At 42.2% G+C, this 51,505-nt stretch overlaps 2 protein-coding genes and 1 pseudogene across 3 annotated transcripts; all 3 read right to left on the reverse strand.

Moving 5' to 3' along the window:
• Window positions 1–1,448: 1,448 nt before the first annotated feature.
• Window positions 1,449–5,153, reverse strand: eef1a1a (eukaryotic translation elongation factor 1 alpha 1a). The gene is made up of 7 exons (XM_060926043.1): window positions 5,010–5,153; window positions 4,708–4,887; window positions 3,471–3,767; window positions 3,196–3,346; window positions 2,834–3,090; window positions 1,758–1,992; window positions 1,449–1,573 (listed from the first exon to the last, which is right to left on the reverse strand). Exons 1-7 carry the CDS (start codon window positions 5,151–5,153, stop codon window positions 1,449–1,451), a joined length of 1,389 nt encoding a protein of 462 aa, XP_060782026.1.
• A 2,334-nt stretch (window positions 5,154–7,487) lies between these two features.
• Window positions 7,488–10,884, reverse strand: LOC132888874 (cyclic GMP-AMP synthase-like; annotated as a pseudogene).
• A 13,009-nt stretch (window positions 10,885–23,893) lies between these two features.
• On the reverse strand, window positions 23,894–44,829 carry LOC132889489 (elongation factor 1-alpha 1). 2 transcript variants are annotated; one of them, XM_060926044.1, is made up of 8 exons: window positions 44,776–44,829; window positions 34,066–34,251; window positions 33,764–33,943; window positions 25,890–26,186; window positions 25,615–25,765; window positions 25,253–25,509; window positions 24,856–25,090; window positions 23,894–24,668 (listed from the first exon to the last, which is right to left on the reverse strand). In XM_060926044.1, the coding sequence occupies exons 2-8, from the start codon at window positions 34,207–34,209 to the stop codon at window positions 24,544–24,546; spliced, it is 1,389 nt and encodes a 462-aa protein (XP_060782027.1). In that variant the 5' UTR covers window positions 34,210–34,251; window positions 44,776–44,829; the 3' UTR covers window positions 23,894–24,543. The 2 variants fall into 2 exon arrangements, with proteins under 2 accessions (XP_060782027.1, XP_060782028.1); XM_060926045.1 differs by having other exon boundaries at window positions 34,066–34,247; window positions 44,776–44,818.
• Window positions 44,830–51,505: the final 6,676 nt, after the last annotated feature.

Raw genomic sequence — 51,505 nt, forward strand, 5'->3', positions numbered from 1 at the left:
ACATTTTTTTTCAGTTTTACTCAAATTAGGGTGGTGCAAAAATGAATACACCCCACAACAAAAACTACTACATCTAGTACTTTGTATGGCCTCCATGATTTTTAATGACAGCACCAAGTCTTCTAGGCATGGAATGAACAAGTTGGTGACATTTTGCAACATCAGTCTTTTTCCATTCTTCAACAATGACCTCTTTTAGTGATTGGATGCTGGATGGAGAGTGATGCTCAACTTGTCTCTTCAGAATTCCCCAAAGAAAATTTCTTTACACCCCAAAGGTGAAGGCTACAAGATGATCAGCAAAGCTTTACTTATCAGTCAGAATACTGTAGCAAAAGTGGTACAAAAATTTAAGAAAGGTGGAACTGCAACCATCTCACAGAGACATCCAGGTCATCCACAGAAGTTAACACCTCGACAGGAGCGTCTTCTGATGAGAAGGGTTGAAGAAAATCGGCATGCAAGTTCGCTGCAGTTATCTAAAGAAGTAGAAAGCCAAACTGGGGTGACTATTTCCCGTGACACAATATGGCGTACACTGTAGAGGAATGGCATGCATGGATGCCGTCCACGAAAGAAGCCTCTCCTAAAGCCCAGGCACAAAAAAGCCCGCCAAGAGTTTGCCAGGGCCCATGCTGACAAAGATGAAGACTATTGGGACTCTATACTCTGGAGTGATGAGACCAAGATAAATGTTTTGGGAACTGATGGCTTCAAAACTGTATGGCGTCACAAAGGTGAGGAATTCAAAGAAAAATGCATGGTGCCTACAGTGAAACATGGTGGTGGCAGTGTCCTTATGTGGGGCTGCATGAGTGCTGCTGGTGTCGGGGAGCTGCATTTCACTGATGGCATCATGAATTCACAGATGTATTGCTCTATACCGAAAGAGAAGATGCTACCATCACTCTGTGCCCTTAGTCGTCATGCACTTTTCCAACATGACTAAACACACGTCTAAGGCCACTGTTGGATTTCTGAAGAAGAACAGGGTGAAAGTGACAGGGTGATAGTGAAAGTACTAGATGTAGTAGTTTTTGTTGTGGGGTGTATTCATTTTTGCACCACCCTAATTTGAGTAAAACTGAAAAAATGTGTAATCTAAGTTATATTATTAACCTTACTTTCCTGTTATAAGTTAAACAGATGTTATATTAAACTTTGTCTTGTCAACATTTTGGAAATTGTTTGTGTTCATTGAGATATTGTTTAAAATGTTACTTTTCAAAGGGGGTGTACTCATTTACACTGAGCACTGTGTGTGTGTGTGTGTGTGTGTGTGTGTGTGTGTGTGTGTGTGTGTGTGTGTGTGTGTGTATTGTTTCTAATACTTTTACAAAGCATTGGAATGATTGATTAATCTATGACTATGAAGTTTCAGCAGCCAATCAGATATAGTTGGGTGACCTGTTGTATGCGACACTGGAGTTGGCAGTCAAAAACAAAATTCATTGGGCCTTCTGGGCCTTCTGAGCAGACTTGGTGACCTTTCCACCAGTTGGAGCCTTCTTCTCAACTCCCTTGATCACTCCAACTGCCACAGTCTGACGCATGTCACGTACAGCAAAGCGCCCTGTAAAAACACAACACAGTCTGAGAATTTTCTCTTATTAAACTGATCAGAATTCTTATGAGTTCATCAGCATCAAAACCCCACAACAAATCCCAATCTTGTGCACAAGATTTGAATGACAAGCTCCGGAAGTGTTTCAAACAGTATTATCTTGCCACAACAGTGCAAATGGCCAGGCACTAACCAAGAGGTGGATACTCGGAGAAGCTCTCCACACACATAGGTTTCCCAGGGATCATGTCCACAATGGCGGCATCCCCAGACTTGAGGTTCTTGGGATTGTCCTCGAGTTTCTTTCCAGAGCGGCGGTCAATCTTCTCCTTGAGCTCAGCAAACTTGCAGGCGATATGTGCAGTGTGGCAGTCCAGCACTGGAGCATAACCAGCACTGATTTGCCCTGGGTGGTTCAGGATGATCACCTGATGCAAAGAATTACATCAGTCATTGTGACCATCTGCAACTCAATAATGCTAAAAGCTGTAATGAACTCGATACGAGTTGTCAACAAATCTTATAACTTAGTGCATGAAACGCGCTTACAAAATATTTTCAATGTGAATATTTTATTGTGTGATGGTGCAGAGTGAAAGAGAGTGAGAGAATAGCCTTTAGGCAGAGTCTTTAGTCCAACCTTTGCGTAAGCAGCATAACAAAAACTGCGCACTGCCCGTACGCTTTCCAAAAACAAAACAATCCCGCCAGCAAAAATAGGGAAAAAAAAGGAGCGATCTCACCTCTTCAGATGTGGGTTTAAGTCCGACTGTACATTCCTCAAAAAGGGCGAAGAAAAACAAAGTAATCCATAAGCGTGTAGCAGTCAATTTTTTCCGGATCATTGAAGAATTCTGAAGGATGGCAGAATGTTTGCTTCCATCTACCCCCATTCATTCCTCTTTCCGCCTCCATTCAAAACCCGAGCACGTGATTTAAAGGGACTATAGCCATAGGACAGGGAGTGAGAAGGTGTGTGCGTGTGACAGAGAAGAACCCTATAGACTTCCTAGGCTCATGCTCGCCCTAAATTTCTCTTAAGTGAAGGCTTTCTATGTATTAATTTACATAGACATTTTAATACAAAATATAAATAAGTGTCTTAGACATAAATACTATTTTACGCTACTGATTAATAAAACTTTATGTGGCTGATGCTACAACGCTACACCATCCTCAGAAACTGCATTAAAACTGCAAATATGTTCACATTGTCATAACTTTCATACAGCGTCAAATGAGATTAACAGAAGCAGAAATTGAACATACTTGAGCAGTGAAGCCAGCTGCCTCCTGGGGTGGATCATTCTTGCTGTCCCCAGCGACATTCCCACGGCGGATATCCTTCACCGAGACATTTTTGACATTGAAGCCCACATTGTTCCCTGGCAGGGCCTCAGACAGAGCCTCATGGTGCATCTCCACAGACTTTACCTCAGTAGTAATATTAACAGGTGCAAAGGTTACCACCATCCCTGGTTTCAGAAAACCAGTCTCCACACGACCCACGGGTACAGTTCCGATGCCTAATGAAATTTTAAATATAGCTCCAGGATTGTTTTAACTGAAAGATGATATGTAGTAATTATAACTATATATATTTTTGCCTGGTGTCTTGCACAAAGCCTCACCTCCAATTTTGTAGACATCTTGCAGAGGCAGACGGAGTGGTTTATTGGTGGGACGAGTTGGGGGCTGGATGGCATCCAGAGCTTCTAGGAGAGTAGTTCCTGATGCATTGCCATCCTTACGGGTGATCTTCCAGCCCTTAAACCAAGTCATCTACAGAAATGACAGACAGACCAAGTAGTATTAGTCTCATAATTACCATAAATATCAATGCATAATCAGAGGAATTGTTAAAATAACAGGCCAATTTTCTTGTTAGCTATGATGTCACACATACATTGGGGCTGGCCTCCAACATGTTATCACCATTCCACCCAGAAATGGGGACAAATGCCACGGTTTCAGGGTTGTAGCCAATTTTCTTAATGTAAGTGCTGACTTCCTTTACAATTTCCTCATAGCGCTTCTGGCTATATTTGGGGTCAGTGGAGTCCATCTTATTGATACCCACAATGAGCTGTTTTACACCCAGCGTATAGGCCAGGAGCGCATGCTCTCTGGTTTGACCGTTCTTTGAGATACCAGCTTCAAACTCGCCAACGCCAGCTGCCACTATCAGGACAGCACAGTCTGCCTGGAAGACACAAACAGAAAACATATGAAGCACTCTACAAATCCAAGAACATATTTTTGAGTTGCATCTTTTAGTGTCACCCAAATTCACACTTTTTTTTTAAACCCAGAGCATTGAATGGATTCTCAAACCTGAACCTGTGTGTACATAAAAGTGTGTGCTTTCTGTTACAGCAGCTCTGGTGGTACTGCCAGGTGTAATTTAAAGGATAGGTTTCTGGTGTATTAAAACCTAGGTAAATCTAATAGGTTATTATTTATATAGTAATAACTATAGATTGATAGGGACTTGTACAGTGGATGCTCCAAATAATTTAAAGATAAGATAAATTGAGAATGTATTGCTATTTAACAAAGAAAAATGCATAATTGTTGATATGGTGTATAGCTTTCTGTAAGTACATGTTTAACAAGCATTAACATTTAACGCATGAGTCTCGGGTGTCAGTACTTTGTAATGGTCAGTAAGTTTAAATAACATGGGAGTCCTCAGACAGAGGAGTTTATGCTGTGTTTTCTGTTCCATTTTTATAAATTATGTAGTGGAAGTAGTTTTATTTACATAAGTTCAGGAAAGAGAAAAAAGAGAGAGCCTGTGAGGGAATGATATTTATGGCTACATTATAGTTTATACCACTATAGCGTAAGTGATAACAGAAACTAATTTGTCTTGCAGATATTCCATAATATTAAATATAACTATAAACAGGTGAAAAAGCATGAAATCTCATTCATTAATAAATAAATGATTGCAATCAGGTAAAAACCTTGTGGTATAAAAGGAATAAAACACTTGGGAAAATGCTATTATAGGAAAGTAATCTAAAGGCCATTCACTTTATGTTGAGCTACACCACCCTGTTATGAATTATGTTTGCTGTGGTACAAAGCAAGCAAACCAGAACCCAATAATTAATAATGTACTGCTCTGAAAGACTGACCTGGGAGGTGCCAGTAATCATGTTTTTGATGAAGTCTCTATGCCCAGGAGCATCGATGATTGTGACATAGTACTTGCTGGTCTCAAATTTCCACAGGGATATGTCAATGGTGATACCACGCTCCCGCTCCGCCTTCAGCTTATCCAACACCCAGGCATACTTAAAGGATCCCTTACCCATCTAAAACAGTTTACACCATAATGTAAGAACATGTCAGGGGAAATAGTGCCACCTCTGCATTTGAAATGGTTTTGTTTCAAGGTTCTTAAAGTCAAGGTCAAAGACTCCTGTAACAGCCCTACCTCGGCAGCTTCCTTCTCAAACTTCTCGATGGTTCTCTTGTCGATGCCACCACACTTGTAGATAAGGTGGCCAGTTGTAGTGGACTTGCCAGAGTCAACATGGCCAATGACCACAATGTTGATGTGGAGCTTCTCCTTTCCCATGGCTGATTATACTGAACGTGACAAGGGTGCTATGAGACCTTCCTCATAGAAACAAAAAGAATCAGAATCAAAGTCAGAACCAGAATCAAGTTAATTGCCAAGTGCATTCTCACATACAAGGAATTTGCTTTGGTGATTGAACAGTTAAGATAGAAGAACTAAAAGAGACAAAAGTAGTTATATAAATCAAATAAAAAAAATAAGAATCTAAAATATATAACTTTGAAAAGTGGACATATTTAAGGTGTATGTGCATGGGTTGTCTTGAAGTCGAAGCTGTACACTATCAGAATCATATTTACTGGCCAAATATGTTGACACACACAAGGAATTTGGTTCTGGCACTTGGTGTCTCTCTAACAATACAGGAGAGGGGGAGAAAAGTGTGACTATATGTATATGTAAGATATATGTAATATAAGAAAAATGTATGTATATGTACTGTACAATATGGACAATATAGACATTACACAATATAATAAATATGCAATCTACAATAAATAGTATAACTCTTATATACATAATATACAATACCTATATGATAGTGTCTAAAATATCTATTATACAATATCTATCTGTAATCTAAATATCTATAATGTATCTGTCTGTAAACACTATAATATCTCATCTCATCTCATTATCTCTAGCCGCTTTATCCTTCTACAGGGTCGCAGGCAAGCTGGAGCCTATCCCAGCTGACTACGGGCGAAAGGCGGGGTACACCCTGGACAAGTCGCCAGGTCATCACACTATAATATGCAGTATACATTATAAATATTATAAATACGTATGTAGGTCACAGACTGTGCAAAAATAGGTCACAGAATGTGCAAAAATAGGTCACAGGATGAAGATGAAGTCATGATATGAATGTGTGAGAAGAATCGAATATGTGCAGTAGGTTAAATAAAAAGCCAAGCTGTACAGTGTGTGCTAGAATGTGCAATAAAAGTTCACAGAATGAAGATGTATGACATGACCATGAAATGTGCAAAATCGCAGTTCAGAGACAAAGTGCATTAATGTCACAGATTGAAAGTGTGAGATTAGAGTTAGTGGGGGTTTCTGACCTTATTGATGAGGCCAGCTGCAATGGGGAAAAGCTGCCCTTTTGCTGTGAGGTTTTGGTTCTAATGGACCGCAAACTCCTACCAGAGAGGAGTGATTCAAAAAGTTTGTGTCTGGGGTGAGAGGGGTCAGCTGCAATCCTTTCTGCTCTCCACAGGGTCCTGGACTCGTACAGGTCCTGAAGAGATGGAAGGTTGCAGCTAATTGTTCTCTCAGCAGAGTGAATGATGCGCTAGTAGACTTTCAGCTTTAATTAAAGGGGTTTAACAAAAATATTGCATGAACTGTTTAGGAATTACAGGCAGTTTTTTTTACATAGTCCTGCCATTGTCACAGCTCAAAAGTAATCAGACAAACCAGCATAATTATAAGTATTATTTTTAATACTTGGCTGCAAATCCTTTTCAATGACCACCTGAAGTCTGAAACCCATTGAAATCACCAAATGCTTTGTTTCCTCCTTTGAGACGGCTTCATTTCAAATCATTTGTGGTGGTGTACAGAGGCAAAATTAGGAACATTTGTGTTACTGTTCAAATACTTATGAACCACACATAGAGAGAGAGAGAGAGAGAGAGAGAGAGAGACAATAGCAATCAAAAGTTTGGACAGCCCTACTCATTCATAGGGTTTTTCTGTATTTTGACCATTTTCTACACTGTAGAACAATACTGAAGACATCAGACTATGAAATAACATCTCATCTCATTCATTATCTCTAGCCGCTTTATCCTTCTACAGGGTCGCAGGCAAGCTGGAGCCTATCCCAGCTGACTACGGGCGAAAGGCGGGGTACACCCTGGACAAGTCGCCAGGTCATCACAGGGCTGACACATATGGAACATAAATGTAATTATGTGGTAAACAAAAAAAAAATGTTTCATATTTTAGATTCTTCAAAGCAGCCACAGTTTACTTTGATGGAAGCACGCTACTGGTATTATCTTAATGAGCTTCATGAGCTAGTCACCTGGAATGTTTTTCAATTAACAAGTGTGCCTTTTCAAAAGTTAATTAGTGGAATAAATCAGAAAAATAGAGTAAATAGCCCTATTCCACAACTGTAGTAATCCATATTATGTCAAGAACCACCCAACTATTTGATACATCCATTATTAAGTAAAGAGAAACAACATCCGTCATAACTTGACATGAAGTGTCTTTTAATTAATAAAAATGAAGAAAAAAATATTGAATCTAAGGTGTGTCCAAACATTTGACTGATGCTGTATGTGTATAATATATAATAAGAAAAATTATTGTGGCTCATTTACCTTTGGCCATAATTCTATCCTTCTCTGCGTTACCTCTTCCCTCATATTTAGGCCCCAGATAAAACGGTTTCTGTCTCTGGGCCATCTTCACTTTTCTGCTGAGCCAATGTTCTGTGCTGAAGCCATCGTTAGTGAAAACAGGCCAGCTTGAGTGGACTTCCAGAGCAAGAACAAAATCGATAGAAATGTGCCGGCCATTCTCCTGCACGAGCAGAGTTACAGCTGGAAAGCCGCCCTTCTTCCTCGCTAGTGTAACATTATGTACAACACACACACCTACCTTTAATATGCAGTAGTTTCATCACCACCAGCAGTTAGTCATTACAGGATACTTCTTACACTGTAGTGCTTCCACAGCGTCCTTTACTTTCTCTTGGAATTCTTTGAGCATTTCATTGGCCATGATGGTGTTATCTTCCTTGAGAAACTTGTCTAAAGGATGTCTTTGAGTGTGCCGTTTCATTTCCACACTATGGAAAGCACCGTTATCTGAAAAACGCTGGAGGGTCATCCTGTCCACATGAACAGTCAGCATGACCTCAAACTCATCAGGCTCGCAGATCTATTAAAAAAACCCTGTTACTCACAGTCAACATTCATGTTAAGGAACAAGACACAAAGATCTATCACTGTTCTTCAGATGTCTATGAGGTCACTTTTCATAGTAGCTTCCTGTCTTCAGAACGCTGATATCTTTGCACCAGTCCACGTGCTGTTTCAGATGCTCAGTGACTTATGACACCTCTTCAGGCTGCACCTCTCCCCTTCTTCCCTGCCCACTGTATAACTGCGAGTCGGTCTTGATCAACCCGGGCTGTGTATGGTCTAGCCTGGGGTGAGCTGTTTTGAGTTCTGTATTTAGTTATACTTTATATGGTTGATTTGTTTCCTTGGCTGCTTGAGTATTGGTATTTCAACAGCATATTACACCAAGTATTAAGGTTTTTTTTATTTGTCATTTCAACCATTTACAGTTGGTACAGTACACAGTTAAAATAAAACAATGTTTCTCCAGGACTATGGTGCTACATTAAACATCGCAGGGCTACAATCTACAATACAACATAAAGTGCAAGAGTGCAATAAGTGCAACACTGCAGACAATAGACAAACAAACGGATGATAAACGACACAAACAACAAAGTGTAGAGTTGAGTGTGCATATTGAGTATATGAAAAGGGAATAAATAAATGTAAACCTTGTTGTGTGAGAGACATTGTAAACATTGTAAAGCAATAGTGCATTATTGTCCACTGTGCAAAGACTGCAGTGTGAGTGGTGTGTTCAACAGTCCGTGAGAATCAGTCCAGTTCCTCAGACTTGAGGAGTCTTATAACACGTGGGAAGAAACTGTTAGAGTCTGGCTGTGAAGGCTCAAATGCTTTGGTATCTTTTTCCAGACAGCAGGAGGGTGAAGAGATTGTTTGAGGGGTGTGTGGGGTCAGCCACGATGCTGGTGGCTTTCCGGATGCAGTGTGTGGTGTAAATGTCTGTGATAGAGGGGAGAGAGACTCCAATGATCTTCTCAGCTGTCCTCACTATCCGCTGTAGGATCTTGCAATCAGAGACTGTGCAGTTCCCAAACCAGACCATGATGCAGCTGCTTAGAATGCTCTCAATAGTCCTTCTGTAGAATACTGTGAGGATGGGTGATGGGAGGTGGGTTTTCCTTAGCCTCCATAGGAAGTAGAGGTGCTGTTGGGCTTTCTTGACTATGGAGCTGGTGTTGAGGGACCAGGTGATGTTCTCTGCCAGATGAACACCAAGGAATTTGGTGCTCTTGACATTCTCCACGAGTGAGCCATTGATTTACAGTGAAGAGTGGTCAGTGTTCTTCTGAAGTCAACAACCATCTCCTCTGTTTTGTCCATATTCAGAACAGGTTGTTGACTCTGCACCAGTCTGATAGCTGTTGCACCTCCTCTCTGTATGCTGACTCGTCGTTCTTACTGATGAGACCCACCACAGTCATGTCATCAGCAAACTTGATGAAGTGATTCGAACTGTGAGTTGCTGCACAGTCGTGAATCAGCAGAGTGAACAGAAGTGGGCTGAGCACACAGCCCTGGGGGGCCCCAGTGCTCAGTATGGTGGTGCTGGAAGTTCTGCTCCCAGTCCAGACTAACTGAGATCTCTCAGTCAGGAAATCCAGGATCCAGTTGCAGAGGGAGAGTGTTCAGGCCCAACAGGCTCAGCTTTCCAATTGGTTGCTGAGGGATGATTGTGTTGAATGCTGAACTGAAGTCTATGTACTTTTACACAGGGTATACATACTTTTGTTTATTTAGATGGGATACATTTGTTGTATTTTTTTGTATTCCTTTTTCTTTTTCCTTTCTTCATAATGAAAATGTAGACTGTTTTTTTCCTTTCCTACATTATGCAATCTACCTCTAATAAAACATACTTGACAAAAAAAAGAAATGGCTCCTTCTGGCCAGGTTTTCACCTGCCTTAGAAGCAGTTTGGAGCATCTGATGAGTGGTCTGTATGTTTGTGGAAACAAGATCCAGCGTGTTCACCCATCTCGTTGCAAAGTCCACATGCTGATGAAATTTAGGGAGCACTGATCTGAGATTCGCATGGTTGAAATCTCTGGCGACAATAAATTGTTGTCACTTGTTCAGTTGGCATTAGAACTTTCTTGTCTAGAAGTTCAGCACTTCATGTACCTGACTTTTGCACTCATTGTACGTCGCTCTGGATAAGAGCATCTGCTAAATACAATATAATGTAATATTCTGGATGCCATTTATGCAGTTGGCCAATTCCAATCTCTGTCTTTTCTTTACCTTTAACTTTTCAAGAGCAATTTGAAGGACTTTATTCGGATTCTCCTCCATACTGCTGGCCTCTTCTTGCTGAGCAGATGGGGGATGTTTTCTTTTCATCACTTTTTGCTGTCTTGGTTGTTTGTGTCTCTTCCATAGATTGAACATCACTTGGAGATTTCCTCAGACAGACTTCTGGACTTTTCTGGAGCTTTGGAGGGCAGCTCACTTTGGGGTCTGTTGTTTTGGTTGACACCGATCTCTGGCTTTTGTTTACCTTTTCAGGAGCACTCTGAAGATTTTTGCTCAGATTCTCCTCAATATGTTTGTCTCTCTTTGCTGAGCAGCGGGACGCTACTTTCTTCTTGCCACTTTTGGTTGCTTTGGGCATTTGTTGCTCTTCGGTACAGTTCGCATCCTTTGACTGTCCCCTCGGATGGACTTCTGGACTTTCCTGGAGTTTTGAAGAGCAGCTCGCTTTGGCATCCGTGGATTTATTGTCTACCTTCTCCTCCTTTCTTGGAGCGTTCTTTTTTTCATGGAGCCAGTGGACTTTTAGCAAAAGATTTGCCTGGATTCTTGTCCTGGACATTGTATGGTCTTCCTCTGCTGCTCATCGCACTTCAGTGTCTGCGGCTGTGCGTAAAAGACCAGAGTAATGCAGAAATGGTGCTTATAAATCAACCTTGATGTGAGAGGAGGCTAAATATAGGCCTGTTTAGGTGAGTATCAGTGTGTCCTTGACCATATATCTTCCAATTATAACTGATTAAACATGGAGAGTATAAACAAAGTGTGTTTTTATAATCTTTTACCCCCTTAGAAGTGGAACCAGTAGAAACTTCTCCAGCCGCCGCCATGGACTATTAGCTGGGGTGCTGGGGGGGTGGTTATATTTCGCCCCTCCCCCTATTCATTACATGGTACAGTCTTGCGTAGGTAAAGCCAGAGCGTGACCCCACATTAGGTTTGCTTTTTTCCAATCCAGCACTAATGTCAACTGGGCATGGTAGAAGCAGAATTTATTGTGGACCATCAGTAGACTAACACTATAATGGAGAAGTTGGGTTACCAGAAATGTAAAGAGAGGCAGCAGAAAGCTGAGAGAGAGAGAGAAAGGGCTGACAGTCAGTCACCCAGTTTTTTCTGAAGAAAGGTAGCCTATACATTTATTCACTGACCTTCCTTTGGTAGCTATTAATCTAATGTGCTAACGTTAATGCTACAGAAGATTATTATTGTGGCTTAACCACTGCTTGGATGATCAAGCCAACAACTTAATTTACAATGCAGTGTTGTTTTACTTAAATATGTCATAAGTAGTCTTGATTGCCACTGAAAATGAAATGAGTAATGAATGTAATTTTTGGTCTGCAAAGAGCTCAGTGAATTTTTAGGTCCACTATACAGCTAGTGCACCAGCTAGGTTAAGATGCATGCTAATAACTAGCTTGTTCACTAATGAGGGCTGCCTTCAACATGCACAGATGCAGCCTCAGGATTAGGAAACCCTGCCTTAACCCCCCTCCCAGTTGAAACAAAAGGAGGTGAGCAGTATTTTGTTGATAATGTATTTACAGAGCAGTCTATGAATAAAGGGCTTCGGGGGTAAGGCTCATGCAGACCGATTTTTAGTACTTAGCCTGCATTAACTATGTGAGCAGCTAGCTATCAAGCAAGTACAATTTTCTCTGATAACATTCATAGACATTCCAGTAATGAAATGGACAAAAACTGGCTAAAAAGATAGTTAGATAGCTTGACTTAAGATGTAAAGGGGATAATGTCATTGCCACTTTTAAGGTAACCCATCTCATCTCATCTCATTATCTCTAGCCGCTTTATCCTGTTCTACAGGGTCGCAGGCAAGCTGGAGCCTATCCCAGCTGACTACGGGCGAAAGGCGGGGTACACCCTGGACAAGTCGCCAGGTCATCACAGGGCTGACACATAGACACAGACAACCATTCACACTCACATTCACACCTACGGTCAATTTAGAGTCACCAGTTAACCTAACCTGCATGTCTTTGGACTGTGGGGGAAACCGGAGCACCCGAAGGAAACCCACACAGACACGGGGAGAACATGCAAACTCCACACAGAAAGGCCCTCACCGGCCACGGGGCTCGAACCCGGACCTTCTTGCTGTGAGGCGACAGCACTAACCACTACACCACCATGCCGCCCCCATAAACGTAATCTCTGTCGATAAAATAGCACTCTGTTGAAATTAGAATAGCTTAACAGGAATGTGAAAGAAATACCCTTTTCTGTTTTTGATACATCCATTTGCAGGCAGCATGGTATGACTAATTTGTTGATGTAAAATTTATTAGTGTTCAAAAAAGGTTCCCCTCTGCTGCACAACAAAGCCCGTAAGTCATTCTGAAACTGTATGTAGAGTATGTACAGTGGTTATCTCGCTCATTTGGGGCTGTTGAACATTGAGACACTAGGTATTTGAGATTGAGGGATTTAGACTCTACCATTTGACCTCTTTGTATGTTTTGATCTTTTGCCATTGTTCTCATTTATATTTGTTGTTATTGTTAAAGTATTTATTTAATAAGTTGATGAATGTTGAGTTTTTCTCACTGGATTGCTGATTACTGTGTTTCCTGTTAAATTGGCACAGCCAAAAAAAAGAAAGAAAGAAAAAACCCTCAGTGGATTTCTTGCAGCGCACCATGTAATCTATCAGTTACATAGTTAATCATCAATCTAGAAATTTAACTGCATATAATGAGTCAGTACATGAAGGAGACATAAGGCTGAATTTGGAAGTCTGTTTGCGACAGCAAGGCCAGCTTACACTAAGTTTTATACTTATCTACTCATTTATCTCCAAGCTACAGCCTGGGTAGGTTTCTAACTAAATACTCACACCTAGTGGTTAAAAGTAATATCAGGGTATAAACAAGCCCTGTGTCCGAAATCACTCCCTACTCATGATATAGTGGACTATATAGTGAAGTCGCCAGTTTGTAGTGCTGTCTGAATGTACAGTGAGAATTATTACACCCTATATAGGGGACTCATAGTATCCCACAATACATCGTGAAAAGTAGTGTACAACCAATGGTCACTAACCAAGCAATATATTTCATCATGCATTATGGTTGCGCTGAAAGAAAAGCTGTAAAAGCGGTTTCATAAAGACCGTTAAGTATTTTAGATTGAGTACAGCAGTAGTTTGTTTTTCTTAATGACAATGGGCATGAGACAAATTTATAAGTTGTGGTGCGAAAGTGGCAATAATATTGTAGTGTGTTGATGGACGGAGGAAGAAACACATTGTAAATGGACATTCAAGTACAATTAAAAATAGTAAAAGAATAGAAAATAAGATAAAATAGACTAAGACAGATAAAATACAGGTGGCACGGTGGTGTAGTGGTTAGCGCTGTTGCCTCACAGCAAGAAGCTCCGGGTTCGAGCCCCGTGGCTGGCGAGGGCCTTTCTGTGTGGAGTTTGCATGTTGTCCGCGTGGGTTTCCTCCGGGTGCTCCGGTTTCCCCCAAAGACATGCAGGTTAGGTTAACTGGTGACTCTAAATTGACCGTAGGTGTGAATGTGAGTGTGAATGGTTGTCTGTGTCTATGTGTCAGCCCTGTGATGACCTGGCGACTTGTCCAGGGTGTACCCCGCCTTTCGCCTGTAGTCAGCTGGGATAGGCTCCAGCTTGCCTGCGACCCTGTAGAACAGGATAAAGCGGCTAGAGATAATGAGATGAGAGATGAGATGAGATAAAATACAAGAATAAAAGTTACAGTGCAGAGCGAGGAATTAATCAAAAGCCTCAAATTTGATTTAATAAAAGGCAGCGTCAAAGAAGAAAGTATTCAGCCTTGATTTAAAAGAACTGAAGGATGCAGCAGACACAAAGTACTTTGTATTTATTAATGTGGGAAATACGCTCAGTATAATATGCATTTATCACAAAATTATATGCATGTATTTAAAAACCCGCCAGATCTGGCACGTTTTAATTGTGCGACAGTAATGACGTAAATAACGGCGCGGTGGAGTAGTGTCCGAAAGCATTTTTTCATTTTACCATTGAGCTCACTATATAGTCCTCTATATAGTAATTCCCTAGATAGTGAGTAGGGAGTAGTGAATGAGTGAGTGATTTCGGACACAGCTAAGGTCTGTGACTTTTGTGATCAATTCAGTAGAGGTGTTCAGATCCAGTGGGTCATTACTGGTGTTTAACAAACTCAAGACCTTTGGATTCATGTGTGTTTTTTGTTAGAAAATTACACTAATAACACTAACTCTGGAGAAACGAAGGGTCATGGGTTTTTATGTGGGTGGCGACAATATTATATTCTTTCATAGGGCCCAAAATTTCTAGCAGTGCCCCCTGACTATTAGACCACATCAATGTCTTTTCATTCTCAGTGTAAAACACTGCTTAAGGCACTGAATGGGAATTTTGAATTGTTCCTGCATGACTCTGCTGGCTGTCTCACAAATGGTGGGTCTGTTTTTGTTTTCTCTTCATGGTTTTCTGTGCAGCTAAATGTTAGTTCATTCTCAGACTTTTGAATTCACGTGTGTTTTTTGTTAGAAACACACACACACACACACAGCTGCCGACCTTGTTCTAGAGATTTGTGCAGTCATTAGGGATGATATTGCATACTGTATTATGCTACACACTGACCACTGAGTTAAATTAGTCAGAATCAGGAAGACCAATCTTTAGAACTGCAATAAGAGATGATGCAAAGAACAGAAGTTCAAAACAAAAAGCAGAACTTCAACCAAAACTTTCTCTCCTCTCCATTCCACAGCAGGCCTCAGGGCAGCACGGTGGTGTAGTGATTAGCACAGTCGCCTCACAGCAAGAAGGTTCCGGGTTCAAACCCAGCGGCCGGCGAGGGCCTTTCTGTGTGGAGTTTGCATGTTCTCCCCGTGTCTGCGTGGGTTTCCTTCGGGTGCTCCGGTTTCCCCCACAGTCCAAAGACATGCAGTTAGGTTGACGTGGGGCAGCCTTGGGCTGAGGTGCCCTTGAGCAAGGTACCAAACCCCTGACTGCTCCCCGGGCGCTCTGGGCTGCCCAAGTCAAGTTTATTTGTATAGCACTTTTAACAATAAACATTGTCGCATAGCAGCTTTACAGAATTTGAATGACTTAAAACATGAGCTAATTTTATCCCTAATCTATCCCCAATGAGCAAGCCTGCGGTGACGGTGGCAAGGAAAAACTCCCTCAGATGACATGAGGAAGAAACCTCGAGAGGAACCAGACTCAAAAGGGAACCCATCCTCATTTGGGCAACAACAGACAGCATGACTATAACATTAACAGTTTTAACATGAAGACAGTTTCGTTGATGTTGTAACTCTTCATTGATGGAAACTTGAGTGCAAAACTGTTCATGACAACTGCAGTCCTAAAGTTAGCAAGTCAACTGTAGTCCTCAGCCATAAAAGCATTACTGTAAGAGTCCAGAGCATCCTCCAGGTGTAACTTTCAACTGTCCTCATGGGGCCGTCCTCCACAGGAGCGATGCAATAAGACTCCAATCAGACACAGGGCACCAGGATGGATCAAGCAGGTCCGAGGGGCAGAAGAGGTCAGCATCTCGATCCCAGGACCGACATGTAACTCAGAGGGACAGATTGGGGGGGAGAAAACACAGGTTGTTAGGTATGCCCTAAAAATGACACAAGTATTAAGTCTGTGTGGTAGGCTCGCAGAGACGAGAGTCTTGACATCATGCATAATACACAACAATGGGATGTTAATATGGTTAAAAAATATCATGACCTGCTCTGGCTGGATGCTTGATTGGGTGATGGGAGCACACTCCTCAGTAATGATGGGATGCAGATGGGACCCTTAGGGCTGGCCAAGACAATTCAGTTACATTTCACCGGGTCTGGGACATGCGACAGAATGTCTGACGGCCGATTCCCTGCAGGCTACGATAGCCAGTCGAGGTCTCCACCCTCTCCACCAAAAGATTTCCTGTTGACTCCATGTAACTCAGAGGGATAGATTTGGGGGGGGAGAGAGGGAAAGAAAACACAGGTTGTTAGGTATGCCCAATGTCACCTGAATAAGTAGGAACAGTATACATATTGCACTGAGTACAAGCAGGGACTCCGGCAACTAACTATGACAGCATAACTAAAAGGGGAGAGTCAGAAGGTAACACAGGCATGAGGGAGCCCCGGGACATAAAGCAACCAGCCACTACACCGTCAACAAACTCGAGTGAGCAAGTGAGTGGGGACTGACAGCATCCATACATCCCAGTTTATCAAAACACTCTATGTCTGAGGACCCTCCAGATCTACACCTTTACCTCATAAACACCATTAACAAAAGGCTTGACTAAACAGATATGTTTTCAGCCTAGACTTAAACGCTGAGACTGTGTCTGATTCCCGAACATTACTTGGAAGGCTGTTTCATAACTGTGGGGCTTTGTAAGAAAAGGCTCTGTCCCCTGATGTAGCCTTCACTATACAAGGTACCAGCAGATAGCCTGCATATTTTGATCTAAGTAGGCATGGCGGGTCATAGAGGAGCAGAAATTCACTCAGGTACTGTGGTGCGAGACCATTTAGTGCTTTAAAGGTCAATAGTAGTATTTTATAATTAATACAAAATTTGATTGGGAGCCAATGCAGTGTGGATAAGACAGGCGTGATGTGGTCATATTTTCTAGTTCTAGTAAGGACTCTTGCTGCTGCATTTTGAACTAACTGGAGCTTGTTTATGCACTTATTGGAACATCCAGACAGTAAGGCATTACAATAATCCAACCTGGAGGTAACGAAAGCATGAACTAGTTTTTCCGCGTCATGTAGTGACATTAAATTTCTTATCTTAGCAATATTTCTGAGATGAAAGAAAGCTATCCGGGTAATGTTATCAATGTGAGTTTCGAATGAAAGACTGGGGTCAATAATCACCCCAAGGCAGTGGCGGCTCCTGAATTTTTTTTCAGGGGGGGCAGTTTTCCCCCGTTATGTCTACACGGACCATAAATGTCCACAGGACTGAAGTAAATTGACCTAGGTAGCAAATCAATTGGCCGAACTTGTTTTTGCCTGGTAAATTCAGATATCAATATAGACAATATCTCTTCTCTCTACTAGGTGGCAACACTGAACAAGTTCCCATCTCATCTCATTATCTCTAGCCGCTTTATCCTGTTCTACAGGGTCGCAGGCAAGCTGGAGCCTATCCCAGCTGACTACGGGCGAAAGGCGGGGTACACCTTGGACAAGTCGCCAGGTCATCACAGGGCTGACACATAGACACAGACAACCATTCACACTCACATTCGCACCTACGCTCAATTTAGAGTCACCAGTTAACCTAACCTGCATGTCTTTGGACTGTGGGGGAAACCGGAGCACCCGGAGGAAACCCACGCGGACACGGGGAGAACATGCAAACTCCACACAGAAAGGCCCTCGCCGGCCCCGGGGCTCGAACCCAGGACCTTCTTGCTGTGAGGCGACAGCGCTAACCACTACACCACCGTGCCGCCCACTGAACAAGTTAAAGGTGGCAAACTAAGGTAGCCTAGTAAACTAGACCCACTCGCCTAGCGGCCAAAAATATTTTTGACTACGAGTGGAAATATTCACATTTAGTCTGGCTTGCCAGGCTAAAACTAAGGAAGATTCATTGTGAAGCCTTCAAAGCAAAACATTTGGCATCACAATCAATTAATATTACATTACTCATTTATTTTCTCATATTTTTCCAGTATTCTATAATAAGTAGACACAAATTCTTAATTATAAACATATTCTAATTTCTTCATTCTAAAGAATGCAATTAAAGTGGCAGGATATAAATCCAAAACAAGTGTTTATTTAAGTTTTGAAAAAGATGAAGAAAAGCATAACCATCAAACAAACATGTGCATCTTAATTATGTGTTTTTTTAATTTTGGAATTGCACCATTTTAACAACAAATAATAATTCTAAATAAATTCTGCAGTTTTTTTCCCCAAGAATTCCTCCAGAAAGCCATGCCTTAAAAGGAAATTTAAAGTATTACAAGCATGCCAATGAACACAAAAGGCTTTAGTTATTTAGCTATATACGCACAAGGTTACACAAGGTTTTGTAGTCAGTGCAACTTGGCTTAACAAGTTGGAAAAAAGGTAAGGTGCTGCTGGCTCCAATGAACACATACTGTACAATATATAAAAACTGAAAATATGCTTAATTTACACCAAGTCAGAGAGAACTTGAGGCTACTGAAATATTCCAAGCATGGCAATGTTAAACTGCCATTGGTAAAACAACTGCCATTGGTAACACACACACACACAAAACTTTTGCCTAGTAAATTCAGATATCACTGTACCGTCTGCTGTGCTACTTCCAGGGTGGAAGAGAACGCAAGGGTAGCAAAAACGAGCATTGACTACATCACAGCCAGCTAGCCAAGTTTTCTGGTGGTACCAGTTCTTGTTAAAACCTCTTGAGTAGGTCTTCCCCCCCTTCGTAGACACTTGCTTGATGTTTAAATTCGGTCTAGGAGGTCCTAGCTGTTTGATTGCCGTTTTCTCCTCATTGGCACGACGACTAAAGGGAACTGCTTTCAGAGACGCTATCGTATTGTTGCACTCAACACTCGCCATCTTCTTCATAGAATGTTCACACATTTCCCGCACAAGTTGCGTTTTCCAGCCCAAAATTATGTTCAAAACCCGCCAAAAAGCACTTAAAACCGTCCAATCTGGCAACACTTGCGCGGCGCAACAGGCGTATGACGTAAGCACGCTGCTTTTGCGAGCACATAAAACCTAATAGAAAATGCATTGGGAGCATGATTTTCAAAAAAAAACGTACGTACCATTAGTGTCAATGGGAGATTTTGGGGCAGATCTGAACCTGACAGAAATCGCCCCAAAAGGGCGTGGCTACACCAGGCGCGACCTTAGCCTGATTGGACAATGACATTACTGTTGCCGTGGTAGTAGGAGTAGATAAAAAAAAATCTCCATCCCTGTTTGGGAGTGCGTCGCCCAAATCGCCCCTATTAACGAGCCGCCAGTGCCCCAAGGTCTTTTACTGCTGCACGTGAAGAAACAGAAAGGCCATCCAGAGTCACTGTGTAATCAGGAAACTTACTTCTAGCTGTATGTGGTCCTAGTAGAAGTACTTCAGTCTTGTCAGAGTTAAGCAGAAGGAAGTTAATAAGCATCCAGTGTCTAATGTCCTTCACACATCCCTCAATTCTATTAAGCTGGTGTCTCCCATCAGGTTTTGCAGAAACATACAACTGTGTGTCATCAGCATAACAGTGGAAACTAATACAGTGTTTACGAATAATATCACCCAGAGGTAACATATATAGAGAAAAAAGCAGTGGACCTAAGACAGAACCTTGTGGAACACCAAACTTTACCTCAGTACGTCTAGAAATATCACCATTTATATCAACATACTGATAACGATCAGTTAAATAAGAGCTGAGCCAGGAGAGGGCCGTTCCCTTAACTCCCACAACATTTTCTAGTCTATCCAGAAGAATGGAATGATCAATGGTATCAAATGCTGCACTAAGGTCAAGCAACACAAGCAGCGAGACACAGCCCTGATCAGACACCAACAGTAGGTCGTTTACTACTTTAACCAAAGCTGTTTCTGTGCTATGATTAGGTCTGAATCCTGACTGATAGATTTCATGGATGTTATTCCTATGTAAATATGAGCATAACTGCTGTGCCACAGCTTTTTCAAGGATCTTGGAGATAAAGGGGAGGTTTGATATTGGCCTATAATTAGACAGCTGACAGGGATCAAGGTCAGGTTTTTTAATCAGGGGTTTGATAACTGCTAGTTTAAAGGATTTGGGTACATAGCCAATCGTGAGAGAAGAATTTATTATTTTTAGAAGCGGTTCAATTACTTCAGGTATTATCTGTTGATGATCTGATAGAGTTATATGGTTAACTACAAGGTCACTTTCATTGTCTGACCTTAAATTAGTAGTTTGAATTTTTTGTCGGATATTCTCAATTTTGTCATTAAAAAAAATTCATGAAATCGTTACTATTATATACTGCAGGTGCCCACTGCTCTGGGTGTGTGTGCGTGTGTTCACTGCTTCAGATGGGTTAAATGCAGAGGATGAATTTCACTGTGCTTGAAGTGTGCATGTGACGAATAAAGGTTTCTTCTTCTTCAATTGTAAAAATGTGAATGCTGTTGATAAGATGAATCTTTGGGGCTCACCTGTTTCTCTGTCTTTCATAACACAGGTAACTAGTACACAAACTTCTCACTCAGTGCGTTTACATGCACATAGAGAAAATCGAATTTCTGCCGTAGCTCGACTGAAATCGAACTTCTAAATGCCATGGAAACACCTTAGCTCGGCTGAAATCGAACCGAACTGGATTTCTCGTAATCGAGCTATGCGACCTAGATTATGCGATTGTAGCCGAGCTACTTACCGTAGTGCATGTAAACCCTATCGAGCTACGTAGTCGAGCTACTTACTTCAGCACTGCCCCTTCCGGAAGTGACGAGTGACAAGACCACAAGCGGGAAACACAACAGCCTCGGTCGGCATGACAACAGTAGTAGAAACGTGCACTTCTGGAGCAATGAGAAGATAGAGTTCATGCTCATTCAGCTTAAGGAGTTGAACATATATATATATATATATATATATATATATATATATATATATATATATGTGTTGCTGTCCTCGTCGTCGTTCTTCTTGTGAACACGGAACTGATAACTTTGTTTATACTCTTGAATAGCTCTTCTTCATGACGACAACCGGAAGTGCACCAACACGATGGGGCGTGTAGCGCCACCTGTGGCTCGGGTGCTCACACAATAGCTTGATTTCCTTGTGTGCATGTAGGATTGGATTTCTCTGGCACCCCTGCTGGGACCCTTAGCTCGATTACCGACAGCAGCTCGATTTGGATGTGCATGTAAACGCACTGACTGTGTCTTCTTCTACACCCAAGGTCAATTTCTAACTTGGCAGTGCTCTGAACTCCTGTCTCTGTTTCCATGCACGTCTTAATCAGTTGTAGAAGAATATATGCATTTTTTTGTTCGAATTGACCAGTTATGACACCCTTGTGTGAATATCTACTCATGTTTGATTTAGAATAAACTGAGAAATATCTCTGAACTTGGCTCTGTGTCAGTGACACACAGGGATTATTAATTCAGTCTTCTACTCTCAAAACTTGCATGCACAGAATTACAGAATCTAACAGCTGTTTTGTCAGATACAAAGCGTGTGGATGTGTATCTACTTGAATGTCTGAAGACTGTAATTTCTTCACCCACTTGACAGTCTATTTTGAAAGAAGTACACACAATAAGCACCAGTTTTAATTTGTGGTGAGAGGACATATGTCTTTATTCAGCTGGTAGAAAGCGTTCATCTTAACTCCTATTTTGTCAACTGATTTTTGGAGTGGGAGGTGCTCTGAAAGTTTGGCACAGTGGCTCTGTCTCTATGGCAGAATAAAATGGAGCTGAGTTCAGCAGGAAAGCTGTTTTGGAGTTGCATTTAAAAGCTGACAAAGATAATATGGGTATTGACTGAACTGTTTGTATATGCATTCGCACATATTTTTCTTACATGTTTCCCAACTGTCCAGTTAAGTAGTAGTTTAAAAAGATGACTATGTGATGAGCCTAAGGTTGGCTTCTCATTCACCAGCTTCTTATTCTGGTTTTGTTGTTTCCACTTTCTGCCAAATTCATGTACCATTATCTCATTATTAGGAAAATGTCTAAAAATTCTGACAATTTCACATGAAACTAAATGATACATACATTCCAGATACTCATCTCATCTCATCTCTCATCTCATTATCTCTAGCCGCTTTATCCTTCTACAGGGTCGCAGGCAAGCTGGAGCCTATCCCAGCTGACTACGGGCGAAAGGCGGGGTACACCCTGGACAAGTCGCCAGGTCATCACAGGGCTGACACATAGACACAGACAACCATTCACACTCACATTCACACCTACGCTCAATTTAGAGTCACCAGTTAACCTAACCTGCATGTCTTTGGACTGTGGGGGAAACCGGAGCACCCGGAGGAAACCCACGCGGACACGGGGAGAACATGCAAACTCCACACAGAAAGGCCCTCGCCGACCCCGGGGCTCGAACCCAGGACCTTCTTGCTGTGAGGCGACAGCGCTAACCACTACACCACCGTGCCGCCCAGATACTCATTATAAAACATTTTACTTCGCTTTTTAAAAATAATAACAATGGCCCTGTGAACTTGCCATTTGAAACCATTTCATATGAAAAGTGTAACGTCATTATAACAATGATATAATGATGTAGGAATTAGGCATTCCATTGCTTCAAATGCCATGTTTACAGGCCTATTATTTAAAAAGAAATCCTACAGTTAAATGTTCTTAGTGCTGAGTATTTCTACAATGCATTACGCTTATTTTCAAATGAAATTGCCACAGTTTTGGGACATTTTGAGTCAGAGGAGACAATGGTGTAGAAAATGGTATATGGTATTAGTGTGCTCCATGGCCACATCTGCAGGCCTGAGCTCGTAATAACACTTAGAGCTTTGAAGGTGGAACACAAAACCTGAATGCAATCAACTTCAGCCTCGCCGAGCTCACATTATCGGTTTAAAATGCGACTCGACAGGATGGAATAAAGACACTTGTATAATCAAGAAATATATGCAAATACAAACAGTTTAGTAGCTACTCATTTTTTTTTTAATGCAATGACAGTAGTTTTCCCTCCTGCTGAACATTCAGCTCATTCCGCCGTCAGAGGATGTGCCACTGTTATTAACACGATGGGCGTGGCTAACTGTCAGAGCCTCTCCCACTCCAAAATCGGTTGACCAACAAAGATTATGTGAACATAAAATGTAAAAATGTCAAAACTCAGAAGCAAAAGATTGCAGAAGCATAAAGAAACAAAAATATGCAAATCTGCAGAAAAAATTTAAAGGAAAATGAGAGTGTGAATAAGAAGTCGTCTTTTTGAAAAATGAATGCTGATCTGATTCTTGTTACTGGCATTTGCAGGTTTTTTTTTTTTTAACGTGTTAATTATTTTATTTGAAAACTTCTGGCACAAAATTAGGGGCGGCACGGTGGTGTAGTGGTTAGCGCTGTCGCCTCACAGCAAGAAGGTCCTGGGTTTGAGCCCCGGGGCCGGTGAGGGCCTTTCTGTGTGGAGTTTGCATGTTCTCCCCGTGTCCGCGTGGGTTTCCTCCGGGTGCTCTGGTTTCCCCCACAGTCCAAAGACATGCAGGTTAGGTTAACTGGCGACTCTAAATTGACCGTAGGTGTGAATGTGAATGGTTGTCTGTGTCTATGTGTCAGCCCTGTGATGACCTGGCGACTTGTCCAAGGTGTACCCCGCCTTTCGCCCGTAGTCAGCTGGGATAGGCTCCAGCTTGCCTGCAACCCTGTAGAAGGATAAAGTGGCTTGAGATAATGAGATGAGATGGCACAAAATTAATTCCATATCAGGGTCTATGGTCACCTTTCATATCTATATAATTATTACTGCTTATTTAAATGAAACAATTCAGAAATTAAAATTTCAAAGAAAAGAGACTCAAAAATATGTGATTGCAGAACCTTTAATATGGCCTTTTTGATCTGAATAGTCTGAACAGTAAGGTGCAGAAGCTAAAACCAATTACAGTTAATAATAAGTGACTGTGCAAAACCAAGTGCTTTAAGTGCCTGGAAAAGTGTGCACCATGGTCTGATTTGGAAAGGTTGATTATTTTCCCATTTCTTTAAAGCTTAAATAGTCAAAAAGACAAAGAAGTAATATAATCTAAGTTACTAAGAGCAGCAAACCCCCAAAACACACTAATCTGCAAACAAACACTAAAAGCAAGACAACAGTATAAGAACCAGATTAAAACTGCACTCCAGAGTAGGACAGGTATTGATAACATTTCCTCTCAAGAATAGTAATTTCGCATAATAGTGTGAACGGTCATAACCCAAATAAATAGATCACACTCCAAACAGTAATAAAACTAACATTACAAATAACTCTTGTGGTATAGATTTAAGTCAAACAACCAGTCTTGGGGTGTGTGTGTGTGTGTGTGTGTGTGTGTGTGTGTATATATATATATATATATATTTTTTTTCCTTCTGATACTTTTACGATGCATTGGAACGATTAACCAATCTATGACTATGGAGTTTAAGCAGCCAATCGAATATAGTTGGGTGACCTCTGTTCTGTTGTATGTGACACTGGAGTTGGCAGTTAAAAACAAAATTCATTTGGCTTTCTGGGCCTTCTGAGCAGACTTGGTGACCTTTCCACCAGTTGGAGCCTTCTTCTCAACTCCCTTGATCACTCCAACTGCCACAGTCTGACGCATGTCACGCACAGCAAAGCGCCCTGTAAAGTAAACACAACACAGTCTGAGAATTTTCTCTAATTAAACTGATCAGAATTCTTATGAGTTCACCAGCATCAAAACCCCACAACAAATCCCAATCTTGTACACAAGATTTGAATGACAAGCTCCAGAAGTGTTTCAAACACTATTATCTTGCCACAACAGTGCAAATGGCCAGGCACTAACCAAGAGGCGGATACTCCGAGAAGCTCTCCACACACATAGGTTTCCCAGGGATCATGTCCACAATGGCGGCATCCCCAGACTTGAGGTTCTTAGGATTATCCTCAAGTTTCTTTCCAGAGCGGCGGTCAATCTTCTCCTTGAGCTCAGCAAACTTGCAGGCGATATGTGCAGTGTGGCAGTCGAGCACTGGAGCATAACCAGCACTGATTTGCCCAGGGTGGTTCAGGATGATCACCTGATGCAAAGAATTACATCAGTTATTGTGACCATCTGCAACTCAATAATGCTAAACGCTACACCATCCTCAGAAACTGTATTAAAACTGCAAATATGTTCACATTGTTGTAACTTTTATACAGCTTCAAAGGAGATTAGCAGAAGCAGAAATTGAACGTACTTGAGCAGTGAAGCCAGCTGCCTCCTGGGGTGGATCATTCTTGCTGTCCCCAGCGACATTCCCACGGCGGATATCCTTCACCGAGACGTTTTTGACATTGAAGCCCACATTGTCCCCTGGCAGGGCCTCAGACAGAGCCTCATGGTGCATCTCCACAGACTTCACCTCAGTAGTAACATTAACAGGTGCAAAGGTTACCACCATCCCTGGCTTCAGAATACCAGTCTCCACACGACCCACGGGTACAGTTCCAATGCCTAATGAAATGTTAAATATAGCTCCAGGATTGTTTTAACTGAAAGATGATGTGTAGTAATTATAACTATACATATTTTTGCCTGGTGTCTTGCACAAAGCCTCACCTCCAATCTTGTAGACGTCCTGCAGAGGCAGACGGAGTGGTTTATCAGTGGGACGAGTTGGGGGCTGGATGGCATCCAGAGCCTCCAGAAGAGTAGTTCCTGATGCACTGCCATCCTTACGGGTGATCTTCCAGCCCTTAAACCAAGTCATCTACAGAAATGACAGACAGACCTAGTAATATTAGTCTCATAATTACCATAAATATCAATGCATAATCAGAGGAATTGTCAAAATAACAGGCCAATTTTCTTGTTAGCTATGATGTCACACATACATTGGGGCTGGCCTCCAACATGTTATCACCATTCCACCCAGAAATGGGGACAAATGCCACGGTTTCAGGGTTGTAGCCAATTTTCTTAATGTAAGTGCTGACTTCCTTTACAATTTCCTCATAGCGTTTCTGGCTGTAGTTGGGCTCAGTGGAGTCCATCTTATTAACACCCACGATGAGCTGTTTTACACCCAGCGTATACGCCAGGAGTGCATGCTCTCTGGTTTGACCGTTCTTTGAGATACCAGCTTCAAACTCGCCAACGCCAGCTGCCACTATCAGGACAGCACAGTCTGCCTGGAATACACAAACAGAAAACATGAAGCACTCTACAAATCCAGGAACATATTTTTGAGCTGCACCTTTTAAAGTCACCCAAATTCACACTAATGGTCTTTTTTTTTTTTAACCCAGAGCATTGGATGGATTCTCAAACCTGAACCCGTGTGTACATAAAACATTGTGTGCTTTCTATTACAGCAGCTTTGGTGGTAGTGCCAGGTGTAACTTAAAGGATAGGTTTCCAGTATATTAAAACCTAGGTAGTTCTAATAGGCTATTATTTCTATAGTAATAGCTATAGATTGATAGGGACTTGTACAGTGGATGCTCCAAATGATTTAAAAATAAGATAAATGAATTGAGAAAATGTATTGCTATTTAACAAAGAAAAATGCATAATTGTTGACATGGTGTAAGTTTCGGTCGCTGCTAAAACCTGTGACACAGCACGGGATGTGACATATTATCGCTCGGGCAGTGACCTCCCCGCAATATGGGATGGGATGGAACCGGGACATATGGGACGGGACGGGACGGGACGGGACACCTGCCTTATTTTGCACACCTACCTTTGCTCTCCCAAGTTGCCATTCAGGCCTAAAGGTACTTTTGTTATTCAATTATCTCTTTTATATTATTTCTTTTATATTATTTTAAGTTAAATTTAAGTTAATTTTTTTATTTGAGGTGGTGATGTATACCTGCTTAAGCCAGAGGGTCCCTTCAAAGATGACTGGCGTGCTGATAGCCACAGATGGGAGAATAATGGCACTTCAAAGTTGCCCAGGACTAAACCACATATATGCAAAGTGTATTTGTAATCCAAAGAGACACACGAGAGACACGAGCCAGAGAGACACACATGGGAGAGAGAGACACATACATGAGAGACACGAGAGAAAGACACAGGAGAGAGAGACACGAGCGAGACGAGAGAAAGACACAGGAGAGAAAACGCAATCTGGGATATGAAAATATTTTACCAAATCTGTGTTTACCTTGTATCCCAAAGGTAATAGAATTTTAATACATTATATATTGATGAAAATTTATCCCAACCATCAGCCCATGGAAATTCCACAAAACAATCCAGGCTGTATTTTCGTGCTAAGCCATCAGTTATAGCTGCCCTTGAAAAGAAAGTTGATGGATCTGAATTACCACATAAAATATACAAAGAAGAAGTTGCAAAATCAGTTGCAAGGCCACATGATGTGTTCAATGAGCGTCCAAGAAACATCAAGCAAGTGCAAAATGTTAAAGCAAAAGTGAATGAACAAAACGGACTGTCCAGAGACTCAATTTCAAATGTACATGAGCTTGCATACTCAAGTCCTGGACTTATTAGATACACTGCCACTTATCCAGAGTTATTTGTGGTTGTAGGTATACCTGAAATGACAAATGAGCTATCCTCTGTGCTTGCATTAAATTCAAAAGAGCAATTACTGAGTTATGATACAACCTTTTCCCTTGGGGCATTCTATGTCTCTCCAATGCTATTTCACCATATTGCTTTTGAGAACAACCCGGTTCAATTAGCCGGGGTTTTGATTCATGGGAGAAAATTCCGTGAACATCACAAAATATTCTTCAAAGCAATATTTTCAGGTGTAAAACATGATGGTATATCTACACCGATGAAGAAAACGCAATTAACAATGCCATTAACTCAGTAACAAAGTTTGTGTTTATTGGTTGTCATAGGCACCTCATGAATGATATAAAAAGGTGGGCAGACAAACATGGGGGAGCCAAGGATGACCGGACTGTATATTGGGCAGATGTTGAACTATTAGCAAGTGAATCTTTTGAAGTATTTAAAGCTATGCTGCAAGTTAAAAATGCAAAGTGGAGTATACCTTTTGTCGAGTATTTTAGAACAGGGTACCCCCAGGATTGTTAAACCAAAATTTAAGACTTTTTAAGACTTTTTTAATGCCATTTCAAGTGAAATTTAATACCTTTGTTGCACTCATTAGGGAAGAATAAATCATATTGAGCACCAGATTAAACCTCAAATAATTACTATTTACGAGTGTTTGAAATAACAAAATTACATTTATTAAAATAATCAATCAGAATTCATTCTACTCACACCCCCTGGACACCATGCAGAGGAGAGCACTCCCATGTAAGTCCAGACAATCACCCCTCATACACACACACACGCCAGAGAAGCATTCAAAAGACAAAAAGAAGATGGAAGGTAAGAGCATCAACCGAACATCTTTAACTTGCCCAAAGGTGACGAGAGTAAGCCAATCCTCTCAGAGAACAAACAGGGTGGGGAAACCATAGCCTACATAGACATCACAGTATGGCCTACATCCTAATCATTCAGAATTCATTCCACTCAAACACTATCTCTTTCTCTCTCTCTCACTCACCCAGCAACAAATGGAAGCATCCCCAATGCAGAAGTTGAGGTCTCATTTTCGGCTGTGCTGCTAACGTTACTGGGTGTTGTTGGCACACAGTACTGTGCTATAGACCCTTTTCAGTCACGTGACCTTCGTAAACGTGACCACCATTTTGGACATGTAGTGGACTTCGGCTCGAATTGGTTTGAATGCGAGGAAGGCGACAAACGGAGAACATACAAGAAAAAGGAGCGAGATGCAGAAAACACATTCGCTATCCAGCGACATAGGGCATTTACAGGGCGAGCAGAGGGAAAAATAACAGTAACGACACATTAGCAACGCCGTACAGAAATAACGGTTTATGGCACAGACCCTTTCGGTTCTCGCTCATCTAGCTGCTACAATGACTGCTTAGACTGCAACAATAATACCTAACACACATTTAAGTATCCGTCGTAAAGACGTGAAACTCGTCGAGTGACGAGTGTGTTCATTGATAAGCTAACACAATCTAAAAGTAGACATACCATCACACTGCCCTGGCGCTGTGTACAGTTTACCTTCTATGGTTTGTGCAGTCACTATTTGCCATTACTTTCTCCAACCGTTGTTACAGATTACAGGGAACGGCCTGGATTTAAGAGACAAATACATGCTCCTATTGTTTTGAACACTTATTTGTAGGCAGTGCTTAATTTGTAAAGTGGCAGGTCCCGGAGCGCAGAGGATGAGCGGCTCCGGTGCGGGGAAAAGCAGAGGGGGGGAGGGGCGCGGCGCTGCGCTTCTGGGCATGTTTTGTAATAACACTGCAAATTAAGTTCATCTGCAGATATTTTGTGGATGTCGTTTCGTGAGAGAAATCACCAACAAGACAGATATCAAAATCAGACATTAACACTAAATAAACTTGCATTTTTTAATTTAATTATTTGTTTGTTTGTTTTTTTGTTACATAGTCAAAAGAGGTGTCGGATCACCGGATCCAGTGTAAATAGCTGCCGGAGCCAACGCCCGAGGTTCCGGAGCGCGCTCCGGCTTGCTCCCCCTCAAATTAAGCGCTGTTTGTAGGACACTGCCTCTGATCTGTCCTACAGTCTACCAACAGCAAAGGAACACAATGCTAGCTAATGTCGTTAGCTAATAGCTACTACAGAAGAACAAAGAGGTTACAATGGGTTATTTTAGCCTATTTGGTTACACACTCGCCACCACAGAATGTTAACAGCAATGTAATGCCTTTTCTGGCTAATTTTATTCGTCTTACCTCCAACAAAGTGGTCACTACACAAGCGCCTGCTTCTGAATTGTGGATGCAAACGAAATCTCATCTCATCTCATTATCTCTAGCCGCTTTATCCTTCTACAGGGTCGCAGGCAAGCTGGAGCCTATCCCAGCTGACTACGGGCGAAAGGCGGGGTACACCCTGGACAAGTCGCCAGGTCATCACAGGGCTGACACATAGACACAGACAACCATTCACACTCACATTCACACCTACGGTCAATTTAGAGTCACCAGTTAACCTAACCTGCATGTCTTTGGACTGTGGGGGAAACCGGAGCACCCGGAGGAAACCCACACGGAGAGAACATGCAAACTCCACACAGAAAGGCCCTCGCCGGCCCCGGGGCTTGAACCCAGGACCTTCTTGCTGTGAGGCGACAGCGCTAACCACTACACCACCGTGCCGCCCTGCAAACGAAATGTTTACCACTTTTCATGTGAGAATCCAGAGCTGTAAGCCCCATTGTCCCTAGTTGAAAGGTTTTTTTTACACAAAGTGCATAATGCCTCACGGTCATTATTTGGAACCCCCTTAACCCAGGCGTATTTAGGGTCGAGCGGCCACTTCGGGTTGAATCTGCACTTCCCCATGCTCTCTCCCCCTCACCCTCTCTGCTCTATGCGCCTGCTGCTCTCGTTTCGTGTGAACCCTTTACGGCGCGACGTGAATTTCCCGCTGTTTGCGTGTGAACGCCAGGGCAGCGCAAAACATTTTAGATTTTGCTTCATTTTCATCACAGAGAATTTAATCTAGGTTACGCAACGATGTTAGACTTTCTTTGGAAAATTAAGACCTCCGTTGAAAAAATTAAGACTTTCAAGATGAAATTTAATACTTTTAAGGCCTTAATTCTGGAAAATTAAATTCAATACTTTTTTAATACTTTTAAGACTCCGCGGGTACCCTGTAGAACCCATTTGCTTCCAAGAGTGGAAGAATATGGTCTCTGGGTTGTAAGTAAACTTGTAGATACTGACTCACCCATTAAAACTAATCAAAGCGAGGGCTTTAACACACATCTGAAGTCCCTTCATGGTTAGCGTGAAGTACCTCTAGATGCACTTATATTGAGCATTCAAATGTTACAGAGGTACTATCAAAATGAGATAAGCAGGGGAAAATTGGGTATAGGCAATTTTGTTTTGAAAGAGTCTTTCAAAGATTTAACACATGATATAGACAATATGCCAAACTTCCAAACAGCATCACCGGAAAATATCCTTGAATCTATAAAAGGTAAGACTTTCATCACATCAGAGCCAATTCCAGCAGCAGTACACTTAAATGTTAAATATACACAAGCAAAAGAAATCATTGCAAATGATATGATTTCTTTTAGTGCCAAGTTGGGTCTGTTCACTGTCATGGCAGGTAGTGCCAAGACTGTCAGAGTTTCTCCTGAATGTTGTTCTTTTCCCACTAAAACTGGGTGTGTCCATATACTTGCTGTGAAAATTTCTCTCAATATGGATAGTGAGGAAGTGGCTTCCGGACTTTGGACGAGGGTGGCAGTGGCTGCGTGAAAACTTTGCTCCTGACCGAACTGCCGCAAACCCCCAAGGAATACAGGAGATCTTTCTCGTAAGAGTTCAATTTTGTAAACTAATGTTGGGGGAGATGAACGTGGCCTCAGTATGCCGTTAAGAAGCAAAAAAAAAGGAAACTGACATGGAAGGCGCAGGTTGTGGTGATGAGGCTATTCTAGGTGAGACGGTCTCATTAGCTTCCATCCGTAAGGCCATAAATGAAGCTATGGCTAATGCTACATCCGAGCTGGAGACTAACATCTCTAAACAGTTCTCGGACTTCCAGTGCAACATCCAAGAGAACATTAAAAAACAACTTGGCGAAATGAGATCGGATATTAATCTGAAGATGGAGGAGACCATGAACAAAATCGAAGTGGTGTCGCAGAGACTGGGGGAAGCCGAGCAACGGGTAAGAGAGGTTGAGACATTCAATATGGAAGTGGATAAAACTTTAACCCAGATGCAGAGAACTCAACTTGAATTAAAATCAAAACTGACCGAACTCGAAGGGCATTCCCGTCACAATAACATACGGATCTACGGCATAAAAGAAGGAGCTGAGGGCACCTCAATGATTTACTTCATGGAGAACCTCATTCAAACTGAGCTGGGTGAGGGCACTGGCCCAAACGAACTTGGCATTGAGCGTGCACACAGAGCACTCGGACCCAAACCAGCTGACAATGTTCCCCCGAGATCAATGATTGTTAGATTCCTGAAATACTCAACCAAAGAGAAGATCATCAACGCGGCGTGGAAAAAAACCATCATGGTGGACGGGAACAAGGTGTTTTTTGACCATGACTACACAACAGCTGTTATGGAAAAAAGGAGAGAATATCTGCCGATTAAGAAAGTGCTGAAAGAGAAGGGAATCAAATTCCGCACACCGATGACAAAAATGCGTGTTTTCCTGGACTCTGGGACAGTTGCATATGATAACGCGGATCAAGCCGGAGATGATCTACGAGCGAAGGGGTTCCCGATTCCACCGAGACCCGAGGCAGATCGAGGGAAATGTCACGGCCCCATTTCAACTGGGAAAAGGTAAATCGATCCCGGCGTAGAGACAGCAGGGAATATCAGCAAAGGATCCAGGACAAGCTCCACGGATTTCAACGAGAGACTGAAACCAACGCCGAGGACTGTTAATTCACATCATTTCATCATTATACCAGCTTTTTAATGTATGAAAAAGCAGTTATGAGGAAACATCCAATAAAATGTTTCAAAGAAAAAAAGTTAGTTAAATTTCCATTCTTTGACAACCCCCAGATATTAATAGGATCCCAAAAGCAATATGGCTCAACAGTGGAGCAGTTATACTGTTCCTGCAATATGCCAGAGGACAGTGAATTGTATTTCACTTGTACTAAATGTAAACGGTGGTATCATCCATCATGTGAAGGACTGGGGGATCAAATGTCAGAGCAAACGTGGAAGACCAAAGAAGAAATAAATATTAACACATACACACTAATTTGTTTGTAATTTCTTTCTTTTAATTACTCTTAACTAACTAGAGTATGTTATCCAAACTACAGGTATACTGTGACAATGAAAACTATAGTATGTTATCCAAACTATACCATGACATGTGACAGGACAGCTAAGGTAAGACCCCCCCCGGGACAGGACAGATAAGGTAAGATCCCCCGGGATGGGACGGCACAAGAGTTCAATGTCCGTGAATGATAATATGTCAGTGACAATTATTCTGGTCCATGATGGGATGGGGAGGTCACTGACCGTGAGCAATAATATGTCCATGACAATTATTCCGGTCCGTGACAGAACGGGGAGGTCACTGACCATGAGTAATGTCACGTCACATGTCATGGGTTTTAGTAATCATGGTAGCTTTCTGTAAGTAATGTTTAACTAGCATTAACATTTAATGAATGAGTCTCGAGTGTCAGCACTTTGTAATGGTCATTAAGTTTAAGTAACATTGGCGTGCTCAAACAGAGGAGTTTATGCTGTGTTTTCTGTTGCATTTTTATAAATTATTATTAGGTAGTGGATGTAGCTTTATTTACAGGAAAGAGAAAAAAATAGAGAGCCTGTGAGGGAATGATGTTTACATCTACATTATAGTTTATACCATTATAATGTAAGTGATAACAGAAACTAATTTGTCTTGCAGATATTCCATAATATTAAATATAACTATAAACAGGTGAAAAGGCATGAAGTCTCATTCATTAATAAATAAATGATTGCAATCAGGTAAAAACCTTGTGGTATAAAAGGAATAAAACACTTGGGAAAATGCTATTACAGGAAAGTAATCTAAAGGCCCTTCACTTTATGTTGAGCTACACCACCCTGTTGTGAATTATGTTTGCTGTGGTACAAAGCAAGCAAACCAGAACGCAATAATTAATAATGTACTGCTCTGAAAGACTGACCTGGGAGGTGCCAGTAATCATGTTTTTGATGAAGTCTCTATGCCCAGGAGCATCGATGATTGTGACATAGTACTTGCTGGTCTCAAATTTCCACAGGGATATGTCAATGGTGATACCACGCTCCCGCTCCGCCTTCAGCTTATCCAACACCCAGGCATACTTAAAGGATCCCTTACCCATCTAAAACAGTTTACACCATAATGTAAGAACATGTCAGGGGAAATAGTGCCACCTCTGCATTTGAAATGGTTTTGTTTCAAGGTTCTTAAAGTCAAGGTCAAAGACTCCTGTAACAGCCCTACCTCGGCAGCTTCCTTCTCAAACTTCTCGATGGTTCTCTTGTCGATGCCACCACACTTGTAGATGAGGTGGCCAGTTGTAGTGGACTTGCCAGAGTCAACATGGCCAATGACCACAATGTTGATGTGGAGCTTCTCCTTTCCCATGGCTGATTATACTGAATGTGACAAGGGTGCTATGTGACCTTCCTCATAGAATGGAACAGAAAGAATCAGAATCAAGTTAATTGCCAAGTGCATTCTCACATACAAGGAATTTGCTTTGATGATTGGTGCGTGAACAGTTAAGATAGAATAATTTAAAAAAGAGACAAAAGTAGTTACATAAATCGAATAAAAGAATATGAATCTAAAATAATGGCCAATGACCACAATGCTGATGTGGAGCTTCTCCTTTCCCATGGCTGATTATACTGAACATGACAAGGGTGCAATGAGGCCTTCTTCATATAGTGGAACAAAAAAAATCAAAATCAAATTAATTGCCAAGTGCATTCTCACATACAAGGAATTTGCTTTGGTGATTGGTGATTGAACAGTTAAGATAGAAGAATAAAAAAAAAGATAAAAGTAGTTATATTTCTAAGTAGTTATAAGAATAAAAAATAAGAAGAACCTTGTACAAATTTGAAAAGTGGACATATTAAAGGGGTATGTGCACGGGTTGTTTTGAAGTCGAAGTTGTACAGTATCAGAATCATGTTCATTGGCCAAGTATGTTGACAGGGGTTCCAAGGTTGTCACAGCTGGGGGTGGCAGTAGGGACAAGCTCTTTTATCTATAAAATGCTGTTGGGCGTCTCAAATAGCCTCTGACAACTGAAGTCCAACTCCTGGCCTGTTGCTTAGCTTCTCAGCCCAGTGGAACCTGCTTTTACTGGCAGGAGAAGGGGTGAAGGTGGGTCATTGGCACCTTAAAACCGGTTGCTTCAGGTAGATGGGGCTCGTCAACGTCCACTGGTAGCCCATCTAGGACAGGGATGCAAACAGCGTGCCTTTTGGCGGATGCCGCCTTTTCCACGGCTGAATCGCGCAGATCCGATTTTTTTCTCATCCTTATACTTCCTATGTTTCATGGACTGTAACAGATTTGCTTATTTAGTAATTTTAATACAGAATTTACTTTGAAATTATAATCAGACACTCCAACGCCCCCCCCCAAAAAAAATCGGATCTGCGTGATTCAGCCGTGGAAAAGGCGGTATCCGCCAAAAGGCGTGCTGTTTGCATCCCTGTAGGAGAAGGAAAACTCTGATCTCAAACCTCTGCTGCCTTGCAACCATGCCCACTCATGGGAAAGCTTCGGGAGTAAACTCCGAGGAAAAAATCCGGAGTTGGAGTCCCTAAGGCAATTTGAAGTTGTTCACAACCTCGTCCTGGCAACTCCTGCGATGACACTGGTGCCACGATGCATCAGTGACTGTCCCTCCCCTGGATCACATTGGTGGAGTGGAGAGGGGGGGACCTGCTGCATGGGCAAAAGCTTGTTACCTTGTCCTGGGATGGAGTCCACCAGGGGGTGAGGTATTTTTTTTTTTTGGTCAGGTTTCTTTGTTTTTTTTTGTAAACAATATTATGGGAAAACGGCTGGATCAATCTTCATGAAACTTTCAGGACAGATGGGCATTGGTCTCAAATAGAACCTCCAACATTTTGAGGGTCATCCAGTCAAGGTCACCAAAAAGGTCAAAATAATTTTTGTTGTGTCTACTGCCTCATATACAAGCGCTAGCCACTATGTCATCGTGCTGTAAGAGTGTAAGTGTAACGATTGCGCACTGCATATGCGCATACACGTATTCTGATTAAAATGGCCGGTGAGCGTATACAATTCGGTTCACCATTTGAAATAAATCTCATCTCATCTCATTATCTCTAGCCGCTTTATCCTTCTACAGGGTCGCAGGCAAGCTGGAGCCTATCCCAGCTGACTATGGGCGAAAGGCGGGGTACACCCTGGACAAGTCGCCAGGTCATCACAGGGCTGACACATAGACACAGACAACCATTCACACTCACATTCACACCTACGGTCAATTTAGAGTCACCAGTTAACCTAACCTGCATGTCTTTGGACTGTGGGGGAAACCGGAGCACCCGGAGGAAACCCACGCGGACACGGGGAGAACATGCAAACTCCACACAGAAAGGCCCTCGCCGGCCCCGGGGCTCGAACCCAGGACCTTCTTGCTGTGAGGCAACAGCGCTAACCACTACACCACCGTGCCGCCCTTGAAATAAATGGACTAGACTAAAGAAATCGCTTTCAGACATGTTTATACTTATTACAGAGGGAAAATGCATTCCACTGAGCTCTAGCACCGGGCCATTTCCGGGAAATAAGAGTTTCGGTCATGGCAACAGCATGTGTACGTCAGCCTCGGTTTGGAGGTTTCAGTTTCAAAAACAGTAAGAGGTGTAAGCGTAGAATAATATACTGTAATGTACAGACACTTGGTATATTTTACTTCTGTGATTTTTAAATTGTTCATTTTTGGATTAGGCTTCATTTTTGTGGCTACTGCCTCATAAAGTAAATACATATATGCTATATTTACTGTATGGACATGGTATCAGAAAACAACTTTATTTATTAGCAGTAGCCACATGTACCCATAGGGTACCTATTTTTTTCGTGAGATCTTCCTTCATATTCATCATAAGTGCTACCATAAGTGTTTTGCCTGGCAACATTTGGTCTCCATATTTCATTGCCCTGGAGAGGACACTCCAGCATCGCTTTGCAGCACTGACACAACACAGGGAGCAGCAGTTTACCGGTGATAAGCCTATGCACTCGATTGGCATAGAGTGAAGCACCAGGGGTTGCTCTCAACAGCGGGAGGGATTCTAGGATCCCATTGGGCAGCTACTGCCCACTTCAAGCTGGGCAATTCCCAGTCAGTTAGGTGTTGCCTTGCCATGGTCCACTTGCTCCACTGAGTGTGTGGGGCTTAGGGAAAAACCCGACAGGTGGATCGACAACCTTACACCAGGCAGAACAAAAGAGAAGAAAAAGCATCCAGCCCTCAGGCTGGGCATCTGAAATGTGAGACCCATGACTCCTGGACTCGCAGACAACCTGCAAGAAGTCAGTGATGCTCGTAAGACTGCAGTGATCAATAACAAACTGCACAGACTGTGGATAGATATCGATGCCCTGCAGGAAACAAGACTATCTTCATCTGGGAGCTTCCGAAAGAAGGACTTCACCTTCTGGCAGGGAAAAGCACCAGATGAGACTCAAGAACATGGCGTAGGCTTTGCCATCAGAAACAGCCTTGTTGGGTCAGTCATCCCACCAATGGCAGGAACAGAAAGATTGCTTAAGATTCAAATTCAAACGTCAGTGGGTTTAGTTAGCCTTGTCAGTACCTTTTTCAACACCAAGCCCCAGCACAAGGTATCATGGAAGCACCCAAGATCCAGACACTGGCACTAGCTTGACCTCATCCTCACAAGATGTGTCAGCCTACGAAACGTCAAGCTGACCCGCACCTACCAGAGCACTGACTGTGATACCGATCACTCTCTTGTGTGCAGCAAGGTGAAGCTACAGCTGCAGAGACTTCATGGCTCCAAGAAGGAGGGTAGGCCATGCACTGACACCACCAAGACTCGCGACCCCGCAAAAGTGGAAGAATTTATTCACGCCCTTGAGGAAGCATTACCTGATCCCCCTGATGCAGACATCAGCAAGAGATGGGAGCACCTATGGGATACCATTTACAACACTGCGATGTCAACATTCGGGAAGACGACTACCAAGTCTGCTGACTGATTCGAAGCACACTCTGTGCAATTGCTACCTCTGATTGAGGAGATGTGCACTGGCAGCATACAAGTCTACCCCCAGTGAGAAGAACTTGCAATCACTCCGGACAGCTTAGAGTAAAATTCACCAGGCTGCCAGGAGGTGTGCCAATGAATATTGGCTCCATCTTTGCTCCCAGATCCAGACAGGAGCAGACACTGGCAACATCAGAGGGATGTATGACGGGATCAAGCAGGCCATTGGCCCAGTGCAGAATAAAACAGCCCCACTCACTTGAGTCATCAAGGACCGGACTCAACAGATGGAACACTGAGTCGAACACTACTCAGAATTGTATGCCAGAGAGGCTGTTGTTACAGAGGCAGCCCTCAACTGTGTTGATTCATTGCCTGTTATGGAGGAACTGGATGCTGAACCCACCTTTGAGGAACTCTGTGAAGCACTGGAAGCACTTGCGTCTGGCAAAGCACCAGGAAAAGATGGCATTACTCCAGAGGTCCTCAAGTGTGCCAAGGGCACCCTCACCAAAGAACTACATGATCTCCCTCTACCACTGCTTGCAAGAAGGCATGGTGCCTCAAAACATGAGGGATCCAAATATTGTCACTCTATACAAGAACAAGGGAGACGGGAGCAATTGTAACAACTATCATGGGATTTTGCTTCTCAGCATTGTGGGAAAGCTCTTTGCTAGAGTTATTTTGTAGAGGCTGCAAGTCCTTGCCAACAGAGTCTACCCCAAATCTCAGTGTGGGTTCAGAGCTGAGCAGTCCACCATCAACATGGTCTTCTCCATCAAGCAACTACAAGAAAAGTCCAGAGAACAGAAGAAACCTCTGTATCTGGCCTTCATCGACCTGACCAAGGCATTTGACCTTGCGAGCAGAAAAGGCCTGTTCATCATCCTGGCCAAGATTGGCTGCCCTCCAACCCTGCTCAGCATTGTCAAGTCCTTCCATGAGGACATGGAGGGGACCATCATCTACGACAGCTCCACATCTGAGCCATTTGACATCCACAGCAGAGTGAAGCAGGGTTGTGTGCTTGTGGTGATGCTGTTTGTCATTTTCTTTACAGTCCTGCTCAAGCACGTTTTTGGAACAGCCACAGAAGGCATCCATCTCTGCACAAGATCTGATGGAAACCTCTTCAACCTTTCCAGGCTCAGAGCAAAGACCAAAGTGCAGACCAGATGTCTCAGAGACTTTCTGTTTGCTGATGATGCAGCTATTGCCACTCACTCCCAGAAGGCACTACAATCTCAGATGTCCCGCTTCGCTGATGCCTGCAGAGAATTTGGCCTCACAATCAGCCTGAAAAAGACACAGGTGATGGGTCAAGACATTGAACAGCCACCCTCCATTAGCACTGTTGACTACGAACTGGAAGTTGTCCATAATTTTGTGTACTTGGGGTCAACAATCTCGGACAACCTGTTGCTTGAGAATGAGATCAACAGACATATTGTAAAAGCAGCTACAACCTTTTATCGACTGACAAAGAGAGTCTGGTCAAACGGCTGACTCACAGAACACATAAAAATCCAGGTTTACTCAGCTTGTGTCCTGAGTACCCTCCTCTATGGCAGCAAGACATGGACCCTGCATTCAAAGCAAGAACAGAGGCTGAACTACTTCCATATGTGCTGTTTGAGATGTAGCCTGGGCATCACCTGGAAAGACAGGGTCACAAACAATGCAGTACTGGAGAGGACATACACCGCGTCCACATTCACCCTTCTTAAACGCCTGCGCTGGTTGGGTCATGTCTCTCGCATGGAAGATGGCCGGATCCCCAAAGACCTCCTGTTCAGTGAGCTGACATCTGAAAAAAGGCCAACAGGACAGCCCCAGCTGCGCTAGAAGGACATTTGCAAACGTGACCTCAAGGCTGCTGCCATCAACACCAGTACGTGGCAGCTGCTTGCCTCAGACAGAAGTACCTGGCAAGAGGTGGTGTGCAAGGGCCTCTCTGACCATGAGACCACACTGAGGTGCCAAGCAGACAACAAAAGGTCTCGCAGAAAGTCCCACCCCAAGACACTAGTTCTGCTCATATCCATGATCCCCCAGGATCGACAGCTGCATACTATGTTGACGCACACAAGGAATTTGATTCCGGTAGTTGATGTGTCTCTAGCAATCCAGGGTGTGTGTGTGTGTGGTGTGTGTGAGTGAATATATGTATATGTAAGATATGTATATATAAGAAAAATTTATATATGTATATGCACTGTGCAATATACACATTACACAATATAATAAATATGCAATCTACAATAACTAGTATAATTATTATATACAATATACAATACTTATACTATACACAATGTCTAAAATATCTATTATACAATATCTATAACCTAAATACTGTATCTATAATTTATCTATCTATAATAAAGCCTATCAATAATATACAATATCTATAATATTGTATATTATTGTATAATAATACATTATAAATATGTATATGTGTCTTGGAATGTGCAAAAATAGGTCACAGGATGAAGATGAAGAAGAGTCATGACATGAAAGTGTGAGAAGAATAGAATATGTGCAATGGGTTAAATAAATAGCCTAGCTGTACAGTATGTGCTAGAATGTGCAGTAAAAGTTCACAGAATGAAGATGTATGACATGACCATGAAATGTGCAAAATCGCAGTTCAGAGATGAGGTAAATTAATGTCACAGATTCAAAGTGTGAGGTTAGAGTCAGTGGGGGTCTCTGACCTTATTGAAGAGGCCAGCTGCAGTGGGGAAAAGCTGGCCTTATGGCATGAGGTTTTGGTTCTAATGGACCGCAACCGCTTACCAGAGGGGAGTGATTCAAACAGTTTGTGTTCGGGGTGAGAGGGGTCGGCCACAATCCTCTGTTCTCCACAGGCTCCTGGACTCGTACAGTTCCTGAAGAGATGGAAGGTCACAGCCAATTATCCTCTCAGTAGAGCGAATGATGTGCTGCAGTCTGCTTTTGTCCCTGGCAGTGGCAGCAGCGTACCAGACGGTGGTGGAGGAGGTGAGGATGGACTTGATGGTGGCGGTGTAAAAGTGCACCATCATTGTCTTTGGCAGATCAAACTTCTTCAACTGCCGCAGGAAGTACATCCTCTGCTGTGCTTTCTTGGTGAGAGAACAGGTATTCGTCTCCCACTTGAGGGCCTGAGTGATCATAGTGACCAGGGAGTGGAAATACTTCACAGAGGTTACTGGGGAGTTAAACAGGGTGATGGGGGAGGGTGTAGCAGAGCTCCTCCTTAAGTCTACAACCATCTCCACTGTCTTTAGAGCATTAAGCTCTAAGGTGTTCTGCTTGCACCAGGACACCAGATGGTCAGTCTCCCACCTGTAAGCAGACTCATCCTCATCAGAGATAAGCCCAATGAGGGTGGTGTCATCTGTGAACTTTAGGAGCTTGACAAACTGATGAGTGGAGGTGCAGCTGTTGGTGTACAGGGAGAAGAGTAGAGGAGAAAGGATGCAGCCTTGGGGGGATCCAGTGCTGAAGGTTTGGGAGTCAGAGACATGTTTCCCCAGCTTCACGTGCTGCTTCCTGTCATACAGGAACTCAGTGATCCACCTGCAGGTGGAGTCAGGCACGCTCAGCTGGGAGAGCTTGTCCTGTAGAAGAGCTGGGATGATAGTGTCGACGGCGGAACTGAAATCCACAAACAAGATCCTAGCATAGGTTACTGGGCAGTCCAGGTGCTGGAGGATAAAATGAAGAGCCATGCTGACAGCATCGTCTGCAGATCTGTTGGGTCTGTAGGCAAACTGCATGGGGTCCAGGAGTGGGTCAGTGATAGCTTTAAGGTGGTAAAGCACAAGGGTTTCATAACCACAGAAGTCAGGGCAATGGGTCTGTAGTCATTTAATCCTGTGATCCTTGTTTTTTGGGGGATGGGGATAATGGTGAAGGCCCCGAAGCAGGCTGGCACATGGCATGTCTCCAGTGAGGTGATGAAGATATCTGTGAACACTGGAGACAGTTGATCAGCACAGTGCTTCAGGTTAAATGGTGAGACAGAGTCGGGACCTGCTGCTTTGTGGGGGTTCAACTTCTTGAAGAGCTTGTTGACTTCCCTCTCCAGAATGGAGAGTTGAGGCTGTGGTGGTGGGTGGAAGGGCCTCCAGGGTGAGAGCTTGTAGAGATGCCCCAGCAGCAGTAGAGATGGCAGGAGGTGGAATGTGGAGTCATGGGGGATGATACCAGGACAGTCCCATTGTCTTTCAAAATGACAGTAGAACTCATTCAGTTGGTTGGCCAGGCACAAGTTGTTAACAGAGTGGGAAGCTGAAGGTTTGTAGTTAGTGATCTGTCTGAGCCCTTTCCAGACAGATGTAGAGTTGTTGGCTGAAAACTGGTGTTGGAGTTTCTTAGAGTAGAGTCATTTGGCTTCTCTCACTGCCTTGCTAAACCTGTTCCTAGACTCTTTAAACCTGTTCCTGTCCCCACTTCTGAATGCTTCTTCCTTTTGCAACCTTAGCTGTCTGAGCTTATCTGTGAACCAGGGTTTGTCATTATTGTAACCCACCCTGGTTTGTGATGGAATGCAGCAGTCCTCACAGAAGTTGATGTAGGATGTCACAGCCTCTGTGTACTCATCCAGAATATTGGTAGTAGTCCTGCACACATCCCAGTTTGTACAGTCTAAGCACGTCTGAAGGTTCTCCGCAGCCTCATTGCTCCACATCTTTGATGTCCTTACTACAGGTTTCCTCAGCTTTAATTACTGCCTGTATGCAGGAATCAGGTGGACCATGACATGCCCAGTGCAGTGCAGGTGACGGTGTGATAGGCATCCAAAATATTCTCTTCTCTGGTCTGGCATTTAATAAACTGTTTGTATTTGGGTAGTTCGTGGCTGAGGTTACCTTTGTTAAAGTCACTGAGGACAATAACTAGGGAGTCCAGGTTAGTTTGCTCCACACCCAGTATTTGGTTGGCCAGCATGCGTTGTGTGTTTTGCATAGTGGCCTGCGGTGGAATGTAAACATCGACCAGAATGAATGAAACAAACTCATGGGGGGAGTAGAAGGGTTTACAATTAATGAAAAATTATTCCAGGTCAGGAGAACAGTGTTGCAGGATCACGACACATCACTGCACCAGCCACTTTTTACATAAAAACAGATTCCGCCGCCCTTTGTTTTGCTGGAGAGATCTGTGTTATTGTCCACTCTGAAAAGTTGGAAGCTGGCCAGCTGCAGCACAGAGTCCAGTATAAGTATACATAGCCATGTCTCTGTGACGCATAAAATGGAAGATGTAGAAACGTCCCTGTTTCTTGCCATCAGCAGCTGGAGTTCATCCAGTTTGTTGCACAATGAGCACACACTGGAGAGAAATATCACAGGTAGCAGAGTGCGAAGTTTGCGCCGATGAAGGTGCACAAGCGTACTAGTGCATTTCCCTCTCCTCCGGCGTCTCACTGAGTGTGCAAAGGTGAGAGCACCTTTGACCAGAATGTCCAATAATTCCACGGATGACACCAGAAAAGTTGGTAATAAGTCCGCTGGAGTTGTTCCCCTGATGTTCAAGAGCTCTTCTCTGGTGAAAGCAATTTGAGTATCGCAGCAGTGAACGGAGTTTACAAATAAAATAAGACAAAACAATGTGCAGCAACACACCAAGGCAGCCATCTGCGGTGCCATCTTGAAGCGCAAAACTAGTATATAATTAGACGTTAAAATGAAATGTTCCAACCTCAGCAATTACATTTGAGTTCGAGAATGCATACGATAAAATGGTTGTTATATGTCTGACAGTGAGCAAAGCTGTACTTGTGTTTTTAGTTCTAGCTGAGCTCAAAGCACCCTCAACACTTTCACCTACGGTACAGTGTACAGCACCATGGACAAGGGCAGAAGCAGAACATACACCAGCTGCTTTTTCTGCAATCCATTTCAGCAACTTTATGAAACTGATTTCTGGACTGAGGTCAAACAGTAGATGGCAAATTAAAAAACCTTACGTTTCTCTTTTGTTTTCCTTTGCCCTGCCCCTGTCCTTCTTTTTCCTCTAAAATATCACGTTAGCGCATTTCTTTAGCACAAGCATGATACCTGACACCAAACCGACATGCAGCGAAGAGCACAAAGGCCTTTCCACCTCCAGTGTCTGCTCACTATGCTCTCACACCCCCTCTTCTGCTTTGGTAATTTGCAAATTTTTTTGGTTGTTGTACAGCTCAGCTCAAGAACACCAGGCTGATGCAACTGCATGAGCCTGCATTCTTCGGTACATCCCATACCACCAATCAAGCAGACCTCCATTTTGTAAGCAGTACTCCAGGCAGCCATTTGAGATATATTTTATATATATATACACACACACACACCAAAATGTAATGTCACAATTTATTCCAGCTTCCATCCTGTCTATTAAGACTTAGTAAACTGAAATATTTCCCATTCCATTATGCTACATTAATCATTAGGAACTGGTTAAGTGATGGAGTTTGATGCAGAATATTATATTTAGGTAGCGTACAGAATAAATATTTTATGCTGAAAACCTAAATACAATCCTAAACTTTATCAAAAGGGTTAATCTTGTTCACATTACCTAACACTGGTTTAACATGGTTACCTAATAACCTTGAGAGTTTATTATAACAGGATGCACTTTAAACGTCAAATTCACATTACAAATAACTATAAATGATTATAGATCTGGAATGTTCGACAACACACACAGAGGTCAGTGGCATGTCTGGGAGATTTAACAGCACAAGCTCCTCACTGCAGCCGCCGCCGCCATATTCCCTCATCCCACACTGTGGGCTCGAACTCGACATCTAATCCCCAGCATCACTCACGGCGCTAAATATGTACGCAACATCGTCATTTGAATTACGTAATGATACACGGCTGAGTTTGTCTCTAGTGTAAACCTATGTAATGGACACGGTTGTGGTGTAATGGAGGAGATACAGTACCTGTGCTGCAGCGACACGGCGATGAGACTCACACACTGACACACTGAAGCGTTTTGTATCGGAGCTGCTTTGTATTGCGCCACAGCGCGACTGCGCACTTCCGCGCTACAGGACACACGAGTCACCTGCCTTTAACGGGTTTAGGGCGAGTTAACGTGTGTTTGATTGGATATACAGCAGAAATTATGACTCAATAAATCGATATGAATTAATAGAGTGTTACCGCATGTGTGTTAATTGGCTCAGCATTATGGCATGTGCTGGTTTATTGCACACTACAACGCCATTTAGCACAAACACCTTCACTGAAAGCCAACTTGAAACCAGTTCTTGAATTTCTCCTGTGCACTCTAACAGCTGTAATTTATACGGAAGACCGTATTATATATGTCACACTGTATGTCATAATAATAAGGACTTTTTATACTATGTCAGAATTGACTTATATCATAATAATGACTTACTATTTCATAATAATGAGAACATTATTTCATAATAATGACTTACTATTTCATAATAATGAGAACATTCATTATTATGAGATTGTCGGTCATCATTGTGGGTGGTAAAAGAGAGCAACTGGACTTGCTTGAAGATTCTTGAAGACGTTTTACCTCATCCGAAAGGCTTCTTCAGTTCTGTCTGACTAATAAGGAATATCAGGTATTAATAGGGAGTATCAGGTATCAGGGAGTATCAGGTATCGGTCATTATTATGCATCCTTAAATCATAATTATGAAATACCAAGTCATAATTATAAGAAACATTCTCATATTTCATTATTATGAGGTTGAAAATCACAATTATGAGATATTAAGTCATTATTAATATGAGAAGTCATAATTATGAGAAATCTCATTATTATGGTGAAGGAAACGGGCTTCCACAGTAATTATACATATACCTAATTTCAAAATTGTATATGTAAACATAAAGGAACTACAAACTATACACTAAAATGAAGGTACTTTTACTACATTAAATGCTGGGATGGTACTATTAAAGGCTCATATTTCCTAACTTTAGCATGTTTTTTTGTTTTTTAACCTATGAAGGTGCCTGTTGTGTACACTATATGGCCAAAAGTTTGTGGACACCTGACCATCACACTCATATGCAGTTCCTCCCAAATCTGCTGGCATAAAGCTGAAAGGACACAATTGTAAAGGATGTCTTGGTATGATGTCACAGTACACTTTCCCTTCATTGGAACAAAAGGGCTCAAACCTGTTCCAGCATGACAATGCCCCTGTGCACAAAGCAAGGTATACAACAACATACAGTGGTGCTTGAAAGTTTGTGAACCCTTTAGAATTTTCTATATTTCTGCATAAATATGACCTAAAACTACATCAGATTTTCACACAAGTCCTAAAAGTAAAGAGAACCCAGTTAAACAAATGAGACAAAAATATTATACTTGCTCATTTATTTATTGAGGAAAATGATCCAATATTACATATCTGTGAGTGGCAAAAGTATGTGAACCTTTGCTTTCAGTATCTGGTGTGACCCCCTTGTGCAGCAATAACTGCAACTAAACGTTTCCGGTAACTGTTGATCAGTCCTGCACACCAGCTTGGAGGAATTTTAGCCCATTCCTCCGTACAGAACAGCTTCAACTCTGGGATGTTGGTGGGTTTCCTCACATGAACTGTTCCCTTCAGGTCCTTCCACAACATTTCGATTGGATTAAGGTCAGGACTTTGACTTGGCCATTCCAAAACATTAACTTTATTCTTCTTTAACCATTCTTTGGTAGAACGACTTGTGTGCTTAGGGTCGTTGTCTTGCTGCATGACCCACCTTCTCTTGAGATTCAGTTCATGGACAGATGTCCTGACATTTTCCTTTAGAATGCGCTGGCATAATTCAGAATTCATTGTTCCATCAATGATGGCAAGCCGTCCTGGCCCAGATGCAGCAAAACGGGCCCAAACCATGATACTAACACCACCATGTTTCACAGATGGGATAAAGTTCTTATGCTGGAATGCAGTGTTTTCCTTTCTCCAAACATAACACTTCTCATTTAAACCAAAAAGTTCTATTTTGGTCTCATCCGTCCACAAAACATTTTTCCAATAGCCTTCTGGCTTGTCCACGTGATCTTTAGCAAACTCCAGACGAGCAGCAATGTTCTTTTTAGAGAGCAGTGGCTTTCTCCTTGCAACCCTGCCATGCACACCATTGTTGTTCAGTGTTCTCCTGATGGTGGACTCATGAACATTAACATTAGCCAATGTGAGAGAGGCCTTCAGTTGCTTAGAAGTTACCCTGGGGTACTTTGTGACCTCGCCGACTATTAGACATCTTTTTCTTGGAGTGATCTTTGTTGGTCAACCACTCCTGGGGAGGGTCTTGAATTTCCTCTATTTGTACACAATTTGTCTGACTGTGGACTGGTGGAGTCCAAACTCTTTAGAGATGGTTTTGTAACCTTTTCCAGCCTGATGAGCATCAACAACGCTTTTTCTGAGGTCCTCAGAAATCTCCTTTGTTCGTGCCATGATACACTTCCACAAACGTGTTGTGAAGATCAGACTTTGATAGATCCCTGTTCTTTAAATAAAACAGGGTGCCCACTCACACCTGATTGTCATCCCATTGATTGAAAACACCTGACTCTAATTTCACCCTCTAATCCTAGAGGTTCACATACTTTTGCCACTCACATATGTAATACTGGATCATTTTCCATCCATCCATTATCTGTAGCCGCTTATCCTGTCCTACAGGGTCACAGCCAAGCTGGAGCCTATCCCAGTTGACTATGGGCGAGAGGTGGGGTACACCCTGGACAAGTCACCAGGTCATTGCAGGGCTAACACACAGACACGGACAACCATTCACACTTACGGTCAATTTAGAGCCACCAATTAGCCTAACCTGCATGCCTTTGGACTGGGGGGGAAACTGGAGCACCCGGAGGAAACCCACACGGACACAGAAAGGCCCTCATCAGCCGCTGGGCTCGAACCCAGGACCTTCTTGATGTGAGGCGACAGTGATAACCACTACACCACCGTGCCGCCCTGGATCATTTTCCTCAATAAATAAATGACCAAGTATCATATTTTTGTCTCATTTTTTTAACTGGGTTCTCTTTATCTACTTTTAGGACTTGTGTGAAAATCTGATGTTTTAGGTCATATTTATGCAGAAATATAGAAAATTCTAAAGGGTTCACAAACTTTCAAGCACCACTGTAGTTTCCCACGATCGGAGTGGAAGAATTCAAGTAGCCTGCACAGAGCCCTGACTTCAACACTACTGAACACCTTTAGGATGAACTGGAACACAGATGCAGATCCCCTTCATCTAACTCAGCCTTTCTCAACTGGGGTGCCGCAGCACCCTGGGGTGCTGTCTGGCTTCCTTAGGGGTGCTGTCAAAAAATTATATATTCTAACATTTAAATAAATAAAATTAATTAAAATTCCAAAAAACGATAGTTACACTAATGCAGATCATCGCCGCCTCATGCATCATCAAAATTTGTCTCACGGCCCCCTTTCCCATGTCACAACGTCACTGCCGGGGTCAGCGTGACTGCATATATTTTATATGGGGGTGCCTTGAGAATTTGCATACTTCTGAAGGGTGCCATGACTGAAAAAAGGTTGAGAAACACTGATCTAACTAACCTACAATTTTAAACCATTGAAAAAATCTGTATACACTCACCAGCAACTTTATTAGAAACATTATTTATTCCATTATCCAGCCAGCTAATTAGCACAGCATAGTGCATAAAATCATGTCAAGAGCTTCAGTTAATGTTCATATGAAACTTTGACTGTGGCATGGTTGTTGGTACCAGACAGCGTGTGCATGCGCGCGTGTGTACACCAATCAGCCATAAAATTAAAAACACTGACAGGAAAAGTGAATTACATTATGTTGTTACAATGACACCTATCAAGGGGTGGGATATATTAGACAGCAAGCAAACAGTCAGTTCTTAAAGTTGATGTGTTGGAAGCAGGAAAAACGGACTAGTGTAAGGAGCTGAGTGACTTTGACAAGGGCCAAATTGTGATGGCTAGATGACTGGGTCTGAGCATCTCCAAAATGGTACATCTTGTGGGGTGTTCCCGGTATGCAGTGGTTAGTACCTACCAAAAGTGGTCCAAGGAAGGACATCCGGTGAACCGGCGACAGGGTCATGGGTTGTCACAGGCTCATTCATTCTCTTGGGGCACGAAGACTAGCCCATATGGTCCAATCCCACAGAAGAGGTATTGTAGCACAAACTGCTGAAAAAGTTAATGCTGACACCCGCATTAACTTTTTAATGATTGCCTGAGAAACAATGCTGCCTGAGGGCTTGAAGGTCACACACATTCAACAGTGGTTTCTGACCTTACGCTTTATGCACTGAGAGGTCTCCGAATTCCCTGAATCTTTTCACACTATTATGTACTGTAGATTTTGAAAGACCTAAAATCACTGTAATCTTGCATTGAGAAATGTTTTTTTTTTTTATAAATGACTGACTAAAAATTCTCTCACAAATTTTGGCGCAAAGGGGTGAGCCATGACCCATACTTGCTTGCAAAGACTCAGCCTTTGGTGCATGCTCCTTTTATACCCAAGCATGTTATCAATTAACCTGCTTATTGTGGAATCTTCCAAAATGGTGTTACTTGAATATGCTATAAACATTTCAGTCTTATTTTGCCTCCTTTGCTTTTTTGAGAGTGTTGGAGGCATCAAATTATAACTTTATATTTACAAAATACAGTTAAGTTGGTCAGTAAAACTCTAAAAATATATATATATATTTTTTTCTTTGTACTTTTGTCAGTTAAATAAAGTTTCATGTGAATTAACAAATCACAGATTTTTGTTTTTATTTCATTCTGGAAAATATCAATTTTTTCTGGAAACGGGGTTTGTGTATGTGTAAATTTTTTTTAACTTTTATTAATTAAAAGACACTTCATATTTTAAAGTAATGATGGATGCCGTTTCTCTTTAGTTAGTTGAGTGGTTCTTGACATAATATGGATTACTACAGCTGTGGAATAGGGCTATTTACTGTGTCTTTATTATTTACTGTTTCCTGCATGATCCCAAATGCATTAAGAAGGGAATAAATTCCACTGATTAATTTTTTTAAAAGGGACACTTGTTACCTCATGAAGCTGGTTAAGATAATGCCAATAGTGTGCAAAGCATCATCAAGGTAAACAGTAGGGTCAATCCATGTGAAATCACCAGAGGCCTCGCCACTGACCATCTCAGATTTGCTTCATTCTTTCTAGAAATATTGTCAGTGTACCCAATAGTGTGAAAAATTTTAGGCTTGTACCTTCATTAGTTTCTGAGATATAGGGACTTAAAAAAGGGGCATGGCCCCAATTTCACTGTTAAAATGCGTGCTACAGAAAACGGACCTAAATTCCATAAGTCATTACTTTTAAACTGTTCATGCAAGATACATGAAATTTTCAAGGATTGTGCTTCAATGCCAGACCCCTTTAAATACTATAATAGAAAGTGCACAGTTCAATATTTGCCAAGTTATGGCTTGCTGAAAATAATAAAAAAATGTCTTCTATCGTGCTTTGGAGCAACATTGACCCCCCATATCTCCATATTAAAAAGCACACCAGAGCTTTCAAATTTTTCTTATTTATTACTCATGTTATAGTACTCTTTAGGCAACTAGGTATGTGTTCAAAAGAAATCAAACTTTCTGATTTATTAGGCTTTAAAAATTAAAAAAAACATTTTGCACCTATAATTCAAATGCATATTGGAAATGTATGACAAGGTCTACCATAAAAACAATTATACCACTGGAAAGCGCTTGTTCTGATTAGCAAATGCACAAAATATGAAGTTGCTACCCTAAACCAAACTATAAATATTAAGGTATCAAGTACGGCATGCTTTACGATAGACGGAAATGCTGTTTTAAGGCATATTACAATGTAATTACAAACCTACAGTGTAGGAAAAATAACAACCTTAGAAATACTTTATTTGAAGAGCTTAAAGTGTATTGATTTGCTTTTCCCCATCAGATGGAAGTTTATACTGCCTGCCAGTTGATGTAAGTGGGGCATCAATGATTTTCATGACATGCACCAGAGGGACCCAACAGTTATCCTCTCTCCTGGGCCAGCTGTAAGTCTGAGAGGGACCATGAGGATGCATAAATGTTACTTGTACATCTTGTTCCTCCTCTGATAATGCACGAATGTTACCTATCCACCATTGTCTGTCATACAAACATAAAACATATTTACCAGGAATTGTATCTGCCAGAAAGACTGATGATTTAACAGGGGTTTTATGCATTACTTGTGGCCGATTACCACTCATATCCACAATGAAGCTAGGACCACCTGACACCCTGCTGACCTGCAGCTGGTTGGACATGATTGGAACGAATGAGTGGTTATCTCTTGTTCCAGGAATAGTTGCTGACCTTGAAAATCTTGTCTCCAATGCTTTTCCACTCTCCATAACTTCCCCAGTACCAACCCAGATGAAATGGATGTTCTTGATATGTTTTTTTGCCCACAAAAACAGATCAGATGGGGTTAGTATGTGATTACTCGTGACTGCCTGTAAGCTAGCTCGAGGTGCTGACCGCTTTACAGTGCCTCCAGTACCATCACAGGGTGATTTACCATGAGAAGTGGCAAAAAAATGCCATTCTGCCAAAAGTCCAAAATCGTCTGCATGCTTTATTAGATTTGTGAAATTTTTATA

Source organism: Neoarius graeffei, chromosome 7 (genome assembly GCF_027579695.1).
Source record: "Neoarius graeffei isolate fNeoGra1 chromosome 7, fNeoGra1.pri, whole genome shotgun sequence".
NCBI classification, from domain to species: domain Eukaryota; kingdom Metazoa; phylum Chordata; class Actinopteri; order Siluriformes; family Ariidae; genus Neoarius; species Neoarius graeffei.

Coding starts and splice junctions, on each gene's coding strand:
- eef1a1a (XM_060926043.1), bottom strand. CDS start 5,153: ATGGGAAAGGAGAAGCTCCACATCAACATTGTGGTCATTGGCCATGTT. Junction 4,888..5,009: donor TTGAGAAGGAAGCTGCCGAG/GTAGGGCTGTTA, acceptor AAACTGTTTTAG/ATGGGTAAGGGATCCTTTAA. Junction 1,574..1,757: donor CTCCGAGTATCCACCTCTTG/GTTAGTGCCTGG, acceptor GTGTTTTTACAG/GGCGCTTTGCTGTACGTGAC.
- LOC132889489 (XM_060926044.1), bottom strand. CDS start 34,209: ATGGGAAAGGAGAAGCTCCACATCAACATTGTGGTCATTGGCCATGTT. Junction 26,187..33,763: donor TGATTACTGGCACCTCCCAG/GTCAGTCTTTCA, acceptor TGTGTATTCCAG/GCAGACTGTGCTGTCCTGAT. Junction 25,091..25,252: donor CAGCTGGCTTCACTGCTCAA/GTACGTTCAATT, acceptor TCTTTGCATCAG/GTGATCATCCTGAACCACCC.